The 53,216-nt window shown below is 33.1% G+C and overlaps 3 protein-coding genes, 1 long non-coding RNA gene, 1 other non-coding gene and 1 pseudogene across 12 annotated transcripts; 5 read left to right on the top strand and 1 right to left on the bottom strand.

Moving 5' to 3' along the window:
• The first annotated feature begins 8,090 nt into the window (after positions 1–8,090).
• On the top strand, positions 8,091–14,966 carry LOC113781972. Of its 8 annotated transcripts, none has more exons than XR_003469785.1 (11): positions 8,091–8,478; positions 8,909–8,969; positions 9,091–9,140; positions 9,243–9,304; positions 9,978–10,092; positions 10,368–10,488; positions 10,577–10,645; positions 12,185–12,337; positions 13,985–14,137; positions 14,358–14,457; positions 14,633–14,966. It is a non-coding gene; the product is annotated as an uncharacterized LOC113781972 (long non-coding RNA). The 8 variants fall into 8 exon arrangements; XR_003469786.1 differs by having other exon boundaries at positions 8,898–8,969; positions 9,100–9,140; XR_003469784.1 differs by having other exon boundaries at positions 8,898–8,969; positions 10,384–10,488.
• A 1,674-nt stretch (positions 14,967–16,640) lies between these two features.
• On the top strand, positions 16,641–18,416 carry LOC113781947 (flavonoid 3'-monooxygenase-like). Its single transcript, XM_027327826.1, has 2 exons — positions 16,641–17,543; positions 17,793–18,416. The coding sequence occupies exons 1-2, from the start codon at positions 16,641–16,643 to the stop codon at positions 18,414–18,416; spliced, it is 1,527 nt and encodes a 508-aa protein (XP_027183627.1).
• Positions 18,417–28,081: 9,665 nt separating this feature from the next.
• Positions 28,082–30,770, top strand: LOC113783175 (flavonoid 3'-monooxygenase-like). The gene is made up of 2 exons (XM_027329242.1): positions 28,082–29,010; positions 29,922–30,770. Exons 1-2 carry the CDS (start codon positions 28,111–28,113, stop codon positions 30,543–30,545), a joined length of 1,524 nt encoding a protein of 507 aa, XP_027185043.1. The 5' UTR covers positions 28,082–28,110; the 3' UTR covers positions 30,546–30,770.
• A 1,629-nt stretch (positions 30,771–32,399) lies between these two features.
• On the bottom strand, positions 32,400–32,532 carry LOC113748500. The gene has a single exon (XR_003464357.1). It is a non-coding gene; the product is annotated as a small nucleolar RNA snoR74 (small nucleolar RNA).
• A 6,931-nt stretch (positions 32,533–39,463) lies between these two features.
• LOC113783756 (cytochrome P450 71A1-like) lies at positions 39,464–41,428 on the top strand. Its single transcript, XM_027329969.1, has 2 exons — positions 39,464–40,366; positions 40,598–41,428. The coding sequence occupies exons 1-2, from the start codon at positions 39,464–39,466 to the stop codon at positions 41,219–41,221; spliced, it is 1,527 nt and encodes a 508-aa protein (XP_027185770.1). The 3' UTR covers positions 41,222–41,428.
• Positions 41,429–52,512: 11,084 nt separating this feature from the next.
• Positions 52,513–53,216, top strand: part of LOC113783239 — a 3,250-nt pseudogene continuing 2,546 nt past the window's right edge.

Genomic DNA, 53,216 nt, shown 5'->3' with positions numbered 1-53,216 from the left:
TTCCCTAAGATTTATAAAATTACATTTACCTCTCTTGATAGAATTGTGGACCCAATTACTTACATCACATGGAGAGAAATTACTCATATACCCTAAGACATTATGGGTTATAGAAACTAATATCTAGCTAATGATTGAGTAATTAGAGCACTAATTAACTATTAATAACTAGTTACCAAAAATAATTGTTGAGAATTTCTTTAATGATGTACAATGACTTCCAATTATAAAATAAGCCCAATTGATAAACCAAATGACGCTATTTTGTGATCAATAGAATTTGACAATGATCGGAAACCAGTTGTACATAGTGTGAAAAGAAGGGATTTGGTAAAAGAAAAAACACGGGACAAAAGAAGATTTGTCCATGAGAAATTTTTCTTTGAAATTCTTAAAACTGTAATAGTTGTAATTGCAAAGTACTTTCATGAAAATAAAGGAGAAAGAAGAGAAAAGAAAGGCAAATTCAAAAATTCTTTTTGCTCAAAATGACAAGAATCATAGCAAACCTAATGTTAAGAGTGATGACTAGTTTGTTTTACTGAATTTTGTAATCATTAGTGTAGTTTTATTACTTATTTGTGTTGTCTAATGTATTGAATGTGTGTGTTAATTGTTTCTAATTTTTAATTATTTTCATTTTTTAACTAATGCAACTTATATACATGTATAAGGGATAGTTATCGAATAAAAGTTTCATCTCTCTTCTTAAAATACTTTTGTTAATGCTATTTTTTCTAATTTGGACTAATTTTGTTATTAAAGCTTAACCTCAGGGGAGGTTTGTGTAATTTTACAAATTTCAAGGGAGGCTAGTGAAATTGTCAGAAATCTCAATTGAAGTTTCTAAAATTATTCCTTTAAGAAATTAGCCTAAAGAAATGGGGTTTGACATTTTTGTACCTCAAAAATGATTATATGTGAGTCACGTGGTGATTTCAAGCTAAAAGCATTGAAAACTTAAGATTAGGACCAAATTTTACTGATTTAAATTTGTAAGGGATGTAAAATTAATATTTTAAAAATCAAAGACAAAAAAATTCATTTAACAAAATGTGGAATTTTTTAAACGATTTTCTAAATTAAGTTCAAAGACAATTGGTGGTTTCTGACCTAAATAAATAAGGGATAATTTTAGGAATCTCACTTGAGATTTCTAACAATTTTTATTTAGCACGCTTGAACTTCTAAAAACATCACTTACTTTCTTTGTCATTCAAATTCAACATCACGAATCACTAATTGATATTTTCACACTCAATGCTATAGGTTTACTTGGGAAAATACTTTCCAACTAAAAATATTGATATCATTGTCTTCTTTTGCCTTTTTTATTTTTAATTTTGCTCTATCTTTAATGTAATAGCTGCATATATTTTAGTCCCAATTTAGAAGCTTATATATTTGAAAGTCAATTTTTTTACACCAGTTTACCGACCATTTTGACTCAATCTATTCACTTCATTAATTTAATTGCCTTTTTATTATTGGAAGAGATTGTATTTTCACTAGCAAAAGTAAAGCTTGCTTTAGGGTTTTTTATGTTCTCCTTCGTCAAAATTTTTTTTTTTTTATTTGGGTTTTGACGCTCAAAAATTTCTAGTTGTGGCCTTGCAATTAGAACCACAATTTTTTGTTCACTAATGTCGAAAGATTTGGTAAATTTTATGACTTCCCTCGTAAATTTCAAGAGACCTTACTTGTTCTCTCTAAATTTTTACTTCATATTTTCTAAATCTGTTCATCAATGTTTCGATTTTTTTCACCCCAACTCTCTTCATATGCATTTTCAGCAACACAAGTAACCGTTACTATATCCACAATGATGTGCTTAATAGTTATTGTTGCTGTATTTAGTTGCATTACAATAACAATCACTATACAAATTTTCTTTGGTTTTAAAATCTTTTATTAATCCTAATATGGATTTTGGGTAATGAATGAACAAGACAGACAATAAAAGTGCAATTTTGAAGTAAAAATATGCTCTGCCTACTTAAATGAATCTTTTAATCTTACTTTGCTCCTAGTTATTGAACATATTACAAAAGAGTTGATCTAAGGGAGGTCAATGGGATTTCATTAGTCAATGAGATTTTCAATAGTAATTTAAAATATTTTAATTTTCTCTAAAAGATTGTTGTAAAAAAAATTATCTCATATGTTTTTCCAACAAATTCAATCAACTTAACCCTCAAACATTGATATACAAAAAATAGTAATAATAATTAGGTTCATAATTCTAAGTCCTAACTCATAATCTCAATTTTTAAACAACATTGAAATAAACAAGAACTCCAAATTAAATTGTCAAGCTGAATTCCAACATGTTAACTTCCATCAAAATTGACTTCCAAGTATAGTTATAGTTAAGTTAGATAATTAGTAATTAGTAATTAGTATTTAGTAAGATTAAGATTTATTCTTATATTTAGTAATATATATATATAACTAATGTATATACATATATATACACACACAAATATCTCTATGTGTGTGTGTGTACGGATGTATAACGTTATATTATAAAATTTTCAATAATTTGGCCAGTAATCAATAATGATTTTTAATATCTTTTCCCAAACCATTTTATTGAATATTATATTTCAATTCTTCCAAATTTCGTCAGTTTTTTCGATTTCCGTTTTACCAATATCTGACTTCAAGAAAAATTCACTTACTAATGAGTAACTTACAAAAGAGCGACTAATCTTGTAACTAGAGACTCTGATAGTTACAAGACTCTGACACTACTTATTAGGGAAAAAAGTTCGAGAGAATCTAATGTGTAAGTCAGGAATCAAATGTTGATCCAAAAGTTTAAGTTGTTAGGTTCTCAGGTCGTTATTTACATATTAAAAACTCTTTCTCCATCTCTCAAGCCAATATGGGATATAATTCCCTACTCATGAGTCTAATGTCATATACTAATGAGACAAACTGGCTAATCAAATGGTTGGGGTTTGGACAAAACCAACAGCAATCTTACCCCTATTAAGTCATAAACTTAAAAAAGAAAAATTGTAAAATTTCAAAATTCTCAGAAAGAAAACCCCAGGTGGCACGGGGAGTGAGTTCTAATGGTACTAATAAAGTCTTAGTAATCAGCTCAAGCGCGCAACTTAGGTCAATAGTAATTTCTCCCTAAATTATTTTTATTGTCAAAATTATTTCCTTGTTATCTTTACACGATTCTATGAGCTTTTTAAAGCGCTCTAGCTTCCATATTTATTAGTTAATAAATTGTTATGGTACTTTCATTGTTATTTTTTCTAAAAGATCCATGTTTAATTCTTTACTTGCAATTAAGCCCTTTCTATCATAATGATTATCAATGCAATGATACTCACTCAAATGCGCATTATACTTCACTCTATATATATATATATATATATAAACACACACCTCAAATATGAAACTTCGTCTGTCAGCATGAAAAGTGGAAGCCATGTCACACTTTTTTGTTTTTGGTTTTTTTTTTTGTTCTGGCAAAGCCCATGCTCTTAGAGGGGTTGCAGTGTCACACTTGATGTCGTAAACATTTTTCAAACATTGAAATTGGTCAGAAGCATAAAAGATTCATGAATGTTTTTGGAAAGCAATTTTTCAAAGAAAAATTATTACGTTTTTCGTGAATACATTTCCTAATCAGCTTTTTACCTCACATATATCAAATTGTTACGGTAATTTTTCTACAAAAAATCCAGAAAATTGCAATCCAAACATAACTTAATTTTCACAAAGCCGTACCAAACCTAATCAAATTTAGAATACTAGAGCCCCACTAAATGAAAGAATATCTGGTCGTACCGTCTTATTCACCAATTAACAAGATAAGATAAGATAAGATGCTCCCCAATAATTTTTAGGAGTCGTTCTTTCTTTCCTTCATAGCAACACCTCTCAGTAACTCAAGCTTATTCTGGTCAAGACCCTACTATTCATTGTCAAATTAATGATAGGATGAATAATCGGTGCACAACGTGATAAGGAAAAAGTGCTGATTTGATGCAAATGGGCTTGGAATTGCACGTGAAACTTGAACACGATGATGAAAGCTGCCTAACTTGCCTAAACGCGTGGCAGATTGAACTTGAAGAAGAATGGGGACATGGTGCCGGCTGGACTTGGTCGAAAATCGCGCGCGAACCCGGTTTCTTTGGACTTTAGGACTAGGTGCTGGACTTTAGGATATTATACATAGGACTACTAGGAACATTTTCTGGGAGGAATTAGTTGTCTACACATGAGTTTTGGGATTTTTCTTTTAAGATTCAAGAATCAAAGTGGGAGATCAAGGCGCGGGATTTAGAATTTCATCAAATAGGAAGTTCTACGTGCTCTTTATTCTAAATCTTGTATTTTTCAACATTATTGAATTCTTACTTACTCTTACTGTTATGATGAACTCATTTATATCTAGAGTTAGGGTTTCATGAAAAAGTATTGATTATTTATCTTGATTAAATTCTTGACTTTTATCTTGATTTATCAGTTTTGATTTAATTATATATTTGTATTTGGCCATCACAGACGTGCTCTTAAGGTTTACATTGAACTGGAGAAGGAATATATAATCGTATACTTGATAAATAAACATACTTAGTCTAATCAAGAGTGAGGTTAGGATTTGCATGACGTAATTAATTTACCTAAGATTTTAAAGAGTTTAATTAAATACTTATGATCTCGAGAGAGATGTGAGATTTAATTAGACACAATTTAGATATATCGAGAAATAATCAAAAGTACCTTTGTGCGATATGTTCTTGGTATATTAAGAAAATAACTAGATAAATAATTCAAACCCTAGATCAAATTTTCAACCCTAGTCTGTTACCAATAGTTTTCTCAACCTTAATTTATTTGTGTCGATTATTTATTTTATTTCTTAGTTAGAGATTAAAGCCCTTTTTAATTTTGAATTTTTTTTATTTTTTTTATAATAATTAAATTAGAGAAAATTACTCATCCTTGTGGTTTCGACCCCTAGATTACTACATGTGATTTTATTACTACAGTTGACTCTGTACGCTTGCAGAAATAGCCGATCAATTAAATTTAACAAGAAAGGAAAAAAAGTCAAACTTCAAAACACAAATAAATCAAATTAACCATTTTTCTATTAAGACCAGCTTGAAATTGTTATACTTGTTGTTATCACACATAAATCATAAAAAAAAAAAAAAAAAGTTACACTACATTTATTCAGCATACTTATGCTGTATCTGAAAGCACTAACTAGACAAATTATCATGGTCAAATTTATAAAATTATCAAAAGCAGCAAGATAATCGATCAAAGCCTGAAACCTCTCATTCAATTTTTGAGAAAACTTCTATTGCAGTCAACAAAAGATTAGAAAGTGGAGCTTTTATATTAAAACTAAAAAAACAAATTAGAAGAAAGAGATAACCAAAATTAATCCAGACTATGTTAATGAACTCTCTCTAAAATTCCAAAATTGCTTCAGCTTTCGCTCCTTTTAAAGTTCGCATGAAAGTCAAAATTCACGTACTGACTCAAAGCCAGCTCGGAAGATTTGTATGAGGAATAGAGAATCAATGCTGATGGAAATCTGCATCGCCTTCTTTGTAATGCAAAGGTAACACCAAATGGAAAAATCATTCTGTGCTGCTAATCTCTATTGTTTTTTTCTGCTCGATGCTCAATCAAAATTTTTTTTCTTTCTATCCAATCAAAAATATTTTAGATTGAAAAAATATTAATCAGTCCCATAGTAATCGCATGAATGTCAAGAGAAAGATTGAAAAATTAAGAATCTTGAAAATATTTGAGATTTGGAAGCTGTCTACATTTATTATATTAGTATTTATATTAGTTCTGTAACTGACTTTCTATACATACTATACCATATTGACACAACTAGGTCTGCAAACGAGCCGAGCCGAGTCGAGATTTGAGCTAATCGAGCCGAGCCTCGACCAAATTTTACCAAACTCGAACTCGAGCTCGAGCTCGACGAGCTGGCAATTTTCGAGCTCGAGCTCGAAAAAAATAAATAAAAATATTTTATTTTTAAAAAAATAAATAAAATAATATTTTTTTCTGAATAAATAATAAAATATTAAGGATATATCCGTAATTTCACTATGAAAATAAAAAATAAAAAATATATATATATAATATACGTAATTTTATTATTAAATAAAAATAAAAATAAAAAATATATATATATACTCAAGCTCGCGAGCTAACGAGCTTAATATTCTGAGCTCGAGTTCGAGCTCGAGCTCGACTCGAGCTCGATTAATGTCGAACTCGACTCGAGCTTGACTCGAGCCGCACAAGCCCCTGGCCCGTTGTGGAAGTGCTTTTACATTTTCATTTGTATACATGATCTATGAGAGTGACGACTTCACCTACTGTGAAGCCAAACGATTTGATCAAGATCTCAACTTAGCTTTTACTAGTTTTATAAGATAGCATCCGAGGCATCCAAGAATTGGAAATTTTAAATATAATTCTCACATTTTGAAAGTGGGGCTCATGAAACCAAGTGGATGCAGAGGTGTGATGTCTCGGAGCAGTGATTCGCAAGCTTGTCTATGCCGGGCGAGAAGCGACATGATAAAATTGAGAAGCAGGGATGTTTGGAAAAAATTTAAAAGCTTTTAGCAAAGTTTATCAAAAGGAAAAGGTGATTTGAATGGCATCCTCGATAGATAATCTTGACCATATGAAGTTGAAGAGGACACTATTGCTGTGAAGTTGGGGAAATCATTCAAAAACTTTCTTGCGTTTTGCCAAATGAATTTTTTCATTCTTCACTTTTAGAATATTAATTTTACGTCCCATTCAAATTCGAATCAGTAAAATTTGATTCCAGTCTAGGTTTCTGACTACTTTTTATTCTGAATCCATGACATAACTTAGACGTGATTATTTTTTAGGAACAAAAAAATTAGATACCATTTGTAGTTAAATAAAGGACTTAATTTATATTTATTTTTCTCTCTAAAAAAAGTAGAGTTTAATCTGAATTATATTCATTTTTTCTCCTAAAAAAATTAAGATCTAACCCTATTCATATTTATTTTTGCCCCTAAATAAATGGGCTAATTTCTTGAAATATTGTTAAAAAAAGTTGGCAAAATCTAGTAAGTGTTGGATTTGTTCTTAAATATCGATATTGTCATACCCCACGTACTGCATGTGACACCCAAATACCTTTTTTTCAATTTCTAAAATTTTTTAAAGTGTTACTTTATTTTTTTTTTAAGATTTTCAAAATACTATATATATTGCCAAAAAATTAAAAAGATGGGGGCCGTGGTTATTTAATTAGGTGCAGTTTGGTGTGCATATTGTTGGGTGCTTTAGTTGCTGTCCTTTCCCTCTTGATGATGCACCATACCAAACTTCAAGACCCATTTTTTTTCTTTTTTTTTTTTTCCTTTTTCCCCAAAAAAAATGGTGATCGAGTTTTAAAACAGTAATCCTTTTTGTTTCAATTTTCTGGAAACTAATTAATTGTATGATCAATACAATCGTACTAGCTACTGTAAATTAATGTTTTAGGGCAGGGTGGTTGTGAAACGAAAGGTTTTAGCTTTATTTGCTGTTTGATTGACAAATGGCAGTAATAGACAATATATTTTGTAGGGCAGCAAATTCAGAAGTTAACTGGAGGAGGTACGTAGACTCGGAACAAGATCAGTGGATTTGGTGATATGTTTTGCGATATCCTTATAATATATAAGAAGACGTTTGAAGGTTACTGTTCATTTTTTTCATCTGCTCTTCTCGGTGGCATTTTTGTGATTTCAACCAACCATCAAGCGGCCTGTCATGCTCGCTGTACTACAGCCCTTTGCATGTCCATTGATCCAGATTACAGATTTGCCCATCTGCTTGAGCTACACTTTTTTTCGTCTGCCTTGAAAAGGATGTTTTGGTAATTAGGTGACCATCACAAAAACTGTGTTGACAATGATAACCCAAAAGATGCCTTTTGTGTGGTGTGTAGACAACCATCTCCAGATTAGGATCGTCCTTTTAGCCCAAAAAGAAGTTTCCAGCCCTCTAGAGATAATTCCTCGCCTCCTTATTAGCCTCCATCTCTATCTTCTTCCTTTTATTTTCCCTTTCTTTCAAACCGTTCCATTTTTCTCCCTTACCTCTTTGTTCATCAAACCCTGCTCTCTCTCTGTTTCTCTGGTCTCTCTTCTTCGTTCGATAGTATGGATTGATAAAATATTTTGATACACAATGGATATACCGTTGAAGGAAGTCTGAGGGGTTTTTGAGGGTTGGTTTTGATAGTTGAAAATGGTGACTTTAAACCCATTTGATTTACTGGGAGATGATGACACTGAAGACCCATCATAGCTGATTGCTGCTCAGAAGGTTCCTGTGGCCGTAGCTAAGAAAACCCAGCTCCTGCAGCAGCTCAGCAGCAGCAATCCAAGCCGACGGCTAAGCTTCCTTCGAAGCCGCTCCCCCCAGCTCAAGCTGGTTAGCTTTCCTTTTTCCTTTCTCCATCCTTTTTTTATTTCTTCCCTTTTGAGTATCTTATTTGTTTTGCACACTTTTGTATTGAAGCTTTAATGGGCGTTAGGGTTTTTTGTACTTCAATGGTATTTAGTGAGAAAGCAACAAGTAAAAATGGTAACAGTTCTCTTTAGAATTTGAGATGGATGAGTTTTTTTTTTTTAAGATAATTATTGGCTGTTGAGTTGATAAACTTGATATGAAATGCAAAGGAACAAATAAAAATTTGAATTTTGCTCTAATTTGTACACGTTATGTTTGGCTACCGTTGATTTTTTTTCTCCTTCTTTTTTATTTACTTTTGTCAAAATTGAGCATTTGTCCTCCAGGAGATACCCGTTAGTATTTGTTTTAACACAGGTTTTTGTCTTGTTTAACATAAGCGCTATTTAAGATTGTGAAAACTTCAATTATGTTGGAAGATTGCTATGCGCTCCAGTGGTGACTTTTTTTTCGTAAGTATCATTTCCGACGTTGATGTTAATTTTTAGCTTTTCGAATCAAATTTGGCTATTTACTTTTCCGTTTTTATCTTGATACAAAAATATCTATTTCTTATTCAATTACTGATTGAAGGATTTGCAGCACTCTCGATTTTCAAGTAAAAGGTTGCCGCTGAAGCTCAAGTAAGTGCTCCCTTCTACTTAAACAAAATTTTGGCCTTTCTTTGTTTCTTCGTTCAGCTTTATCATTTTACTTAAATAATTTTGGGTTTCTTCATTGGCTAGGTCCATGCAGCTGCTACTGTCTCTCTTGTACCATTTTTGGATAGGAAGGGAAATTTCCTGAGGTGAACTTCAATTTCATTATTTTTGGGTTGTTTTCTTGCGTTGCGTAGGTAATTTCTTTTAACCATGTAATGCATTAAAATTCATAAAAACACAATGAGTTTGTTTGGACACACAAAATTTGCAAGATTTATTTCAGATTTTGTTTTGCTTGCATCATACACACAATTCCCAATCACCTTTTTATCTCACATACATCACATCACAAAAAGTACTACAGTAACTGGATCAAATAAATCATCCAAATAAATTCTTATCCAAACAAACTCTTTTAACCATGTAATGCATTAAATTTGATAAAAACACAATAATTTTACAGAAATTTAAGGAAAGTTTCATGGTTTTAAGTATCTTTTACCTTGTTTCGCTTCCAATCTATATATATGGTAAATCACCCTTGCCGGAAGTCATAAAAGATTTCCTGTTTTGCATTAAAATATTTGGGTATGGGTTTAACATCAATTTTAGTGATTTTGCATAAGTATACTACATGTTGTAAACATTTTTTGAACTCTATTTTTAATGTGGATTTAATATCGAAGGCAGTGTAGTGGAGGTAGGTTTTGCATGTTTCCTTTCATGTTCTAAGTGATCCTCCCGTGCATGGCAGGTTCATAATCACTCTATAGATTCTGTAACAATTACTTATTAACCTTCATTTATCCTCTTATATAGGTCATGCAAGCTGCACAACCCTGTTAATGTGCCAGATTATCACTCTATAGACAGAAGCTCAGCTAAAAGGACATTACAGATGTAACTAACAAAGACTTCGATGCAAAAAAAAAAGGTTTCATAATTTCTTCATGTTATGTCTATTGATAATCAAACAATTACAGCTCTTTGATATACAAAAGATTGGTTTGCTGTTTGTTTTTTTGTTTTTTGTCAAAAACATTGATATGTTTGGAAATGATTAGCATTGGCCTAACTTTCGACAATAAGAGAACACCCCCCCTCCCTTTTTTTTTAACACCAGTCATTGATATCTATTTTTATTGTCTCTCTGCTTTAAGTTTTTAGTATTCCATTTTGATGGCTGAACTTTTTTTAATCTGTAAAAAGATTGGAAATGATTCAGATAGGTTGTCTTCAATTGAGTCAAAAAGTGCATTGGTTGGGAATGAGCCAAAAAAATGAAGGGTTATTGTCTGCTACATCCTCCTCACATGGCAAGCTGCTGAAGGTTCGAACTGATACTGCTAAGCTTTTTTTCTTGCAAAACCTTTTCTTTAAGCTAACAGTATTGATTGCAGTTGTACTATATGTTTCAGATTGTAATGCAAAAATACATAAGGAGCTATCCAAATGACTAAAAGCCTTTTTAGTGATAGCCTCTGGAGGTATTTCTCTCTGAATCTGATCAATTCATATATCAATAGATAGCCTTCTGTTTTGCCTTGTTGCACATTTTGCCGCCATTAGTCTGTTGTTCTGTTTAGGACATAATTCACTCTCTTCATTTATTTTCAGAACTGGTGAATTGAGCTGCTTTTCATTTTGAGTTTGAATGAGAAACTTTGTTTTCATACTTGTTTAAGTTACTTTAAGTATCCAGAAATGAGTGTGAGAATTACATACTTGTTATCATGTCTCTTCAGTATAGTCCAAAGTTCTATGTTTTGTCAAGTACATTAGCCAACAAATTTTTTTTTTCAGATCCAATATTAAATGTATGTCTCAATGAAAAGTTACTTAGATATTCCTATCAATTGACTTTCTTCTTGATTAATGAGCATGTTAGATTGAGTAGGCTTCTGATCTAATGCAACACTTTGAAAACTAGCCTTTAAATCAAGGAACCTAAAATAACTAATATTTTTAACTTTAAACTTTCATTAATTTTGGTGCAAATCTGTCAAGTCTGTCTTTTTTATTTTTCTATTAATAATGGTGCGTTTGTGATTTGTTGTTCTGGAATTAGCAAGCTTCAAATATTTTGCAAGAGTTGATCAACATTAATAATGATGCAAAAGTTATATAAGCAATCCAAGATCAGGTCGAAGATGATAAGGCTATCTTTATTGAACAAACAGCAGTAAAATCTATTTGTGGAGTCTTTGATCACTTGTTTACTGCTCAAGTTGCCACTCCAAATGAGCAGCTTTTGCAATTCATCTCTGTCCTGTTCCTAAAACTTAGTAAGTGTGCAATTCTTTGATTCTTGCAAAGATGCAGTCTACTGAGTCTCATAGCTTGATAGGAATAAATTTATCAATGTCATAATTGAGAAGTAGCTTATAGTTATGAGCTACAGGTGCTCGATAGCGTCTAACTGAGAACACTTATTTTTGCATGTTTACCTGTCAGAATGGTTGTATTATATTGATTTTCTTTTTAATAATTTCATTTTGGATATTTTTGAATGACATTAACGTTGTTTACTCGTTCACTGAAAAGATTTATATTAGAAGCGTACAATTTGATATCATCCTGAAATCCCCATGTGATTAGTTTTTTCGCCCATGTATCTCAGCAAAATAATTGAGATTGGACTGTATTCTTACAATTTATTTTTCTTGGCAGTTCTTATCATTTTCTAAATTTCTGTCTACAAGCATGCATCTAATTTCCCTGGGACTTAGAGTTGTTTCCGTATGTTTCTAAGCTTGACCCAAATCCCATGCATTTCTGAAATGGCCACCTTAATGACTTCGTAGCTGTCTGTCTAAGTAAAAATGGTTAAGATAAGATGAAGTTTGACTTTTTCTCCCTTCTAAAATTTTTTTCTGTATTGTTCTATTGATTGAGAAACATTAGTGCCTGACAAAATTATGCACTCTATTTTGAGATAGCAGCATTAACTCATTATTCTGCGGCAAATGTCTTGTACATTTGCACTGCGAATTAGCTCTTCTAATCCATGTTTACATGCTATGCAGACCCAAATTTTCTTCATAGTGTTTCACTCAGAAATGCAACGTAATCTCTGATGTTTGCTTGTAAGAGAGGTGCTGCACGTTTATTTGAAGAGTATAGTGCTCAAACTCGCTCAAATGATGAATAATGATAGTGGTGTTTCTGACACATTACATGTAAGTGTACTTTGAAGCTTCTTATTAATTAACTCTAAAGATTTTGAAGCTATCCTGTGGCATGTCATCTTAGACAAGCCTCCAAAAGAAGTGGATTCCAATTTGGTCCGGTTTGTTGGAGTCTCAAGATTCTCCTAACTTCAACTTTTATTTCTCTCTCTTTTTTTTTTGCTTCTTTATAGGGAATTTTTTTGTAAAGTTATTTTATTGAGCTACCAAGTTAATGCAGCATCAAAGATTTCATTGACAAGTTACTTATCAAGTTATAAGAAAAAATGCAATTATTTACTAAATAACCAAATTAAATTTTATTATTCATTCGTTTCATGAGTATTTCTTTTCAAACAAATACATAATTGCGTCTGTATGATTCATCTTCATATCTTGTTGTCCTGTTTAAGTTTGCATTACTGTTCATGCATCCGATGCATGTTCTTCCATTTGTATGTCAAACCTACGTAACTCATGCACTTAATTGTTTTTTCAAAATCTTAAGAGTAGCAGGTTTATTCTACTGATTTCATGAACTTGCAAAACATAGAAAATTCATAAATGCAGGGAGACTATCATAAAATTCATAAAACAGAATAAAGGAAAAAAAAAGCAGGGAAAAACACAATAAATGCAGAAAAAGTGGAAAAAAGTACAGGGGCAAGAATCATAAAAAGAGTGGGTAAGGAAGAAAGATGCAGCTTGTGTAAACAATGTCCAGCACTTGCAGTATTAGCCTTTAAATCTTGGTTCACTACAATGAAAATCTCAAGCAATGATCAATTACATTATTGTTATCCTCTAGGCCATTATATCGAGCTAGCTTACATAATGTACTTTGCCAAACCATTAGTCTCTTATTGGGAGTCGAGCATTTAAAAACTGAGGTGAGTTTTGCTCTACTCATCAAAAAAAAAAAAAGAAAAGAGGAAAGCAGCTTTTTGCTACATTTGTGTTTTTAGAGTTTATTGCACTGCGTGCATCAGATGATTTCATTTGATACTGAAACTATATTGGTATTTCCTTTTGAATTTAATGCATCACATCTTGCAAAAAGGATGCACAGTATTAAGTGCAATAAGGGGACCTATTGGTGACCATTTCAGCTGCATGTCTTCTGAATTTGCAGCCCAACTCTTCATTGACTATGATCGGATTGATGAGATGCCACTCACTTGTGTGTCCAGTTTGAGTCTGCTGCTATTAAATGAAAGACGTAAAACAAGCGAGTTGTGCATGATATGGGTAGAAGCATAACTGGTTCCACGTAGTTTCTAAGTTCATTTGAAGGTAGCAAGTTACACTACAGATTTGTTAGCCTGTTATTCTACAAAATGGCTTAGTGATCTAGAATTATATCATTGCAAAGAATGATTTGTTTGTTGAAGGTACTGACAAAAACATCTAGCTTCTTGTTGAAGATTAGAACATCTGTGACATCTAAGTTCCAATTTGTTTTCTTTTTGCATTTTTGGAATGAGTTTAGTTTCTTGAGTCACCAAATTTACAACATTTTCATGTTCTTGACAGTGGATGCTATTTGTCTAAAGTAATTTTTGATTTATACTTAGCATCGTTCAATATAGAACTTGACTTTTGACTTGATATTGTTTTCTGTTCTTCCTAAGCCTGTCTGTTGCTGTTTGTTTTGTGTAGTCATTATTCAGAGTTTGAAGACTACTGGACCTGTAGGCTTTAAAAGTCCTGTTCACAATTTTCTTGGAAGAATTGGCTGCAAGAAGCATTTGACAAGATGTCTACCTCTGGCAAAGCTTTAGAACCTGCATTTCAGAGAGCTGGTCGGAGAGTGTATCCTTATTGAAAGACTGCAGTGGATGATTATATTGGTCTTTCAATATCTGTTACTCTATTTATTGCTACTATACTAACATGAAAAACCTTTCCAAATAATCTTCAATCCGAACACGCTCATAGATTTTGTATGTTTCTCTTTACTGATTCCTTTTTTGCTAAATATCTTCTTATGTTGACCATACCGTTTTTTGGTTGAACTTAACTTTCGCTATAGAGGGACAGAGATTTGGAGAATTGAAAACTTCCAACCAGTTCCTTTGCCAAAATCTGATCATCATAAATTCTACTCGGGTGATTCATACACCATCTTGCAGGTGCGTATGCCTTCCAAATATTCCTTCCTTTGTATCTTATTTTTGGGCCTCATTTTTACGAATTGAGTGTTTATGACTGAAGGAAGAGCTTAAATTTTTTATCCTGTTTTAAGTTTGGATACAATAAACTGATAAAAACTAATATCGATCGTGTATTGTTCATTTACACTTTTAGACATCAATTGCCAAGGAAGCAGCATATATTATTGTTGGAATGGCTTTATCAAAACGGCTGCTATTGATGTTGAACATTAGAGGAAAAGATTGCTGCAATGGCTTACGCCATATTTTTTGTACGTGTAAGTAGGATGCTTTGCTGTTCCTGCCAAACAACTTTTATGTAGCACTGCAGTGGCTTCAGCAATAAATTTTGAATCAGCCATGCTGCTGTATATGTAAATGCTACACTTGGCTCTTTCTTTTGAACGACTACCAAACAATTCTTGTACGATACTCCAATGACTTTATCCTTTTGAATTATAGCATCGTATCAAGACATTGCTTTTGCATGCTACTCTTATCAACTAATGTATATTGCTTTTGCATGCTAACTAAGCATCTTTTCTATCAATACTTAGCTGTTCTTATCAACTAATATATACTACTTTTGCATGGCGGGGAAACTTACTAACAGGTCTAAAGCTCCCACGCCTTGCGTGGGAAGCCAAACCTAGTATTAAAATATAAAGGTGGCTGCCGCAACTATTCATGTACGTACTTACGTAAACGTGGAATGAACAAAAAAAATGTGGAAAACAGTGAAATTATTGTGAATGGGTAAATTAAAAGCAAATCCGGCCCCCTAAATAAATTCTTTTTTTTTTCTTGGGAGGCCATCCCTAAATTTTTAATTTTTAAGGGGCTAGTGGAGTATATGCAAACCCCTATTTTATTCTTTTTTTTTTGGCAGAAGGGCCCCTCTTGGAGGGGCTCTTTTGCAATATAGGGACCGCACGTAGTATATGTGGCCCCTATTTCGAAAATTTAAAAAATAAAGTAACATTTCAAAAACAAATTCAAAATTTAAAAAAAAAAAGGTGTTTCAGTGTCGAATGAAATACATGTGCTACCATAGACAAAATCAGTGCCCCTAAATGAAGAATAGATCCACAACTCAATTCATTCTGCCAACTTTTTTTTAACAATATTTGAAGAAATTACCCTAAACAAATGGGCTTTGATCTTTTCGTGCCTAAAAAATATTCACATGTGAGACGTGGTGATTTCAGATTAAAAGTGGTAGAAAAATTTGTGTATGGATTGCATTTTTCGTCATTTTTCATGGAAAAATTACTGTAGTTATTTGATATATGTGAGGGAAAAAGGTGATAGGGAAATGTGATCACGGAAAACGACAATATTTTCTGACAGAAACAAGCAATCCAAACAAGGCCTTGGCACCAAATTTTACATATTTGAATTTATAAGAGATGTAAAATTAATATTTTAAAAGTAAATATTAAATCTATGCCAAAAAAATTTCTAACCAAAAAAATTTCTGGCTGTGAACTTGCAATTAGAACAACAATTTTGTTCACTAATATTGAAAGATTTGGCTAATTGTAAGAGTTCCCTCTTAAATTTTAAGAGACCTTACTTGTTCTTTCTAATTCTTTACTTTATATTTTCGAAATCTGTGCGTCAATGTTTCGATTTTTTTCACATCAACTCTGTTCATATGCATTTTCAGCAACAAAAGTAACTGTTACTATTTCAACAATGATGTGATTAATGGGTGTAGTTGCTATATTTACTTGCATTAAAATGACAACCACTATACGAATTTTCCTCGGCTTTTAAATCTTTTATTAAACCTAATATGGATTTTGGGTAATGAACGAACAAGATAGACAACTAAAAGGGCAATTTTGAAGTAAAAATATGTTCTGTTTACTTAAATGAATCTTTTAGTCTTACTTTGCCCCTAGTTCCTGAACATGTTACAAAAGAGTTGATTTAGGGGAGGTCAATAAGATTTTCAAAAGTCTGAAGTACAGAGTGATATTCACAAAAACCTTAGGGAAGGTTTCTGAAATTATCCCAAGATATAATTCAAAGCCAATGCATGTGGCCCCTACAGATTAACCTTATTAAACTCGACCATGTGTATAAAACCCCCACCGGAGTTTGGCATTCAACTCACTGGAGTCCATTGTCATACCCTAACTTGCTATTCAGCCCTGATGGAAAGCACTTGGCTACTCTTAGCCTTGGCATGGCTTGTTGCTTTAGCTTTTCTCTCAAAAGTATTCACTCACAAACGCCTCAAGCAAAATCATCCACCAGGACCAAAACCATGGCCTATTATTGGCAACTTGAACCTCCTCGGTTCAAACCCACATCAATCCTTACACTTGTTGTCCCAGAAATATGGAGAAATCATGCAACTAAAATTTGGTTCCAGCCCTGTTGTAGTAGCTTCATCCCCTGAAATGGCAAAAGAATTCTTGCAAACGCATGACAACATCTTCGCCTCTCGGCCTACAAATGCTGCTGGCAAATACACTAGCTATAACTACTCCGACGTGTCATGGGCACCTTATGGTCCATTCTGGCGACAAGGTCGTAAAATTTATCTAACCCAAATATTTAGTCAAAAACCACTTGACTTCTTCGAGAGCATACGCATTGAAGAAAGGCGTGCTTTCATTTCTCGTTTGTATGCTCTCTCAGGAAAGCCAGTAGTTATGAGAGATCATCTAATGCGTCTTACCCTCTCCACTTCATGCCAAATGGTTTTGAGTAACAAGTACTTTGCCCAATCTGAAGGGGATGGATCTCTATTTACCTTTGAAGAGTTCCAAGAGATGATAGATACATGGTTTTTGCTGGGTGGTGTGTTCAATATCGGGGATTGGATACCGTGGCTCGACAGATTTGATCTCCAGGGTTACATAAAGCAAATGAAAGAACTTCACAAGAAATTTGATAGATTCCATAACCATGTGCTTGATGATCACCAGGCCAAGAGGAAAACGGAGAATGATTTTATCCCCAGCGACATGGTGGACATTCTATTGCAATATGCTGAAGATCCTGATCACCAGGTCAAACTCACCAGAGATCAAATAAAAGGGCTAATTCAGGTGCTATTTCTTCTCATTGTTTAATCAAATTTTCTAGATCTCTTTACCTCTTTAACTTGCTGAATCTCAAATCTAGCATTTTTTCTTAGTATAACGTGCCATTAAAGATAATTGTCTTCTTTCTTCTGAATAAGAGGTTTTTTCCTTTCTAGATTCATAGTATTTTAATCTCTTTTAAAGCATGATATATAGTTTTACCAATATTTCATCATGGCCGGACTAACTCTACCAATATTTGCTCATTTCCAGAACTTACTGGTTGCTGGCACAGATACCTCAGCGGCCACCGTAGAATGGGCAATGAATGAACTTCTCAAACATCCACATCTCATTGAAAAGGCAACCGAAGAACTTGATCGAGTGATAGGGAGAGATAAGTGGGTGGAAGAGGCTGATTTCTCAGAGCTACCTTTTCTAGATGCAATCATAAAGGAAACCTTTAGGTTACATCCAATAACAACGCTGCTTCCACCCCACTATGCCATTGAGGATGGCACTGTAGCTGGTTATTACATTCCTAAAGGAACAGCGGTGTTTATAAACACATGGAGTATAGGGAGGAACTCAAAGTATTGGGATTCTCCTGAAGAGTTCGTGCCAGAAAGGTTTTTGGAGAAGGATATTGACATAAAGGGACAAAACTTTGCGTTATTGCCATTTGGCTCAGGTCGAAGGAGGTGCCCAGGCTATAACCTTGGACTCAAAGTTGTTCAATCAACGTTGGCCAACTTGTTGCATGGATTCAACTGGAAATTGCCTCATGGCATGAAACCAGAAGAAATTTGCATGGAAGAGCTCTACGGACTCACAACTCATCCAAGGACTCCACTTGCTATGATCCCAGAACCACGTTTGCCGGTCAATCTCTACTAGAGATCGTATGATTTATGGGAAAATTGAAATATGTTCCTTGTTGGAATAATAAACCAAACCTAAAAATTGCTAGTGTAAGATTTTTAGTGGTTGTGTGATTTAGAAATTTATATTTTATTTGGTAATTTCTTATATATGTGGTTTCTTTCTCAACAAGTTTGCTAGGTTATAAATAAGACATTATTTAGTATATTTTTCAAGAGAGTCCAGAAAGGGTCTGTAAGGTTTTATTATGGTATAAGTTTCTTCTACTATTTTGAAATATCAATAATAGTGTGAATTATTTATTTCTTTTGTCTCTCATAAATATGTTAGTGATTGTTTCATCCTTTAATCTATAACCCTACACGCCTTAATTATTATTAGAACTTTAAAATTTGGAATCTACAATTGGTATCACGAGCCAGACACGAGGTTAGTATTGGGCGTTTCCATTGTCGGAGAGTTAAGGTGTTTTTGCTGTAAGAGAATTAAGGCACAAATTTATCGAAAAGTATTCGATTGATTAAATTAGACCACAAGGTTGGTCTTGAAGTGTATAGTTGGTGAAAAATTCAATCACAAGATTGGCTCAAAAATTATTAGATTGTTACAGGTGTTATGACAGAGATCAGAGAAGAATCTTGTCAGAGTTGTTGATTGCTGTGGATTGTTAGATTGAAGAATTTAATTAGTTAATCAACCAAGGAGGCCAAGAAACTTGACAAAATAGGAAAGAATTTGTTGATATACGTGCGTTATTAATGATGGATGTGTTTTGAGATCTATGTAATAATGAAAGGTATAGCATACTAGCTCCTAAATATAAAAGTCGGGAATCATATTATTGTTGATTTTTAAGAGTAAAACAGTATCTCGAACAATGCAATTTAGATGATTTTTTTGATGGATTGTTACAAATGAATTTCCAAAACATGTTTTCAAGAGGAAGGCTAGATTATTTTTTTCAAGTTATGTGAAAAACAATGTTTGACTATCTTTTCAAAATATTTGTTCATCGTACTAAAATACTTTGTATATTTTGGAAGAATATTTATTATGTTTTGCAAACTATTGAATTGAATGATGCTTTTAAATCAAAATTTGGTTATTGGATATGGTTAGTTGATTTTGAGAGTGATAGATTTGTAGATGACATGGGTGATTTAGAAGATTTTGAATGGGTTGATAGTTTAAATTTGCATACCATATTTGGAGAAATTGGGAGTGATGATTTTGTTGAAAAAAAAAGAATGTGTTAATTTGACAAAGAAAGAAGAAAATTTTGATTTGATAAGAGAAGAAGAATATGAAATTGCTATTGAAAAATTTGTTGGTTTGGACTCTCTTCAAGATGATGGTAAGATGTTTGATTTGATAGATATGGATTTATCGAAGTTGAAAAATTTTTTACTTCTAAAGAATTGATTGACATTGTGAAATTTTTTGGTATAAGAATGCAAACTATAATTTTGTATTCTTGGGCACTTACGTTGGTAGTAAATATGGTGACTTTCGTGATGAATGGTTTTGTCTGAATAAGTGCTTTGATCAAAACGAAATTATTTGCAAAATACAAAGTGCATCCACTGCCACGAGTAAAGATGAAATAAAAATTAGCAACAAGATAGAGTTGCATATCAATTACACTATGACATAGATTTGCATGGAGATTGTTACTAGAGATGGAGTTAAACCTATCTCAATGAAGAGTTTGGTTTAAGGGAGGCAATGTTGACAAAATAAGCCAAGCCTAAAATTTTCTATTCATTTATTTACTAATTTTATTGGTATCAGATTTTCAGTAGTTGTATGGTTTAAAAATTTGTGTTTTATTTGGTAATTTCTTATGGTAGTGATTTCATTAACAAGTTTGGGTGGTTATAAATAGGACATTATTTAGAGTGTTTTCTCAAGAGAGTCCATAATGAGTCTATGAGATTTTATTATGGTGTGACTTTCTTTCATTGTTTTGAGATATCAATAATAGTGTGAATTATTTATTTCTCTCCATGGTTGTAAATATTTGAGTGAGTGTTTTATCTTTCAATCTATAAATCTATATGCATTAATTATTATTAGAACTCTAAAATTTGGGTTCTACATTCCTACGCTGTATCACTCAATGGTTGAACTCATTCTCTGCTCTCCAATTGTATCATGCCCTTTTAATCGCTTAGCCCATTGATAGTGTAGTGATCGACAAATTCCTGCAAGTACACAGGGGTCAATCAGAGTAATAATTCACCAGAAATATTTTAGGGATTGAACCCACATGGAGGAGTCAATTTTCTAATTTAATTGCTGCAACAAAATAATGAAATTTAAATTCAAAGGGTTTTTAATCACTAATTAAGAAATTGAATAAATAATCAAATCAAATCAAATATAGGTGAGAAAATAATTAGCAAAAGACTAGGGTTTAGGTTTTGATCTAGATTTTGAATTATTTATCTAGTTAATTTCGTAACATGTCAAGAATATATCATGCAAAAGTATTATAGATTACCTTTTGATACATCCAAATTGCGCCCAATTAAATTTCATGTCTCTCTCAAAATTATAAATATTTAATTAAGAGATAATTTTAGAGACCGTCCCTGAGGTTTCTGACAATTTCACTCACATCCCTTCAGATTCGAATAATTACACTAACCTCCCTTCATATAGCTAAATGATTATAATATCCTTCACTTATAAATAATTCCTACAAACAAAATAAAAAACCCCCACAACTACAACTAGTTTTCCATTCTAAAGCAACGGTTGCCACATAAAACAACTCTTATTCTCTCTCTCTGACTCTTTCTCCTACTTTCTTTCTCCTGCATCTCATAATTCACTATTTTTTTCATAACTGCCATCTACACAACCATCTAATACATCTCGAATCCTTATTATTATGGAAATAGATACTCTCTCTTTTTTTGTAAGTATTATTGAATTAAAATTGTTAAATGACAAGTTATCGGATTAGATTTATTGTCAAACTAAATGAAGATGAAAATGATGATGGTGATACAGAATATAGACAAGAAAATAAATCTGATAGCTAAAAAGGAAACATGGATTGAGGAAGATTGTGTTATTATGTCAATTGTGTAAAAAAGAATTTTGGGATAAAAACTGCAATCTAATTTGCCTGGAGGGATGTTGTTTCTAGTGTTGCTTTTGGTTGCTCTATGTTGGTTTTCTTGGTGGATTAGATTATTTTAGCATTAACAAAGTTGCAGCATTTTGGATTGAGTTTGGATAGTGACGTTGATCAATTCAAGCATAGAATTTAGACCCAAAAAAAATGAGGCTAAAGATTAGGTGAATGCAAACTTTTATTGTCACTGTTAATTTGTATAGGAAGTTTTGGGGTAGCAATGGTATGCTGTCAAAATTGTGAGAATATGGGGATTAAACTGAAGTAATTTATTGAGTTTGTTAAGGTGGTAGTTATGTTGTTTACAATAGTTGTAACGTGGAAGAAATTTATTAGTGTGGTTTTTCGCTTCTAAGTAACATAGGGGAACTTTAGGATTTTTGAGAACAAATTTAGTATATTGAGTCTATATTGTTACTGAAATGCTAACCATAAAGTTTGACTTTGCACCATAAAGTTTAGTTAATCACAATTTAGTACATAAAACTTCTATTTCATGCTACAAGCGCCTCCAATCCAATTCATAACTGTATGCTAATGATGGTTGAACATATATAAGTTACAAATTTGAGAAGCAAAATTATCCTAGATAATGATAGATATGTGAGGATGTTTTTGTAGATACCAGTCTCTTTAGCATTGATGAATTAGTGTTTAATTATGGCATTTCAATTTAACCGTTGGCAAGTAATTGTGTGACAAGTCCCTGAAAAATGATTGTCAATACGAGATACAGATAGAGATAAAAGTAGGATGTATCTAATTTTACATTTCTCTTATCAGAATTGTTGAAGAGTCTGGAAAATATTTCAATAACAACAGTCTCTAATGCATGAAAAAAGTCATGATTTTGATATCCTTCAACGAAAGTAACACAGACTTGCTTTTTTTTTTTTTTTTTTTTTGAGCCCAAAAACTTCCTAGTACTTTCCAATTTGTTGGTTAATGGAATAAGAACTTTCTCAATATAGTTCATTGACTATTTATCCATAATTTTAACAGATTCTTCTCATGGCATGAAACTTATCTAATAATAAATTCAAAATAGTCATAATTGATATTTCAGGATAGCCGCAAAAGCAATTAGTAAATGGAAACGTTTAATGAAGAAAGTAAATTCAATGCATGTATGGCAACCTTTGAATCTATTACTTGAGTTAACATTGGTTAATTCAACTATTATGTTTTAAATTATTTTTCAACTATTATGTTTTAAATTTCAATGCATGTTCTATTATTTATTATGTGTTTGTTTGGATAGTGTATTATTTAGAATAATTACTATATTACTTTTTGTGATGTAATGTATGTGAGATAAAAAGATGATTGAGAATATAAAAAATTCGGTTAGAAAATATATTTATGATGCAAGCGAAATATTATTTGAAAAAATTTGGTATCCAAACACTCATGATTCATACCACTATTTTTGGAAAAATTCATAACATGATTCATAACACTAACTACTATTTTTTGGAAAAATTCTTGGATATTATAGTTTTTCCTACCAGTATTTTTTTTAAAGATTTATCTCATATTCCAATGTTGTCCAATGAAAACTACAGGGAATGGAAGAACACAAGATTCTTCGGACATTAGAATGCATGGATCTTAATTTGGCATTTCGTGAGAATAAACCACTCATTCCCCTATATTCTAATTTGTCAAACGAAAAGGCTGCTTATGAGCATTACGAGCAATTTAATCGCTTAACTTTGATACTCATTAAGTCACATATCAGCAAAGCATTAGGGTTTTAACTACTAACTGTAACCAAGTCAAAGCTTACATGATGATAATTGATAAACATTTTGTAATCTCTAACAAGGCCTTGACTAGCACTCTTACGAAGAAATTTGCCAAATTGGGTGATATAAATTACCAAATTTGCCAAAAGTGGAATGTGAAATTCCTCCAAAATTCATGGAAGGAAAAGAAATAATCAAGACTTCAATAATGGAAACGGAAGCAAGAATAACGCTAGGCAAGACGGCGTGGACTTCAGTTGTTTTTGTTTTTTCCAGTGTTCAATTCCTTTGGAGTTTCAATATTTGGATTGTGGTTTTTTAAGAAAATTTTTTTACAATTTTCATGAATATATTTTTTAATATCCTATTATCTTATATATATATATATATTAAATTATTATAGTATTTTTTTACAAAAAATTTAAAAAAATAAGAATCTAAACGCAACTGCAGCGCTAGTGCTTGGCAACAGGCACGGATTTAAGGGGGGGCTGGTGGGGGCTTAAGCCCCCCCAAGCCGCCGGAAAACCCCCTGTATAGTAACAAACATTCACGTTCTACATATAAACAAAAGGAGACAAAGAAAAACAATTATCAATTCTTCTGTAAATTTTGAATGTAGAGTCAGTTAATAATTAACATAGAGGTGAATGTGATGATGTCTTGAGCCACGAATTCCAGATCATGTTGCTCTGATTTTGGTGACCCCACTGACCCGCAAATTTTGAATGTTGCCCACAGGCTTGCATATGGACAGATAGTAGTATAGTACATGGAATGAATATATTCTTGTTTTGTATTTCTATTCTAGTACACGTCCCGTGAAACCGAAATTGTTATAGACCTCTTGTTTCTAGTCCTGTCCATTTCAGGCATTAAACTAAATTATTTTTTACTGCTTCGTTCAGATTCAGGGATTTGACGAAAAATTTAAAGTTTTTTAAAATTGTATCAATAAATTGGGACGTAATTGAATTTTTTAAATGTGCAGAAACTACTCCGTCTTGCTGATTTATATCCTGAAGACTTCTCAAGTAACGATTATTTATATCTTGAGTCTCAACTTCGAAATTATATTTATAATGTGCAACGCGATCCTCAATTTTCAGAAGTTGGAGATTTGGGAAGTCTTGCTCAACAAATGGTTAAAACTGGTAAAAATACAGTTTTTCCATTGGTTTATTGTTTGATCCAGTTGGCATTAGTTCTACCAGTTGCGACTGCTTCTGTTGAAAGAGTATTTTCTGCAATGAATATTGTCAAGACTGATTTGCGCAACAAAATGGGAGACGAGTGGATGAATGACTGTCTGGTTGTATACATCGAGAAGGATATTTTTGCAACAATTGAAAATGAGCAAATATTGCAGCGTTTTCAACGGATGAAGACTCGCAGAATGCAATTGCCTCCTCTTCGTTATTCGAGTGCAACAACTACCAATACTTCAAGTGTTAATCAATAACAAATTTTTGGGTATGTATAATTATATGTTTTTATTATTTTTATAATTATTGATTCTAAATTTTACTTATTAAATATATTTATTTCGTCACAAAAAAAATTTTTAATACACTTCAGCCCCCCCAAAAATAAATTTCTGGCTCCGTCCCTGCTTGGCAAGCTTGAAACAACCCTCTCGAATTAAGGCTTCCCTATTCTGTCTATCCCACATCGTTCTTGGGGGTTAAGGGTTGGGTAGTTAAGTTTTAGGGTTTGCCTCAAAAGTTGCCGGCTTTTGAGGTTAAATTTGGAATTAGGTTTAATTAAATAATTTTTTACTTCTGTAAGAAAAGGAAAAAGAATTAAGGTGTGATAATTTTGACAAAAAAAAAAAATGAAGGTGTGATAATGCTGCACGTCATCTCGAGTTTTCAGATTCCTACTTCTTCTATACTTTGACAAAAGACATGTCTATGTCTGGCAGGAAGTGTGATAATGCTATACGGCATCAACATTTTTTCAGATTCCTACAACTTCAATACTTTGACGGGATAATTTTAAAAACCTCCCTTGGGATTTTGATAATTTTACTCTGCTTTCCTCAAGTTTAAATAATTAGGCTTACTTCCCTTGACATAATAAAGGACCTATAATGACCTTCACTTAATAGACAATTCACAGTATAATACAATATATTTGGAAAACCCAAAAAAAAAAATCATATTTTTCTATGTCTTGCCTAACTCCACTCTTCTCTTTTCTAGTTATTATACTATTGTACCCTCTTTTTTCTCTTCAGTTTTATAGATATTACCAAATTGAAATTGTAAAATTAATAGTTCAATTGAGGGACTGAATTATATATCAAATTAGAAGAAAATCAAGAGATTTGGAGTGATAGAGAAAAAAAATAACGAAATTAATGATTGAAACAGGTTGGAGGATCAAAGATGGAAAATTTGCCATATATATATTTTTTTTTCTGTGGCAAGCATTGATGATCCTTTGGATAGTTGCTTTGATTTGGAATTAGAGTTTTTACTTAGGTGGTTGTTATGAATTGGGATGGTCAATTTGTGATAAGTGTGGAAGAAAAGGATTGAATATATTGTATTTTTCCTCAAAGGGTAATTTAAGATTTTTGAGAAAAAATCTAGTTTGTTGGTCCTATATTATTATATAAACAATAAAAGTAAGGATTTAGATGTAATTTTTAAAACTTCAAAAGAGCTTTTGGCAATTATGAAAAACCTTAAGGAAGGTTCATGAAATTATCCCATACTTTGACAAAAGACATGTCAATGTCAGCAAGACGTGTGATAATGCTGCACGCATCAATGATTTTTCACATCCCTAGAACTTCAATACTTTGACAAACGACATATCTATGTGGCAAGAAGTGACATAATATAACAAAGAGCAAATTTTCTAAATAGTCCTTCAACTTTTTAACTAATTCATGTTTGGTTCTTCATCTTAAAAATGAGATAGAATGATCCTTCAATAAAATTTTTTAGACCAAATTGGTTCTTATATGGCATAGCAGCCAATAAAAAGTTCGATCAAAGTGGTGATGAGATTTGAATTTTCTTGCCTGTTCTGTCACATAGGGATCAATTCGGCCTAAAAAATTTCATTGGAGGGCCATTATGTCCCATTTTTAAGATGAAGGATCAAATATGAATTAGTAAAAATTTTGAATGACTATTTGGGGGATTTGCTCCATAATAAAATTGAAAGGCTGGGATGTTTAGAAAGTATTTAGAGGCTTTTAGCAAAGTGTATTAATGGGAAAAAATGATTTGATGGGCATACCCATGAGATAATCTTGACCTATTGAACTTGAAGAGGACACGGCTGCTGTGGAAATTAAGTTCAAATTAAGACAATTCGTGGTTTCTGACCTGCAGCAATGAGTGATATTTTTAGGAACCTCTCTTGGGGTTTTTGATAATTATTCAGTATCCTTAAACTTCTAAAACTATCACTTACCTCCCTTATCATTCAAACTGAACGTCACAAGTCACCAATTGATATTTTTACCCACAATACTATAGGTTTATTCTGGAAAAATACTTTCCAACCAAAAGAATTGGCAGGATTTTCTTCTTTTGCTTTTTTTTTCTTTTGAATTTTGCCCTGTTTTAATAAAAATGTCGCATATATTAGTCCCAATTCAGGAGATTATATTTTTTAGCGTAATTCTTTTATGCCAGTTTACCTACCACATTCCCCGCATTAATTTCATTGCCTTCATATTATTGGAAGAGTTTGTATTTTCACTAGCGAAGTTGAGCTTGTTTAGGGTTTTTTTTCCTCCGCTCTCAATTTTTTTTTCTTAGTTTTGGCTCTCAAAAATTTCTGGTTGTGGCCTTGCAATTAGAACCACTTTTTTTTTTTTTTACTAATATTGAAAGATTTGGTGAATCGGATGACTTCCCACTTGAATTTCAAGAGACCAATCTTGTTCTCTCTATTTCTTTACTTTATATTTTAAAATCTGTTCATCAATGTTTCAATTCTTTTCACCTCAACTCTCTCCATATGCATTTCCAGCAACATAAGTATCCGTTCCGATTTCAACAATAATGTGCATAATAGTTGTTATTGTTATATTTAGTTGCATTACAATAACAAACACTACACAAATTTTTCTTGAATTTTAAATCTTTTATTAATTCTAATATGGATTTTGCATAATGAACGAACAAGACAACTGAAAGGGCAATTTTGAAATAAAAATATGCTCAATTTACTTAAATGAATCATTTAATCTTACTTTGCTCCTAGTTAGGGGTAGTACATGAATCGAGTTGCTCGCAAGAAATTCAGTCAAAGCTCTACTCGAACTCGAGTTTGACTGATACTCGAGTCAATTATTGAATCGAATTCAAGCATCTAGGTAATTGTTAAATTACCTAAAAACCTATATTTTTAGCAAAAATTGTCTTACCACTCGAGCTCGAATTTGATCTTAATTTGCTTCTTGAGCACCTTTATCTTTCACATGAGCCGAGCTTGAGTTTCAAAGTTGATGAGCTCAAACCTGAGTTCGAGCTCAAGTAATGTCTTCAAGCTCATCGAGCTCGAGCTTGAATACATTCCGTATTTGAGTTTGATTCCGTTCATTGCCATTCCTATCCTAGTCATTGAACATGTTACAAAAGAGTTTATTTAGGGGAGGTCAATGAGATTTTCAAAAGTTTAGAAGTTCTAAGTGATATTCACAAAAAACCTTACGGAAGGTTTTCAAAATTATCCGAAGAATCAATTCAAAGCCATTAATGCGTGTGGCACAGATTAACCTTATCAAACATGACCATGTGCATAAAACCCCCACTGGAGTTCATTGCCATACTAACTTATTTCAGCCCTGATGGAGACTTGGCTACTCTTAGCCTTGGCATGGGTTGTTGCATTGGCTTTTCTCTCAAAAGTATCCACTCACAAACGCCTCAAGCAAAATCATCCACCAGGACCAAAACCATGGCCTATTATTGGCAATTTGAAACTCCTAGGTTCAATCCCACATCAATCCTTGCACTTGCTGTCCCAGAAATATGGAGAAATCATGCAACTAAAATTTGGTTCCAGCCCTGTTGTAGTAGCTTCATCCCCTGAAATGGCAAAAGAATTCTTGCAAACACATGACCACATCTTCGCCTCTCGGCCTACAACTGCTGCTGGCAAATACGCTAGCTATAACTGCTCCGATTTGACATGGGCACCTTATGGTCCTTTCTGGCGACAAGCTCGTAAACTTTATCTTACCCAAATATTTAATCCAAAGCGACTTGACTCCTTCGAGAGCATACGCATTGAAGAAAGGCGTGCTTTCATTTCTCGCTTGTATGCTCTCTCAGGAAAGCCAGTAGTTATAAGAGATCATCTAACACGTCTTACCCTCTCCACTGCAAGCCAGATGGTCTTGAGTAACAAGTACTTTGCCCAATCTGAAGGGGAGAGATCTCTACCTACCTTTGAAGAATTCCAAGAGATGATAGATACTTGGTGTTTGCTGAGTGGTGTGTTCAATATTGGGGATTGGATACCATGGCTCGACAGATTTGACCTCCAAGGTTATGTAAAGCAAATGAAAGAACTTCACAAGAAATTTGATAGGTTCCATAACCATGTGCTTGATGATCACCAGGCCAGGAGGAAAACAGAGAAAGATTTTATCCCTAAGGACATGGTTGACATTCTATTGCAATACGCTGAAGATTCAGATCTCCGGGTTAAACTCACCAGAGATCAGATAAAAGGGCTAATTCAGGTGCTCTTTCTTCTCATTGTTTAATCAAATTCCTAGGTCTCTTTGCCTCTTTAAGTTACTGAATCTCAAAGCCAGCAGTCTTGCTTAGTATAATGTGCCATTAAAGATAACTGTCTCCTTTCTTCTAATTAAGAGTTTTTTATTTCCTTTCTAGATTAATAGTATTACAATATTTGATCATAGAGGCACTAACTTTACCATTGTGTTGCTGACCAGAACGTGCTATTAAAGATAACTGTCTTCACCCTCAAAAAAAAAAAAGGATAACTGTCTTCTTTCATCCTTCTGATTAAGAGGGCTATGTTGAATTTTCCAAGATTCCAATACGAGATTTTTGAATACAACTATGATATAAACTAATCTAATCTCTGAAAAAAAAAACTATTAACTAGATTCATATTGATTCATTGCTATTTGAATCCTTTAAATCTTAGGCTGGCCTTTCAAATCAACATGTATTCTTTTATCCTTAAAGAGGATTCTTCAATTTCTCTCTGGTATATGGGATATACGAACTATTTTGCAATACCAAAGTATACGACATAAAAGTGCATGTGATCCGGGGATTATAACTATAATATAAATAACTTTTCCATTATTTTTTGGTATTTCTATTTTAATCCATCATAAAAATAGAAATTATCCATAAGTCTCTATACATTAAAAGTCAATAATGTATAAAAGCCAATATCTTATGAAATACATTAAAATCCAAATTATAATTGATTACTTAATTGGATTTAATCTGATTTTACAATTTGCAATACATAATTATTCATATATAAGTCTAGCATTGGATCTAGGATCCAACAGTTTTTTTCCTTCCAATCTGTTGTAAAGCATGACACTTCACCAATATTTAATCATGGCAGGACTAACATCTAACTTTACCATTATTTGATCATGGCCAGGACTTGCTGGTTGGTGGTACCGATACCTCAGCCCTTACAGTAGAATGGGCATTGAATGAACTTCTCAAACATCCACGTCTCATTCGAAAGGCAACCGAAGAGCTTGACAGAGTGATAGGGAGAGATAAGTGGGTGGAAGAGGCTGATTTCTCAAAACTGCCTTTTCTAGAAGCGATCATAAAGGAAACTCTCAGGTTACATCCACTGGCAACGCTACTTTCGCCCCGTTATGCCCTCGAGGATTGCACTGTAGCTGGTTATAACATTGCTAAAGGAACAACGGTGTTTATAAACACATGGAGTATAGGGAGGAACTCAAAGTATTGGGATTCTCCAGGAGAATTCATTCCAGAGAGGTTTTTGGAGAAGGATATTGACATGAAGGGACAAAACTTTGTGCTACTGCCCTTTGGCTCAGGTCGGAGGATGTGCCCAGGCTATAACCTTGGAATCAAACTTATTCGATCAATGTTGGCCAACTTGTTGCATGGATTCAACTGGAAATTGCCTCATGGCATGAAACCAGAGGAAATTTGCATGGAAGAACACTACGGACTCACAACTCATCCAAGGATTCCACTTGCTATGATCCCAGAACCACGTTTGCCGGTCAATCTCTATTAGCGAGCATGATTTAAGGCAAAATTGAAATATGTTCCAACTGTATCAATCAAAGGTTAAACTCAATTGTATCATGCCCTTTTGATCACTTAGCTCAATTTAGGTGAGAGCTTGGGAGTTGGGACAGAGTATATTTGACCTAAGGAAACTTTAAAGAGACAATATTGCTCTTGGTGATTTCTATTGTGAAATAAAACAAAAGTCACAATCATGTTGGTTTTTCTTTTCTTTCTTGAAATTTCTTTTGGTGAATTCTATATTGTGAAATAAAAGAAAATTCACAATAACTTTTTTTTGCTAAATAACAAAAGTCCAAATATCGCGATTGTGACCTGTGGAAGAATTGACATGGAAATATTGAAGACTGCAGAGAGAGGAGGGAGGGGGGGTGGAATTGGCTCCCTCGTTAGCAAAGAAGATAGGTGCGCAACGGAATTATATATAACATCTCAAAAATTTAAATTTGACGAACAAACAAGGAGGCACTCAATTAGAGCCACAAGTCTGTTCAAAAGGTAACATTACCCAAAGCAGAGTTGGCACAACTTACTGGAACAGAGAAGGAGCAAAATTAAACTTTGTGCAACGACCAACTTTATGATTGGTTCGCACAAGGCCTATAAAAAAGCCGAAACAAATCTGACTTCTTGACTTCATGCTACCAACACATGTTACAGTTAGGCAATGCTAACTATGAGCCCAATTCCTATGCAACTCAAGAATCTAACCAAACACAGATTGAACATAGACGCCCAATTTAAGTAAAAACTACAGGTGTCGACCTTAATTAAGTAGCTTATGAGTTTACTCTACAAAGTTCAAGCTCAAACTTTGCATTAACCGAGTTCGAACTCAAGTATGAACAGTTCGAGCTACTTGACGAGTTTAATCAAATTCAATCCAATTTCACACACACACATGCATATTAATTTTTTTTTATATATTAGTATAAAATGTCTATTTTATCCCTTAATTTAAAATTATATAAAATATAAATTTATATTTCTTAAACTTGATTAAACTCAATTAGGATTGATGAGTACGAGTTTGAGTTCGAGTTCGAGTAATGCAAAACAAAGTCGAGCTCGAGTTTTCAAGAGTTCAACGTGTTCGACCTCGAACTTGAATCCAAGTTTTTAACTTAGTGCACTACTCGAGTTCATTGGACTTGATTGCACCCGCAAGTAAAATAGCTTTTAATAAATAAAACCCTAATTGGCTTAGTATAGTAGTGCTAACATTATATTTATTAAACTAAACTCAAAAACTAATCGAACACTTTGTTGCGGTGTAGAAAATGTGCCACTCTAAATTATAATTATTACCAATCTTCATCTTCGAGCATAGGAAGGATTAGCCTTATATTTGTGTATATGATATGACTACTTATTTTGCTTGATCGAAGAATTCATCCATATTCACCCACACATGCCATTAGAGCCATCACAGTCTTGACATGATGGGCAGTGACAATGACATAAAGTGCAATGACAAATTAGCACAACGTCGATACACACAATCCCTGCTTTCTATAACCATGAGATGCGGACACTAAAAACCCCAACCCACATCGAAGTGAATCATGAAAGTATGTTAGGTTGAAAGGTATGAAGACTTTTCGTTTTCTACAATTATCTTCCCCTCATGCCAAGGGACAGAAAGCTCCCATTCAGCCAGCTGTTCTTTTCTTCAAAATTGAGGGCTGTAAATAAGGTTGCAACAGTTTATCAATTTGAGAAATTAATACTAAAACATCCATGACAGACAGGCTAGCCTGAAGCCCACAAAATCTCATTAGAAAACACAAGTTATCCTTGGTTTGCTCTAATAATTTAAAGGAAGACGACTATATAATCAAAATGTATCATTCGTTTACTGAACCGTGGATCATGAAGCCCAAGGGGTTCACCCAATAACAATGCCAAGTTTTTTCTCCTGAAGTTTACGAGAGACCCGTTCACATTAAACGGCAACAGGCCCCTGCTTTTTTCATCAGGTTACACTACCGACAAGTCCAGTCAAGAACTTAAATAGCCAAAAAAACATACACATAGAGCAGAAAAAGAACTAAATGGCCATCAAAAAAGTAGATCAAAGTAATCGATACCTTGAAAAGAACACGGAGATCAGATCCCCTGGAGTAGAAATATTCCTTTCAAAACGCTTTCCATATTTGTATTAAGAAACTCCATAAAAATTGAAAATTATTCAAATACAAAATTTCCTAAAATAAAAAGTACACACACATTCAATTTTATAAATAAATTATGGGATAATTTCAGAAACCTCCCCTAAGGTTTCTAACAATTTTACTGAGTCCCTTGAAGTTTAAAAAATTATACATACAAAAAAAAAAAATTAAAGGTGGTGTCAAACACTCCTTTGGTCTAATAAGACCTGTATACCTGTTAGTCTCTAACACAAGCCTCTTTAGGTTTTCCCTTCCTTGTAGTTTAGAATAGAATAGGTTATACAACAGTTATCATCTCGAAAAAAAAAAAAGTCATCTTCAAGAAGTGTTATGACTTTTCAAAATCCATCATTTTCTTTCTTTTCTTTTTTTTCCCTTCTTCCCAAAAAAACAATAGAAGTGATCAAGTTTTGATAATCTGTTTTGAAGGGTACCAAATATGCTTTGCAATATTTTACTATAAGATAAGCAAAGACCCAAAAATACTGTAGCAACTTCCCTCGCTGGCACGTGATACTATGGGTGAATTTTGAATAGTTTGTTTGGATAGAAAATTATTTAAAATAATTATTATAATATTTTTTGCGTTGTGATGTATATGAGATAAAAGCCTTATCAAACCTAATCAAATTTACAATTCTAGGGACCCGCTAAATGAGACAATATCTCGTGGTGTCGTCTTATTCACCAATTAACAACAATTTCTTTCCGCGATTGTCGTGTTACCATTGCTGCGACGACATATTTTTCCACGCCAGTACGCCCCAGAAGAGTGAAGTGACACCCACCCGGAGACATTTTTTGTTTTGTAGATGCAATGAATGTCTCGGTTCCTTCTAAAAAAGGAACTGTACATGTTTTACTCATTCACTGGAAGAGGACATTTTACGCAAGTTCCGCAGTTGGATGTTGAAATGTGTACGCAGCAAGCCCTATTATTTGCACAACCAAGATAAGATAAGATGCTAGAAAAAGTGTCCTAATAGGAGACGTCCTTTCTTTCCTTCATATCATTCATTGTCAAATTAATGATAGGGGTATAATTTTATATGAATAATCGGTGCACAACGTGGTTGTGTTTTTGGTTTTAGGAGGATTTGATGCAAATGGGCTGGGAATTGCACGTGAAACTTGAGCTTGATGATGAAAGCTGCCTAACTTGCCTGAACGTGTGGAAGATTGAACTTGAAGAAGAATGGACGCAAGTTGTGCTGGCTGGACTTGGTCGAAAATCGCGCGAACCCGCTTGTTTTGGACATTTGGACTAGGTGCTGGACTGTAGGATACTATACATAGTACTACTCGGAACATTTTCTAGGAGGAAATAGTTGTCTAAACATGAGTTCTGGGATTTTTCTTTAAGATTCAAGATAAAGGCGCGGGATCTAGAGTTTCATCAACTAAAAAGTTCTACATGCTCTTTTATTTTAAAAAGTTTATCAATGGGAAAAAGTGATTTGATGGGCATACTTGATAGATAATCTTGACCTAATGAAGTTGAAGAGGCCACTCACTGTTGCTGTGAAGTTGGGGAATCATTCAAAAAGTTTCTTACATTTTGCCAAATGAATTTTTCAGCCTTCGCTTTTAGAATGTTAATTTTACGTCTGATACAAATTCAAATCAGTAAAATTTGATTCCAGTCTAAGTTTCTGACTACTTTTCATCTGAATCCGTCACATAACTTAGATGTAATTATTTTTTAGGAGCAAAAAAATTAGATACCATTTGTAGTTAAATAAATGACTTAATTTATATTTATTTTTCTCTCTAAAAAAGTGGAGTTTAATCTGAATTATATTTATTTTTCTCCTCAAAAAATTAAGATCGAACCTGATTCATATTTATTTTTGCCCCTAAACAAATGGGCTAATTTCTTGAAATATTGTTTAAAAAAAAGTCGGCAAAATCTAGTCAGTGTTGGATTTGTTCTTAAATATCGATATTGTTATACCCCATGTACTGCATGTGGCTAGAGCTGCAAATGAATCGAGCCGCTTGCGAGCGGTTCAAGTCAAAACTCGACTTGAGTTCAATCAATATCGAACTCGAGCTGGCCAAATCGAATTCGAGCTCAAAGCGTTAAGCTCGTTAGCTCACGAGCTCGAGTATATATTTATTTATTTATTTATTTTATTTTTTATTTTAATAGTAAAATTACATATATATCCCTAATATTTTATTATTTATTAAGAAAAATAAGCATTTGTTGTTTTTATTAGAATAATTTCCAGAAACTTGAGTTAACGAGCTGCTCACGAGTCAGAAATTTGACCTATATTACGAGCTGACAATTCGAGATACTCGCGAGATAGACTCGACTCGAGCTCGTGCCTGGCTTTTCCTTAATCGAGTTGAGCTCGAACTCATTTTTCTTGACTCGTCGAGCTCGAGTCTATCTGTTATTAAGTCGAGCTCGGCTCGATAAGTCCAAAACTCGATTCGACTCGACTCGTTTGCAACTCTACATGTAGCACCCAAATACCTTTTTTTCAATTTCTAAATTTTTTTAAAGTGTTACTTTATTTATTTTTTATTTTCAAAATAGGCTTCACATGTACTATATTGCCAAAAAATTCAAAAGATAGGTGACGGGTATTTTAATATACGTACAAGTTAAAAAAGCGAATTACACCCGTTCACTGCAAGTATACAGGTCAACTAGTAGTTTAGGTTATATATCGGGTCGATCCCACAGGGAAGAGTGAACAATTACCGGTATTACTACAGCTTCTCTATTATTTAGACTATCAATGAATTATAACAAATTTAACCTTCTCAAATTATACAAAATAACAAATAAAAGCTCCTTAGGTTGTGGTATCCCCAACTACTCATGCAAGTGCTATATTTGGATAATTGAGTACTACATCTAGGCTAGTTATAGTGTAATTTCCTTATGCATTTGAATCCTACTTTCGTAGTGAATCAATTATACTTATAACTAATCCATACCTATTCTCATGGTTATGAAATTAGCTACAAGTTCATTTCTTCAGTGAAATTACATGAAATGAATCACTAAAAATCACATAGGTGCACCTCTACTTTTGTGAGTGTACTCCCTATGTTTAGCACTTCTTGAACTAGTGTTAAATCTCAATTTTCATTGCAGAAACAATACCTTAGATAATCACAATCAATGGTACCAGATTAATCATGATTTAAAGAGCCAAAGTGCTAAATAACTTGCTCAAATCATAGCAATCAAATAACCAAATAATAAACACTAACAATTATAGAAAGTTCAACCAAACCCAAGGCATAAACTTTAGAGATACATATTGAACACAAAATCCAGAACTTGCATATCGACTAAACTTAGAATCCAATACAAAAGATAAAGAGTTGGAAAAGAGATAACTCTTGTCACATGAGCTTCAACTCCTCCTTCTTCATCTCCATTTTCATCTTAATCTAACTAATATACAAGAATGGATGAACTACTAGCTAAATTATCCTACACTAAGAAGAATGGCAGAGCTACATTTTTGCAGTCCAAGCTTTCTCCCGTATCTCTCTCTATTCTTCCTTCAATCTTGCAAGCTTTGACTATATAAAAGTGAAAGTTGGTCAAGAAGTGAGGTTTACACCTCCCTTTTACAACTGGGAATGTTTCTCACATGTGTAGCATCACATGTGACTTAGTGGAGGTGAAATTGAATTTTTTGCGTAAAGAGCAGACTTCTTTGACCACAATCCGGCCAGAAATCCGGCCAAGTTCCGGCCGGATTGCTACAGTGACGTTTTGGTGCACTTTTGTTCAATTTCCAGCTCTGCTCCGATTTTGCGTCAACTTCAACTGAACTTTTCTTGATGATAAAAGCTGATTTAGCTCTTGACCAAAACATAAAACTTGTAGCCCTTTGAGTTAGCTTTCAATGCATCAAGAATCACCTCATTTGGATCTGTGTAGGCTGAGAAATGACCGAAATACCCTTGACTGCTCACTGCCCTGTTTCAGCTTCGACCAATGGAAATTAGTTATTGTAATTCGGCTTTTTGACCCTGGAAAACCTTCAAACTGGATTCAGATGTCTTCACAAAAGTTGTAGATCTATCTCTTATCTTCAAATTGGTTTAAGAATCATCTCAATCCGATCATTGTAGCTCAATTTATAGCCAAAATACAAAAATGTGTCAAAACTATCAAAATACACAAAATCGAAGTAAAAAGCGATAAAAACCTCATTAATCACTTAAAAGCATTTTTCACCAATTATAGCCAAAATGATTCATTTTCTTCCAGTAATATAACCAAAGTGACTGAAAATAATATAAAATGTCATACAATTATTACGTAAATTAGTCACTTATCAATGGGGGCCGTGGTTATTTAATTAGGTGCAGTTTGGTGTGCATATATATTGTTAGGTGCTTTAGTTTCTGCCCTTTCCCTCTTGATGATGCACCATACGAAACTTCAAGACCCATTTTTTTCTTTTCTTTTTTTTTCCTTTTTCCCCAAAAAAAATGGTGATCAAGTTTTAAAATAGTAATCCTTTTTGTTTCATTTTTCTGGGAACTAATTAATTGTATGATCAATACGATCGTACTAGCTGCTGTTAAATTAATGTTTTAGCTTTATTTGCTGTTTGATTAGCAAATGGCAGTAATAGACAATAATATATTTTGAAGGGCAGCAAATTAAGGCATCAACAGGGTGAGGTACGTAGACTCCGAAGAAGATCAGTGGATTTGGTGATATGTTTTGCGATATATTAAAATAAATACAAAGGCGGCTGCCGCAACTATTCATGTACGTGCATAAACGTGGAATGAAAAAAAAATGTGGAAAACAATGAAATTATTGTGAATGGGTAAATTAAAAGCAAATCCGGCACGTAGTGGAGTACATGCAAACCCCTATTTTATTCTTTTTTGTTTTGACAGAAGGGTCCCTCTTGGAGGGGATCTTTTGCAATATAGGGACGTCACGTAGTATGTTGTCCCTATTTCGAAAATTAAAAAAACAAAGTAACATTTCAAAAACAAATTCAAAATTAAAAAAAAAGTGTTTCAGTGTCGAATGAAATACACGTGCCACACCATAGACAAAATCAGTGCCCCTAAATGAAGAATAGATCCACAACTCAATTCGTTTTGTCAACCTTTTTTTTTAACAATATTTGAAGAAATTACCCTAAACAAACGGGATTTGATCTTTTTTTTTTTTAATCCGGAACATGTCCGGACTCTCGAACCTTTAGGACCCGAGCCGTCACATCAAACCAGAAGAGTGTGTCATGGCCCCCATGCAGTGACCTCGGACGAGTCACAGGGGTTTAAGTCCAGAATAAGATTCGAACCCAAAATCTCAAGAGTCCTTACAAGCTCGCTTACTGCTAGACCACCCCTGTGAGGGCGGAGATTTGATCTTTTCATGCCTAAAAAATAGTAACATGTGAGATACGTGGTGATTTTAGGCTAAAAGCGGTTGAAAAATTAAGAGGCACCAAATTTTATAGATTTGAATTTGTAAGAGACGTAAAATTAATATTTTAAAAATGAAAAATGGAAACATTGATTTAACAAAATATGAGAACATTGTGAACGATTTTTTGAATTAAGTTCCAACACAATTGGTGGTTTCTAACCTAAAGAAACAAGAGATAATTTTAGGAATCTCCCTTGAGGCTTCTGAAAATATTATTCAGCACTATTAAACTTCTAAAAATATTACTTACCTCTCTTGTCGTTCAAAGTCTACATCACAAGTCACTAATTGATGTTTTTACCCTCAATACTATAGGTTCATTTTGGAAAAATACTTTCCAACCAAAAAAAAAATTGGTATGATTGTCTTCTTTTGCTTTTCTTCCTTTTTAATTTTGCCCTATCTTTAATGCAAGTGCCAAATATATTTCAGTCCCAAATCAGAATCTTATATATTTGAAAGTGCAATTTTTTTTACACCAGTTTACCTACCATTTTTGACTCAATCTGTTCAACTCATTAATTTCATTGCCTTCATATTATTATTATTTTACTAGCAAAATTAGAGCCTGTTTTAGGGTTTTTTTAATTTTCTCTGCTCTCAAAAAAAAAATATTTTTGGTTGTGACTCAAAAGTTTCTGGCTGTGGCCTTGCAATTAGAACAACAATTTTGTTCACTAGTAGTGAAAGATTTGGCAAATTGTAAGACTTCCCTCTTAAATTTTAAGAGACCTTACTTGTTCTTTCTAATTCTTTACTTTATATTTTCAAAATCTGTGCATCAATGTTTCGATTTTTTTTCACCTCAACTCTGTTCATATGCATTTTCAGCAGCATAAGTAACTGTTACTATTTCGAAAATGATGTGCTTAATAGTTATTGTTGCTATATTTAGTTGCATTACAATAACAACCACTATACAATTTTTCCTTGGCTTTTAAATCTTTTATTAATCCTCATATGGATTTTGGGTAATGAATGAACAAGAAAGACAACTAAAAGGGCAATTTTGAAGTAACAATATGTTCTGTTTACTTAAATGAATCTTTTAATCTTACTTTGCTCCTAGTTCCTGAACATGTTACAAAAGAGTTGATTTAGGGGAGGTCAATGAGATTTTCAAAAGTCTAGAAGTATAAAGTGGTATTCACAAAAACCTTAGGGAAGGTTTCTGAAATAATTCAAAGCCAATGCATGTGGCACGTACAGAGATTAACATTATCAAACTTGACCATGTCTATAAAACCCCCGCTGGAGTTTGGCATTTAAACCCCCACTTGCTATTCAGCCCTGATGGAAAGCACCTGGCTACTCCTAGCCTTGGCATGGCTTGTTGCATTGGTTTTTCTCTCAAAAGTATCCACTCACAAACGCCTCAAGCTAAATCATCCACCAGGACCAAAACCATGGCCTATTATTGGCAACCTGAACCTCCTCGGTTCAAACCCACATCAATCCTTACACTTATTGTCCCAGAAATATGGAGAAATCATGCAACTAAAATTTGGTTCCAGCCCTGTTGTAGTAGCTTCATCCCCTGAAATGGCAAAAGAATTCTTGCAAACGCATGACAACATTTTCGCCTCTCGGCCTACAACTGCTGCTGCCAAATACACTAGCTACAACTGCTCCGGCATGTTATGGGCACCATATGGTCCACACTGGCGACAAGTTCGTAAAATTTGTCTAACCCAAATATTTAGTCCAAAACGACTTGATCGCTACGAGAGCATACGCATTGAGGAAAGGCATGCTTTCATGTCTCGTTTGTATGCTCTCTCAGGAAAGCCAGTACTTTTGAGAGATCATCTAATCCGTTTTACACTCTCCGCTGCATGCCAAATGGTTTTGAGTAACAAGTACTTTGCCCAATCTGAAGGGGATGGATCTGTAGTTACCTTTGAAGAACTCCAAGAGATGATAGATACCTGGTTTTTGCTGGGTGGTGTGTTCAATATTGGGGATTGGATTCCGTGGCTCGACAGATTTGACCTTCAAGGTTGCGTAAAGCAAATGAAAGAACTTTACAAGAAATTTGATAGATTCCATAACCATGTGCTTGATGATCATCGGGCCAAGAGGAAAACGGAGAAAGATTTTATCCCTAAGGACATGGTGGACATTCTATTGCAATATGCTGAAGATCCTGATCTCCAGGTTAAACTCACCGGAGATCAGATGAAAGGGCTAATTCTGGTGCTATTTCTTATCATTGGTTAATCAAATTTCCAGATCTCTATACCTCTTTAACTTACTGAAACTTAAAGCTAGCACTTTAGTTTAGCTTACTATAATGTGCCATTAAATATAACTGTCTTTTTTCTTTTGATTAAGAGGTTTTCTGCTTTCAATATGTTGTCAAGCATGATACTTCATCAGCATTTGATCATGGCAAGACTAATTTTACCAAGATTTGATCATGTCCAGGACTTACTGGCTGGTGGTACCGATACCTCGGCGTCCACAGTAGAATGGGCAATGAATGAACTTCTCAAACATCCACATCTCATTGAAAAGGCAACCGAAGAGCTTGATAGAGTGATAGGGAGAGATAAGTGGGTGGAAGAGGCTGATTTCTCAAAGCTACCTTTTCTAGAGGCGATCATAAAGGAAACCTTTAGGCTACATCCAATAGCAACGCTGCTTCCACCCCACCATGCCATTGAGGATGGCACTGTAGCTGGTTATCACATTCCTAAAGGAACAGTGGTGTTTATAAACACACGGAGTATAGGGAGGAACTCAAAGTATTGGGATTCTCCTGAAGCGTTCATGCCAGAAAGGTTTTTGGAGAAGGACATTGACATGAAGGGACAAAACTTTGCGTTTTTGCCATTTGGCTCAGGTCGAAGGAGGTGCCCAGGCTATAACCTTGGACTCAAACTTGTTCGATCAACGTTGGCCAACTTGTTGCATGGATTCAACTGGAAATTGCCTCATGGCATGAAACCAGAAGAAATTTGCATGGAAGAACTCTACGGATTCATAACTCATCCAAGGACTCCAGTTGCTATGATCCCAGAACCACGTTTGCCGGTCAATCTCTACTAGAGATCGTCTGATTTAAGGGAAAATTGAAATGTGTTCCTTGTTGGCAAAATAAACCAAACCTACAAATTGTTAGTGTCAGATTTTTAGTGGTTGTGTGATTTAGAAATTAATATTTTATTTGATAATTTCTTATACAAGTGGTTTCTTTTTCAATATAAGTTTGCTAGGTTATAAATAAGACATTATTTAGTATATTTTTCAAGAGAGTCCAAAAAGGGTCTGTAAGGTTTTATTATGGTATAAGTTTCTTCTACTATTTTGAAATATCAATAATAGTGTGAATTATTTATTTCTTTTGTCTCTCATAAATATGTTAGTGATTGTTTCATCCTTTAATCTATAACCCTACACGCCTTACTTATTATTAGAACTTTAAAATTTGGAATCTACAATTGGTATCACGAGCCAAACACGAGGTTAGTATTGGGCGTTTCCATTGTCAGAGAGTTAAGGTGTTTTTGCTATAAGAGAATAAAGGCACAAATTTATCGAACAGTATTCGATTGATTAAATTAGACCACAAGGTTGGTCTTGAAGTGTATAGTTGGTGAGAAATTCAATCATAAGATTGGCTCGAAAATTATTAGATTGTTACAGGTGCTATGACAGAGATTAGAGAAGAATCTTATCAGAGTTGTTGATTGCTGTGGATTATTAGATTGAAGAATTTAATTAGTTAATCAACCAATGAGGCCAAGAAACTTGAAAAAAGAGGAAAGAATTCGTTGATATACGTGAGTTATTAATGATGGATGTGTTTTGAGATCTATGTAATAATGAAAGGTATATAGCATACTAACTCCTAAATATAAAAGCCAAGAATCATATTATTGTTGATCTTTAAGAGTAAAAAAATATCTCGAACATTGCAATTTAGATAATTTTCTTGATGGATTGTTACAAATGAATTACCAAAACATGTTGTCAAGAGGAATGCTAGATTATTTTTTCAAGTTATGTGAAAAACAATGTTTGACTGTACTTCAAAATATTTGTTCATCGTACGAAAATACTTTGTATATTTTGAAAGAATATTTATTATGTTTTGCAAACTGTTGAATTGAATGACGCTTTTAAATCAAAATTTGGTTATTGGACATGGTTAGTTGATTTTGGGAGTGATAGATTTGTAGATGACATGGGTGATTTAGAAGATTTTGAATGGGTTGATAGTTTAGACTTGCATACCATATTTGGAGAAATTGGGAGTGATGATTTTGTTGAAAAAAAATGTGTTAATTTGACAAAGAAAGAACAAAATTTTGATTTGATAAGACAAGAAGAAGATGAAATTGCTATTGAAAAATTTGTTGGTTTGGACTTTCTTCAAGATGATGGTAAGATGTTTGATTTGATAGATATGGATTTATTGGAGTTGAAAAATATTTTACTTCTAAAGAATTGATTGACATTGTGAACTTTTTTTTGGTAATTGTGGTAGTGGAATTCTTGGATTGTTTGGTGATGATCATTTTGATAAAAATGCAAACTAGGATTTTGTATTCTTAGGCACTTACGTTGGTAGTAAAGATGGTGACTCTAGTGATGAATGGCTTTGTATGAATAAGTACTTTGATCCAAAGGAAATTATTTGCAAAATACAAAGTGCATTCACTGTCACGAGTAAAGATGAAATAAAAATCGGCAACAAGATAGAGTTGCATGTCAATTATACTATGACATGGATTTGCATGGAGACTGTTGCTCTAGATAGAGTTGAACCTATCTCAATGAAGAGTTTGGTTTAAGAGAGGCAATGTTGACAAAATAAGCCAAGCCTATACTTTTCTACTTATTTATTTACTAATTTTATTGGTATCAGATTTTCAGTAGTTGTATGATTTAAAAATTTGTGTTTTATTTGGTAATTTCTTATGTTAGTGATTTCTTAATTAACAAGTTTCCTATATATATATATATATATAAAGGAGTTGTTGTGTGGCTGTTGGATAATTTTCATCTAACCATTTTGAGGGGTACATTAGGCATTTTTGTACCAGTGTACAAGTCATTAATGTTAGGGTACTAGCATTCTAGGTGTATTGGTATGTACATTACCCAGTCTATCCTTAGTGGCTTGATGCTTCCACTTTGCCGATGCTTAGTTATAAATAGGACATTATTTAGAGTGTTTTCTCCAGAGAGTCCGGAATGAGTCTGTGAAGTTTTATTATGGTGTGACTTTCTTTCATTGTTTTGAGATATCAATAATAGTGTGAATTATTTATTTCTCTCCTCTCCTATAAATATTTGAGTGATTGTTTCATCTTTCAATCTATAACTTTACATGCGTTAATTATTCTTAGAATTCTAACATTTGGGTTCTACATTCCTACCCTGTATCACTCAATGGTTGAACTCATTGATCTGCTCTCCAATTGTATCATGCCCTTTTAATCACTTAGCCCATTGAAAGTGATTGTGATCGACAAATTCCTGCAAGTACGGAGGGGTCAATTAGAGTAATAATTCACCTAAAATATTTTAGGGGTTGAATCCACATAGATGAGTCAATTTTCTACTTTAATTATCGTAACAAAATAATGAAACTTAAATTCAAAGGATTTTTAATTACTAATTAGGAAATTGAATAAATAATCAAATCAAATAAGATATAGGTGAGAAAATAATTGGCAAAAGACTAGGGTTTAGGTTTTAATCCATATTTTGAATTATTTATCTAGTTAATTTCTTAACATGCCAAGAATATATCATGCAAAAGTTTTATCGATTACCTTTTGATACATCCAAATTGCGTCCAATTAAATTTCAAGTCTCTCTCAAAATTATAAATATTTAATTAAAAGAGGTTTTTGACAATTTCACTCGCATCCCTCAGATTTGAATAATTACACTAACCTCTCTTCATATAGCTAAATGATTACAATATTCTTCACTTATAAATAATTCATACAAACAAAAAAAAAATACCCTAGAACTACAACTAGTTTTTCATTCTACAGCAACAGTTGCCACATAAACAACTTTTATTCTCTCTCTCCGACCCTTTCTCCTACTTTCTTTCTCCTGAATCTCATAATTCACTATTTTTTCGCAACTGCCATCTACACAACCATTTAATACATCTCGAATCCTTATTATTATGAAAATAGATCCTCTTTCTTTTTTTTGTAATTATTATTGAATTAAAATTGCCAAATGACAGTTATCGGATTTGATTTGTTGTTAAACTAAATGAAGATGAAAATGATGATGGTGATACAGAATACAGACAAGAGAATAAAACTAATGGCTAAAAAGGAAACTTGAATTGAGGAAGATTGTGTTATTATGTTAATTGTGTAAAAAAGAATTTTGGGATAAAAATTGCAATCGAATTTTCCTAGAGACATGGGACGTTGTTTCTAGTGTTGCTTTTGGTTGCTCCGTGTTGGTTTTCTTAGTGGGTTTGATTATTTTAGCATCAACGAAATTGCAACATTTTGGATTGAGTTTGGATAGTGACATTGGTCAATTTAAGCACTGAATTTAGACCCCAAAAAAATGAGGTTAAAGATTAGGTTGAATGCAAACTTTTATTGTCATAACTGATTTGTATGGGAAGTTTTGGGATAGCAATGGTAGGCTGTCAAAATTGTGAGAATATGGGGATTAAACTGAAGTGGTTTATTGAAGTTGTTATGGTGGTGATTATGTTGTTTACAATAGTTGTAATGTGGAAGAAATTTGTCAGTGTGTTTTTCCCCTTCTAAGTAATAAAGGGGTATTTTAGGATTTTTAAGAACAAATTTAGTATATTGAGTCTATATTGTTACTAAAATGGTAATCATAGGGGAGCTAGGTGTAATTTTTTAAACTAGAGGGGAGCTTCCTGCAATAATAAAAAATCTCAAGGGAGGTTTTTGAAATTATCCCTTAAGTAAATCCTTTAAGATCGTAGATGATTTAATTACATCATACAAATTCTAACCTACTCTCGTGATTAGGTTAAGCATATTTATCTATTTAGTGCATGATTATACATCTCTTCTCAGTTCAATACAATTCTTAAAAGCATGTCTATGGTGGCTAATCGCAAACATGTAATTAAAACAAGATAAATAAATCAAGACAAAAGTAAAAAATTTAACTAGAATAAATAATCAATTTTCTTCAAAAAATCCTAAGCCTAGAAGTAAATTAGTTCATCATAATTGTAAGAATAAACAAGAATTGAATATTGAAAATACAAGACTTCAAATAAAGCGTAAGAAAAGCTTCTTACCGACTCCAAATCCCATGTCTTGACTGTCAATCTCGATTCTTCAATTCCTAAAGAAAGCCATGGAACTAATGTTTTGACAAGTGTTTTATCTCCTAAAAATGTTCTAAGTACTCCCATTTATAGTTTTCTATAATCTCTGTTGAATCTCGAAAGGAATAGGCTTCTTGAAATTGAAGAAAACGAGCCCCGCATAGTTTTTTGATGACATCCGGCGACAAGTCAATTTCAAGATCAATTTTCCACGCCTTTGGAATACATTTCCTCCTCGATCTCACTTTTTTACAAGTTAGGGTCCAATTAAAGCACAAAAAGGCATAATCAACCAATAATTTACATATGTAACTTTGCTAAAATCCACACCCTATTAGAGAGCTTGGGAGTTGGGACAGTAAATTTCACCTAAGAAAACTTTAACGAGACAATAATATTCCTAGTGGTGATTTCTATTGTGAAACAAAATAAAAGTCGCAACCAAATTTTTGTCTTTCTTTAAACTGCTTTTGGTGAATTCTATATTATGAAACAAAACGAAAGTCACAATCAAATTTTTTTTTTTTGCTACAAAACGAAAGCCAAAATATCACAATTATAACATGTGGAAGAATTCACATGGAAATATTGAAGATTGAAGAGAGAGATAAAAAAAAAAAAAAATAGGTACATAACGGAATTAAATGTCCTACCGATACTAAAAGCAGGAGCTTACAATTGAGGTTGGAATTGGGTTGACTCGATTGACCCTTTATTCCAAAGCTGATTGGACCATTTTTGAGGTAGCAATTGTTGTAATTTTGGCAACTTCAGTGGCAAGTGAAAACATCGACATACATCTTCTTGGTCTCTTTTTCCGCTTCCATTAAAACTCTGACAGGACCGAATGATACGGCAGAAAGTAGCCATTGTTCCAATTACACATCCATTTTCATGCTTAATCCCTCTCACCCCTCTCAATTTTGCTTTCTACATAAATTTTTTTTTTCCCATCAACTTTTTTAAGTTTTTTTTTTTGATGGAGTTTTGTTTCAGTACGTTTTTGTTAACTAATTTGTAAGTTTTTTTTTTTAATGAACTGTGAATTCTCGCAAAATTGAAACTCTGGACAAATGGAAGGAAGGGATATGCTAAACAGGTTTAAGTCAATCAATTTGCCTTGCAATTGTCCAAAGTATTAAAGAAATTAATGTGGTTTCTTATAGTCCAATTAAGTTGTGCACCATAAAGTTTAGTTAATGACAATTTAGTACATAAAACTTCTATTTCATGCTACAAGCGCCTCCAATCCAATTCATAACTGTATGCTAATGATGGTTGAACATATATAAGTTACACATTTGAGAAGCAAAATTATCCTAGATAATGATAGATATGTGAGGATGTTATTGTAGATATCAGTCTCTTTAGCATTGATGAATTAGTGTTTAATTATGGCATTTCAATTTAACCGTTGGCAAGTAATTGCGTGACAAGTCCCTGAAAAATGATTGTCAATACGAGATACAGATAGAGATAAAAGTAGGATGTTGTTGTAAAACTAATAAACTACTATAGTATAAATTGAAATATTAGAGAAATGAGTAGAGAAATGGAGAATGATATTCTTGTATTCCAACTAATATAAAAGGTCTTCAAAGGGTGTCAATGTACCTCTATATATAGGTGCTACAAGATTAAAGGTACATTAATCCTATTAAATACCCACTACTACAAGAATATGAAGAAACCTATGAAACGGTTTCTCCACTACATGAATAGATTTATGGATTGTAACTTCTATATATAATGTATCCATAAATCATGAATTAATTCTCTTGGGAATATAAAGGGACATCCACATTTTAGTTGTTTCATAACACTCCCCCTTGGATGTCCATTACACAAAGAATATGCCTCGTTAAAACCTTACCAGGGAAAACCCATCGGGACAAAAACCCTAGTGAAGGAAAAAGAGTACACTATTCTTGTGTATTAATTTCTCCCCCTGATGCAAACCTGTTTCACTTTTGTTCAAGGTAGAACCTCCGTTTTCACCTTTTGCTCAAAAGTAGAGATTTCGTGCTGATAACGTGTTGTAAAACTAATAAACTACTATAGTATAAATAGAGATATTAGAGAAAGATGAAGAGAAATGGAGAATGATATTCTTGTATTCCAACTAATATAAAAGGTCTTCAAAGGGTGTCAATGTACCTCTATATATAGGTACTACAAGATTAAAGGTACATTAATCCTATTAAACACCCACTACTACAAGAATATGAAGAAACCTATGAAACGGTTTCTCCACTACATGAATAGATTTATGGATTGTAACTTCTATACATAATGTATCCATAAATCATGAATTAATTCTCTTGGGAATATAAAGGGACATCCACATTTTAGTTGTTTCATAACAGATGTATCTAATTTTACATTTCTCTTATCAGAATTGTTGAAGAGTCTGGAAAATATTTCAATAACAACAGTCTCTAATGCATGAAAAAAGTCATGATTTTGATATCCTTTAACGAAAGTAACACAGACTTGCTTTTTTTTTTTTTTTTTTGAGCCCAAAAACTTCCCAGTACTTTCCAATTTATTGGTTAATGGAATAAGAACTTTCCCAATATAGTTCATTCACTATTTATCCATAATTTTAACAGATTCTTCTCATGGCATAGAACTTATCCAATAATAAATTCAAAATACTCATAATTGTTAATTCAGGATAGCCGCAAAAGCAATTAGTAAATGGAAACGTTTGATGAAGAAAGTAAATTCACAAATCAGGATAGTTGGCAACAGAGACACTTGCAAGCTTTTGCAGTGAATCAAGTTTAGAAAATGAGAATGTGATTCATTGGTTAACCCACTGAAGGATAGGTTCATGCCAATTTTTCTTATACCATATTCTGACCTAATGCTGATCATGGCTTCAACTGGAGTTTCTAGAAGTGATGGTTTTAATAAGATTAATTGAAATAAAATGATAAATTTAATATTGTATTAAGGCATTTTCCCAGGCCCACAGTATGAAATTTTCTACTTTTATTAATTTATAGTCATATTATAAAAAAAAAAGAGTAAATTCAATGCATGTATGGCAACCTTTGAATCTATTACTTGAGTTAACATTGGTTAATTCAACTATTATGTTTTAAATTTCAATGCATGTTCTATTATTTAGTGTTTGTTTGGATAGAGTATTATTTAGAATAATTCTTATAGCATTTTTTTGTGATGTAATGTATGTGAGATAAAAAAGTGATTGGAAATATAAAAAAGTGGGTTGGAAAATGTGTTTATGATGCAAGCAAAATATTATTTGAAAAAATTTGGTATCTAAACACTCATGATTCATACCACTAGTTTTGGAAAAATTTGGAAAAATTCATAACATGATTCATAACACTACTATTTTTTTGGAAAAATTCTTGGATATTATAGTTTTTCCTACCACTATTTTTTTAATGATTCATCTCATATTCCAATGTTGTCCAATGAAAACTACATCGAATGGAAGAACACATGATTCTTCCGACAGTAGAATGCATGGATCTTAATTTGGCATTTCATGAGAATAAACCACTCATTTCCCTATATTATAATTTGTCAAACGAAAAGGCTGCTTATGAACGGTGCGAGCAATTTAATCGCTTAACTTTGATACTCATTAAGGCACATATCAGCAAAGCATTAGGGTTTTAATTACTAATTGTAACCAAGTCAAAGCTTACATGAAGATAATTGATAAACAATTTGTAATCTCTAACAAGGCCTTGACTAGCACTCTTACGAAAAAATTTGCCAAATTGGGTGATATAAATTACCAAATTTGCCAAAAGTGGAATGTGAAATTCCTCCAAAATTCATGGAAGGAAAAGAAATAATCAAGACTTCAATAATGGAAAGGGAAGCAAGAATAGCGCTAGGCAAGACGCCATGGATTTCAATTGTTTTTGTTTTTCCAGCGTTCAATTCCTCTAGAGTCTCAATATTTGGATTGTAGGTTTTTTAAGAAAAAATTTTACATTTTTCATGAACATATTTTTTAATATCTTATTATCTTATATATATTAAATTATTATAATATATTTTTTACAAAAATTTAAAAAAAATAACAATCTAAACGCAACTGCAGCGCTAGTGCTTGGCAAGCTTGAAACAACCCTCTCGAATTAAGCAGTGATAATTTTGACAAAAAAAAAATAAAAAATGAAGGTGTGATAATGCTGCACGTCATCTACGATTTTTCAGATTCCTACTTCTTCTATACTTTGACAAAAGATATGTCTAATGTCTGGCTGGAAGTGTGATAATGCTGTACGGCATCAACAATTTTTCAGATTCCTACGACTTCAATACTTTGACGGGATAATTTTAAAAACCTCCCTTGGGATTTTGATAATTTTACTCTGCTCTCCTCAAGTTTAAATAATTAGGCTTACCTCCTTTGACATAATAAAGGACCTATAATAACCTTCACTTAATAGACAATTCACAGTATAATACAATATATTTGTAAAATCCAAAAAAAAATCATATTTATCTATGTCTTGCCTAGCTCCACTCTTCTCTTTTCTAGTTATTATACTATTATACCCTCTTTTTTTTTCTTTAGTTTTATAGATATTACCAAATTGAAATTGTAAAATTAACAGTTCAATTGAAGGAGTGAATTATGTATCAAATTAGAAGAAAATGAAGAGATTCTGAGTGATAGAGAAAGAAATAACGAAATTAATGATTGAAACAGGTTGGAAGATCAAAGATGGAAAATTTACCATACATATATTTTTTGTGTGGCAAGCATTGATGATCCTTTGGATAGTTGCTTTGATTTGGAACTAGAGTTTTTACTTAGGTGGTTGTTATGAATTGGGATGGTGAATTTGTGCAAAGTGTGAAAGAAATGGATTGAATATACTGTATTTTTCTTTTTTACTTTTGTAATAAAGGGTAATTTAAGATTTTTGAGAAAAAATCTAGTTTGTTGGACCTATATTATTATATAAGCAATAAAAACAAGGAGTTAGATGTAATTTTTAAAATTTCAAGAGAGCTCTTTGCAATTATGAAAAACCTTAAGGGAGGTTCATGAAATTATCCCATACTTTGACAAAAGACATGTCAATGTCAGCAAGACGTGTGATAATGCTGCACGCATCAATACTTTGACAAAAGACATATCTATGTGTGGCAAGAAGTGACATAATATAACGAAGAGCAAATTTTCTAAACAGTCCTTCAACTTTTTAACTAATTCATGTTTGGTCCTTCATCTTAAAAATGAAATAGAATGATCCTTCAATAAAATTTTTTAGACCAAATGGTTATTATATGGCATAGCAGCCAATAAAAAGTTGGATGAAAGTGGTGATGAGATTTGAATTTTCTTGCCTGTTCTGTCACATAGGGACCAATTCGGCCTAAAAAATTTCATTGGAGGGCCATTATGTCCCATTCTTAAGATGAAGGATCACATATGAATTAGTAAAAATTTTGAATGACTATTTGGGGGATTTGCTCCATAATAAAATTGAAAGGCTGGGATGTTTAGAAAATATTTAGAGGCTTTTAGCAAAGTGTATTAATGGGAAAACAATGATTTGATGGCGGCATGCCCATGAGATAATCTTGACCTATTGAACTTGAAGAGGACACGGCTGCTGTGGAAATTAAGTTCAAAGACAATTCGTGGTTTCTGACCTACAGCAATGAGTGATATTTTTAGGAACCTCTCTTGGGGTTTTTGATAATTATTTAGTATCCTTCAACTTCTAAAACTATCACTTACCTCCCTTATCATTCAAACTCAACGTCACAAGTCACCAATTGATATTTTTACCCTCAATACTATAGGTTTATTCTGGAAAAATACTTTCCAACCAAAAGAATTGGCATGATTTTCTTCTTTTGCTTTTTTTTTTCTTTTGAATATTGCCCTGTTTTATGCCAGTTTACCTACCACATTCCCCTCATTAATTTCATTGCCTTCATATTATTGGAAGAGTTTGTATTTTCACTAGCGAAGTAGAGCTTGTTTTAGGGTTTTTTTCCCTCCGCTCTCAATTTTTTTTTCTTAGTTTTGGCTCTCAAAAATTTCTGGTTGTGGCCTTGCAATTAGAACCACTTTTTTTTTACTAATATTGAAAGATTTGGTGAATCGGATGACTTCCCACTTGAATTTCAAGAGACCAATCTTGTTCTCTCTATTTCTTTACTTTATATTTTAGAATCTGTTCATCAATGTTGCAATTCTTTTCACCTCAACTCTCTCCATATGCATTTCCAGCGAAATACGTATCCGTTCCGATTTCAACAATAATGTGCTTAATAGTTGTTATTGTGATATTTAGTTGCATTACAATAACAAACACTGCACAAATTTTTCTTGGATTTTAAATCTTTTATTAATACTAATATGGATTTTGGATAATGAACGAACAAGACAACTGAAAGGGCAATTTTGAAATAAAAATATGCTCAATTTACTTAAATGGATCATTTAATCTTACTTTGCTCCTAGTTAGGGGTGGTAGATGAATCGAGTTGCTCGCAAGGAATTTAGTCAAAGCTCTACTCGAACTCGAGCTTGACTGATACTCGAGTCAATTATTGAATCGAATTCAAGCATCTAGGTAATTGTTAAATTACCTAAAAACCTATATTTTTAGAAAAAATTGTCTTTTCACTCGAACTCGAATTTGATCTTAATTTGCTTCTTGAGCACCTTTATCTTTCACATGAGCCGAACTTGAGTTTCAAAGTTGATGAGCTCAAACCTAAGTTTGAGTTCTAGTAATGTCTTCAAGCTCATCGAGCTCGAGTTTGAATACATCCTGTATTTGAGTTCGACTTTGTTCATTGCCATCCCTATCTTAGTCATTGAACATGTTACAAAAGAGTTTATTTAGGGGAGGTCAATGAGATTTTCAAAAGTTTAGAAGTTCTAAGTGATATTCACAAAAACCTTAGGGAAGGTTTTCAAAATTATCCGAAGAATCAATTCAAAGCCATTAATGCGTGTGGCACAGATTAACCTTATCAAACATGACCATGTGCATAAAACCCCCACTGGAGTTCATTGCCATACTAACTTATTTCAGCCCTGATGGAGACTTGGCTACTCTTAGCCTTGGCATGGGTTGTTGCATTGGCTTTTCTCTCAAAAGTATCCACTCACAAACGCCTAAAGCTAAATCATCCACCAGGACCAAAACCATGGCCTATTATTGGCAACTTGAAACTCCTTGGTTCAATCCCACATCAATCCTTGCACTTGCTGTCCCAGAAATATGGAGAAATCATGCAACTAAAATTTGGTTCCAGCCCTGTTGTTGTAGCTTCATCCCCTGAAATGGCAAAAGAATTCTTGCAAACACATGACAACATCTTCGCTTCTCGGCCTACAACTGCTGCTGGCAAATACACTAGCTATAACTGCTCCGACTTGACATAGGCACCTTATGGTCCATTCTGGCGACAAGCTCGTAAACTTTATCTAACCCAAATATTTAATCCAAAGCGACTTGACTCCTTCGAGAGCATACGCATTGAAGAAAGGCGTGCTTTCATTTCTCGCTTGTATGCCCTCTCAGGAAAGCCAGTAGTTATGAGAGATCATCTAACACGTCTTACCCTCTCCACTGCAAGCCAGATGGTTTTGAGTAACAAGTACTTTGCCCAATTCGAAGGGGAGGGATCTCTACCTACCTTTGAAGAATTCCAAGAGATGATAGATACTTGGTATTTGCTGAGTGGTGTGTTCAATATTGGGGATTGGATACC

Source organism: Coffea eugenioides, chromosome 9 (genome assembly GCF_003713205.1).
Source record: "Coffea eugenioides isolate CCC68of chromosome 9, Ceug_1.0, whole genome shotgun sequence".
Lineage (NCBI taxonomy): Eukaryota > Viridiplantae > Streptophyta > Magnoliopsida > Gentianales > Rubiaceae > Coffea > Coffea eugenioides.
Note: the sequence above shows the minus strand (reverse complement) of the source record. Positions and strands in the feature narration are given on the sequence as shown.

Bases quoted from the DNA above. Each gene is read 5' to 3' on its own strand.
- LOC113781947 (XM_027327826.1), top strand. From the start codon at position 16,641: ATGGAAAGCACTTGGCTACTCTTAGCCTTGGCATGGCTTGTTGCTTTA. The intron at 17,544-17,792 runs GTGCTATTTCTT...GCTCATTTCCAG, and splicing joins AAATAAAAGGGCTAATTCAG to AACTTACTGGTTGCTGGCAC.
- LOC113783175 (XM_027329242.1), top strand. From the start codon at position 28,111: ATGGAGACTTGGCTACTCTTAGCCTTGGCATGGGTTGTTGCATTGGCT. The intron at 29,011-29,921 runs GTGCTCTTTCTT...GATCATGGCCAG, and splicing joins AGATAAAAGGGCTAATTCAG to GACTTGCTGGTTGGTGGTAC.
- LOC113783756 (XM_027329969.1), top strand. From the start codon at position 39,464: ATGGAAAGCACCTGGCTACTCCTAGCCTTGGCATGGCTTGTTGCATTG. The intron at 40,367-40,597 runs GTGCTATTTCTT...GATCATGTCCAG, and splicing joins AGATGAAAGGGCTAATTCTG to GACTTACTGGCTGGTGGTAC.